Genomic DNA, 72,089 nt, shown 5'->3' on the forward strand with positions numbered 1-72,089 from the left:
GGCTGTAAACTGACACGTGAGTGAGATAGTGAGTTTTTCCGGCAGGAATTGAAAACGAAAACACTGGCTGAGAGGGAAGGCTTTGTTTATTCCTGTATATATTCATATTTTTGTGTGTGTGTGTGTGTGTGAGTGTGTGCTGACAAATGCTTACCTGGACAATGGCCTGAGGAATCAGAGGCCAAACTGGGCCATCTGGTCCTACAGCCTGGAACTGACCAGTCAGCATTAAGTAGGCAACTCTCCCTCTCTCTTTCTTTTTTTCTCCCCTCTCTCCCCCCTTATGCACACACATATCCACCCACGCACTGACAGACAGGCCTCGGCTCTGTGCAGTCTCAGCGGAGCTCTGATGGCCTTTGTGAGGCAGCCATGCTGGAGGCGACAGGCCCCGACACACTGTTCCACCATGACATGTTGGCTTCGTTATTTCTCTGTTCAGGGAAGGATTTGGTGTCATCCTTCCCCTCTCTGTATAGAAAATGAAATCAGGATTTGTGAGCCTTTTTTCCAGTGAGACACTAATGCCACGAGGTATATTTTTAAAGAATCTATTGTAGAGAATTTGAATTCATATATTCATCGGTATGCGGCAGAGAAGCCCAGCTTGAGTGTAAGGCTAAATGTCTTTCCTGATAAAGAGATTTATGTGTGCGGTGTCTCTGCTGTCCTGTGTGACATGACAAATGTTGGTTTGGATCAGAGTGACAGGATTAGGTTCCTTCCTACTATGTGTTCTTCTGGTGTTTTGCTAAATTGGGCTGCATCACTAAAACTTAAGGAATGTCTTAGCCAATAAAGACTTCAATTGACGCCCCAAGTACTTAATGTAGAGCCTAAACCTTTTCCAGATGATAAATAATGTCCTGAAATCACCCATCAAGTTCTATAGTTTAGTTCAGCTCCTAAAAAAAGCAATAGTGTAGTAGCAGTGTTGTAGTACTCAAGATCAGTCTCAAGAATCTTGAGACTTGGAATTTACTGCATTTTTATTTGGTCTTGTCTCAGTCTCAGACAAAGAGGACAAAGAGGACAAAGAGGTCTCTGGACCACAACCACCACAACCTAATAATGTCTAATTTGTCCCACCACACATTAGTGAACATTACCTACATGTTAGCTACCTAAATAGTATATACTGTCTGGTCTTAAATCAGCCTTGGTCTCAACCACTCAAAGTCTTGGTCTTGGTCTGGTCTCAATACACTCTTGGTCTTGGTCTAGACTTGGTCCTGACTACAACACTGCTTTCAAGTGGCTGTTAATAGTTTGTATTAGTCCCATTGATAGTATTACTTGGGATGTACTGAAGGGTAACACAACATGCAGGTACTGTAGCACTTTCTTGACTTATAAAATAGGTTATGTGGTGTAGAAATGTAGTAGACACTTTAGAACACATTAGGAAAGTGTGAGCTGGTTACAATCTAATATTTGTGTCCCCCAAACAATTCCACAAGAGATAATTTAATCCTTCAGCACAATATTCCCTTGTGCAAAACAGAAGAGAGGACATGCCTGCTGTTCAAAGCAGTCATGCCATTATACGGTTAGAAAAGGAATGAAACCGGCAACTCTTGAATCCTGTATCTTTTCACTTTTGAAGATTGAGCACCTCCCTGTGAAGAGACCTCTGAACTAAATATGCACACCTGAAAGGTCAGTTGTCTGTTTCCATTCAACCCTCTTTAATTAAGGCTCAATAAATCGAGGCCAAGCAGTCACATGGGGACACTGCATTAGCACTGGACATATTCTACTAGATTTGAAATGCAGAGATAATAGATACTGAATATAGAAAGAATGAAAGAGAGTCTAAATAATATTCTTTTATATTTGGCCGACAGACATTTGAATTAACAAAGAACAGAAAGGTGGAGGCTATTTTATCAGGCTTTAAAGGGGATATCTGGTCCACCTTCTCCACCCTGTACTTCAGCTATTCATGTGAGCCATTCATGCAGTTATAAAAACACCAAAAGAAGATAATCAGGTTAATCATAACATGTGTCGACTCATAATCATATGAAATGAAGTAGGCATGAGATTATATAAAAGACATTTATCATCATGTCAAATGTTGAAAATGAGTAATCTGGTGCACATCGTCCCACACTGAGTGCACACACATGTACTCACATGGTTCCACTCCAGATGAGTGATTACCTGCATCGCGGCATACATATAAGTAACAACATGTTTGGTGTTTTATTCCTCGGTGTTGGTGCTGACCTCTCGCTCTGCTGCCACTGCCTTTCAGCTGGAAAGCATCTCACTTTAACAAAACAATGACAAATATGTCGCTAATGATATAACAACCTGAATAAATCTGACAAAGCCCTCAGTAATTTTTGGCTTTGAAATGTCACGTTAGATCGGCTCCTACCAAGGTGTTAAATATATACAAACCTGCTGCAACAAGTCAGTGATGATTTTCAAAATAATCCTTGTATCTCATAATTTCTTCTGTCTGGACTGAGCTTTATATCAATAAACACCCTCCTGTAAAGGTTTAATATTTCCATGCTGACTCAGTTCCTTTATACTGTTTGCTCTGTTGTGTTTGGCCCAATCCTTTGTGTCCTCTTTTGTCTGCATTAGATACACGATGCTTTGTAAACCTGTCTTGTGGAAACAGCTTCAGTAAAGGTGACGTCCTCTGCTCTAGAACTTAACAAACAGAGGACTATGAGAAGGTCAACCCTCCTCAGCGTGTTCATTAGTTTCTCAGGCGCCTACAAAGGCAGGTCCAATAGCAAGAGCACGAACTTCATTTTCTACTTAACCACCAAGACAACCCAATCCCCATCTACACGCACAGCTCAGTTTAATCTCTTCGGAGCTTCCTGAACGTGTTCCTGTATTATGGTATTGAGAGAATGAGAGACTAACTAGCTCTTCCTAAATGGGTGTGGAGAATTCCCAACGGCAAAATACTAGAAAGATAATGAGCGGGGAACCACTTCAAGATAGGGGAGCTATTTATTCAAGCATAAATCATTGCTGCCTGAGGAATTGAACTGCAATGCCTAAAAGTGTGCTCGTATTTTATAGTCATATTTAGACAATAGTCACTGTCATCTTCACAACAGTCTGCATCAGTTCCTTTTGTCTTCTGCTTATTTTTCACATTTTTCACATTTTTCCTGCAGCCAAAATATGGCATTATTCTTCCTACTGCTTCCTCATCTTTTCTGTAATAAAACATTGTCTTATTTTAATGTCACTTTAATGTCAACAGTGCAAGCATGGAGTCAAAATTCAATAATTACATGACCTGGAGCTTCCTGACACATGTTTGCACTGTGCTCCATTTTACACCAAACAAAATCATCATCCCGTTGCTCTTTACTCTGTTTGTCCACACTTGTATGATTTGGCTCAGAATATGTACTGTAGGACCGAGGGGCATCATCCACAACAAAAAAAAAAAGAACTGCCTCACTTTAATTGTTGGCGGAAGTAAAAAAGAGCCAAAGTCCTGCCCTACTTTTCCAAGCTGTAGCCTCTGTTAAACTGACTTCCCATGGGTGTTTGGTATTCACAGCCAGTCGAACCTGCCAGTGTGCAATGCTGAATGCTGAAAAATACTCCTGCTAGTACATGTGCTAAAAATAACAAAGCAGCCTAATTTCATTACTAAGCACAGTGAGAGATATAATCCAATATCATATCTCGGTTTCAATGTGATGTGTCCCATGATGTTCGCACAATATGGATAACTACATTGTGGATGTCTGCCCAGAGGTAAGATGAGACTTTATTATGGCTCTTTATTACATGGCGGTGTGTAGTATAATGCTGTAATAATTGATGTAAAACCAGGATAAACGCACATTCACTCCATTTGTCAAGAAGAATAGATCTAGGCTAGCACATTTGGCAGCTTCAGTGTGGTGATGTTTTTGAGTATCATATTAGCTTGTGTTCAAAATGTTACATTAGCCTGACAGATCTTTTGTTCACTAAGGAAATTAAGTTACAACTTCAAAGCAAAGCAAAAATCCAAAGGTGTATCTTTATTTTATTACTTTAGGTCAGCTACTAACTGGAGTTGAAGCTATTGTCTTTGTATTGGTTCAGCAGATACAGATGGGTTTCAGTTGGTGGTGAACCAGTCATCGTCTCTGTCTGTGGCTGTCAACACAATAGTGATGAAATCCTACCTTCAACCTAAGATGAAGTCAACTTTATATGATCCTTGACACTCTCCGTCTAGGGTCCACAGTCAAAGGCCACAGAGCAGTAAATATCTTAGAGAAAGAAGCAGATACTCCATGACAGAGTAAGACAGACCAAACACTCTGAACGATAAGGCTGACAGATAACTGAAGTCACAACTGCCCTGCAGTCTTGAAGACGCTTTGTGATCAGACTTCTTGCACTCTAACATTGAGAAATGTCTGCAGTCCCCCACAACTCTGATGGTTTTAGCATCTTCAGTTTTCAACTTTGACTTCACGGTTACGTTCACTCAGTCCAACCACTCTAACTTGCGTTAGAGTTTGCACTAGCAAACAAGCTTCAAAAGCCCACTGAGCACTACCTCCAGGGAACCAAACAGAAGACACAGTTAGCAACTAGCTACAAAGTGGAACATTTAGCAGCAAAAGAGCCAGATATTTCCCTCCAGAGTTGATGGAGACCAAAAACAGAGCCAAAAGGAGAGTCACTACTTGCATTACCCAGATGGCCTGAAGCACGATGTGCCAAATGCTAATTTTGTGTTTGCTGTATGATGATATGTCTGTGTTGTTTTTACAGTTTTCTGCTTGCTCCAAGTGGCCAAAAAATAACTGTAATGCAATGCATGGAAAAACACAGAGGGATGCTTGAACAACTCCAAAGACATAATAATGATCATGTAGCTTTCTCAGGTAACCACTGGAATTGAAGACGTCGTAAATAAATAGCATGTATTTAAAACGACAGACAACACTTTTTAGTCACATACCTTTTTCAAAATATGCAAACCTTAGTTGACCTTATATGCAGCAGCTGGTCACATCTTCAAAAGTATTTCCTTGATGCCACATATGTCAAGGTGACAACAGGTTGAATGAAGAGGTCACTTGGGGTTAGGTTTTAGTTGATGATGGCCATAGCCAAAACAGGTCAGTGTGCAATTCAATGAAAAGATTTGAAAAGAGTGATTTATGGTACATGTTTCTTGTATCATTAGTCAGGGGACCGGTGAAATTCCACCCATAGGCCTTTTAAAGCAACGACTGCAACCAAATTCGTGAACTACGTGATAGGATAGCTGTCTTTGTCATTTGTTCTTTAAATTTGATCTTAACTGTATGTGGCTCCAGCTTTAGCTGCCATTTTGCCTTTTCAGTCCTACAAATATTCTGCACTTAAAAGGGACTGACATGCAGCTGCAAACATTTGGCCTTCTGTAGCCGAGTCACTTTCTGTCTCTCTCCCTCCACACATGAGGGGAAGCATGGCTTGAGTTTGCTTAACCTGCTTGAACTGCAGCATTTTCTCAGGACTCAAGCTTCATCTTGAGGCTTATCTCCCACAAAACCCAGGCTGCCCACTATGGAAATTTCCCTGAACTCAAATGTGACAGAAGGCCTTGAGAGATGGGAGTGCAGCGGGAGAAAGAGAGGCCGGTTGTGAGAAAGAGCAAGCTTACTGTGTGTGACACATGACATTCAAAGAGAGAGAAGCAGAGAAAAAAAGGAAAAATCAAAGACAAAATTAAATGCCACAGCCAAAGACATGCGGCGACTGGAAAACCACTGATTGCTGGTTTTGTCTTAACTGTTCCATATTCTACTTTGTCTCTCATAAGACCAAGAAAAGATCTTTTCGGCGATTAAATGACCAAGCCCATAGCCTGTGATTTGAACTCTGATATAAGCTTTCAATCTGTAGAAACTGGGACACAAGGAAACATAATGATGCCACGTCAAGTCAGGATTGGATTTCTGCACCTGCACACATGCACATATCAAAAAACTATAATTAAAACACATAGAAAAACTGAGTTTTGGCTAAAGGAAGAGGGAAAATGACTGTGACTGTTCTCTCCACATCCATATCAATGAGAAGGCCCTCTGCAGGAAGCCTATCGCATCCCTGCAGCCAGTATGAAAACAGATCCTTGATATATTCGAACTGGCTGGACAATTCCAGTTTCCTTGTGGATATAAAATGGAAGGATGCTCTATTTTCATTTTCTCCCTGTGCCCAATAAGTGAGGTGAAAGTTAAATGCTTGGTTTGGCTTAAGCCACCGGCAGTGTCCTCAAAGTCACGTACAGCGGGGGCGAGACCTGCTTCAATGAGCCTTTTCCTTCTCAATGAAACATCCCCAAGAGAGGGCGAGATGAAAGATGAATTGAAAAAGGACGGAAACAGAGGAAAATGAAATAACCACTGACTTACTTTGTTCCCGTTGCATTTATAAGATTGTAACTTGGGTGTGTGTGTGCCGGTGCAACTAAACACGTTGCCTCAGACCTCGTAACCTTACTTTTGGGTGGTAACCATTTTATCACACGCTATGTTCTAGGAAGGCCCACGAGAGCGTGTGTGTGTAATCATGCAGCCTGACATAGCACAATACCCATTCCCTAGCCAAAACATAGAGGGTGGGACACACACATACTGGTTCTGTGGTAAATGTCACATACACTTCACTGGGTGGACGTGATTTCACACACTCAATATTACGGAGAGGGTGCCCCCCTATTGTGCCCCTCTTTTGCGAAACTGGCACGGGGGCTCAGGTGGAGCAGAATGCATCGTGCTCATCTGCATGCATGGTGCGCGGCCCACGGCAGCCTCATCTCACACTGAATTAAATCATGATCAGATGTTTAGCAAGGAGAGGAGACACGTTTAGTACGGGGCAAAGAGGGAAGGGAGACATGTGCTGGAAAGAACAAGAAAAACGTGACCTGGAGAAGATGAAACAAGCTCCGGAGGATGGTGGCGGTCGACAGATATTAATCATTACTTGAAAGATTATTTGATGTAACTTTAGTCACAGACTACTTAAAGATTCATACCTTTGTGACATCCTATGTTTTTATTAAGGCTTTAGGTTTGTATTTCATTTTTTGGTGAGAGTCAAAAAACAAAAACAAAGAGTCAAAATATGACTTTAACACCATTTCCTATTTGATAAATACATATTATATACGCACACATGGTTTAGAGGTTATTTCATATATGTAACAACATGCAGAAATACACATTTTCAACATGCTAAGGATGGAGGATGAACTGTAATAACTCTGGTGATCCCTTGACCTTTCATCGAGCACCACCACCATCAGTTTATTGACTTAACTCCAGCCAAATTGCCAATTATTATGATTTCTACTGTGTGTTTAGCACTAATAAGTAAATAGATAGTAAACATGGTAAACCTTATAAGCACTGACTGCGTGTACAGTAAGTAAACATGGTAAACCTTATAAGCACTGACTGCGTGTACAGTACAGCCGCTAGCATGACCACTTTTTTGGAAATAACTCTACAGAAAAGCTGCATAAAAATCACAGTAATACCATGTGTAATTTCCAGTAATAATGCTTAGTTTGTAATTATTATTATTTAATTTTTTTGGTTAGAAATGGGGATTTTTCACAAGCTGTTTTGTGGAAGGGTCACCAGTACCACCCCCTTCATTCTATCATTTCAATACTCTACTATAGCTGGTCATCCAGTTCACTTAGCTTCCTGCCATCTCTGTTTCTCTCTCCAAACATGTTGTCTAACCTCCACACAGGACGGTTGGGTATTTATTCACCTTTTCTTACGTCAGCAGCCCAGACATAAAAACAACTCAATGTAAAAAGGTTACACACAAAACAGTTTGGATGACGTAAAAGTTACTATAACACAACAGACTTTGACCATGTGTGAGGCCGTAAAGGATAAATCCATTACACGCTAAAAGGACAAAGTGTGCTGATAAAATGCAAAGTGGATGTTTGTCTGTCAGCACACCTGTTTTCTTCGTACACACAATCCTGTCATGATACTTAATCAGGATCGAGTTGCATTCCACAGAACATTCTTTTGTACACATTAAAACACAATGAACTGCATGTGTCACTTATATAAGGTGTTTTTAATGTGGGACAACACAGTACATGTTACAAAACATCTTTCAACCAAATGCCAATACAGTCATCAGGTGTTGAACTGATTTGGAATCTGGATTTAGTTAGCCGTAGGCACATGCTGTACCATGACACTTTGTATTCAAATGTATTTCTTTATTATGGTACATCCTGAACCGTCAGCAATAGGACACGCACCTGCCTTATCTGGATCCACCTTGTCTGGTCTGCACTTTTTCACCAGCTCAACAGTAGCGGATGATGGTATAAAATATTCAGCAACTAGTTGATGAAAAAGTATGAATATTACCGTGTTTTGAATTGTGATATATCCACTCTTCATTAGATATTTCTATTGGATCTCTACTGGTTTATTCATCTATATTGTTCCATTGATTTTTGTATTCTACAAATATGACTTTATTACAGGCTCCAGTAATCCAAGAGGGTAGGTGGAGAAAGTTGTTGTTGAAAGTTGCTGGCAGAGGTTGATGAATGTCAAGATTACCTGCAATTTTCTCCACATTTCTGTACCTGCTTCTAACAGAATATGTTTTTTGTTTTTTTCTCCATACTTGCCACTGCTGCCATCTTCCTTTCCTCCCTCAGTGTTTGATCGTGACACTCTTCACCTCAGTGAAGAAGTGGTAGGAATCCTTCCCTCCCTCCCTGCCCACACCAGAGTTCTTCATCCCTCCAAAAGGTAGGTTCAGATCTCTCACAAGCCAGCAGTTGGTCCACACCAGACCAGCCTGTAACCGCTTGGCCATCCGGTGAACCTTCCCCACGTCCCGGGACCACACGGTGGCACTCAGACCGTAGCGCACGCCGTTGCCCTTAGCAACAGCCTCATCCTCTGTGTCAAAGGGGCTGACGCAGGTGACAGGGCCGAAGATCTCCTCCTGCATGATGCGGGAGCTGTCAGATATACCCGAGATGACGGTGGCTGGCATAAAGTAGCCGTTGCTGTTGCGCTCAGGGAGGTCCAGCTGGTCAACCCCTTCACCGCAGTGGATGATGCCACCTTCAGACTTGGCGAGAGCTACAAAGCTTCGAACCTGGGGATTAAGACGAAGGATGTTTTCAAAGTAATAAAAACATCTTTTCAGAGGGAAATTGTTGGGTCTTTTTTTTCACAGAATCTGACATTTTGTTTCATCACCTTCTCCAGGTGCTCTTTGCTGATCAGCGCGCCGTTGTTGTTGTTGGGGTCAGAGGGCACACCTGTCTTCCACTTCTTAGTTGCAGCCACAAACCTTTCCAGGAATGCAGCGTAAATACTCCTCTCTACATAAATCCTACTGGTGCACAGGCAGATTTCTCCCTGAGATATAAAATGAAGGGGGAAGATGGAAGATTTTGATTGAAGCACTGACTGTTCAGGATACTGGGCCAAATATATATGGGCGATGATCTCCCCCATGTGGATGTATCATGTCACTACAGCCTCATCACATTAAAAACATAGCAGTCAAGTCATTGACATCAACAAGAAAAAGAATAAAACAAAACGTTACTCTAAAATAGTACAATAATACAAGTGCTTTAAAGATTAAATCACAGAAAGACCACAGCCAGATTAATTTAGAGCCACTGCCCTTGCAAGCAATGTTTTTCAGTGCCAGAATACTACCAGAAACACATTCATTTAGAAACATGCAACATAAAAGTTCTTAAAAAATTCACTTTTGACCCACAGACTCAGGAATAAAAGTTCTTAAAAAATTCACTTTTGACCCACAGACTCAGGATGGTCTCAGGATGAGGAAATCGAGCAGGACCCAGTCTAGATTTGGCATATTTTGGCAAATATGCAAATTTTCCTACTGAAAATTAGATGAGAAGATTGGTTGTGCGTAAATATGATGCCACAGTTATCAGCTGGTTAGAAATAGCTTGCCTTTGTTCAAAGGTCACACATCCACCAACCAGCACTTCTAAAGTAATTAAAGCAAAGTATGATTGAATTGTCTTAAAGCTCTCAATTACAATGTTATCTTACCTGGTTGGAGAAGCTGGAGCGAACCGTGGTCTCGATGCACTGATCCAGGTCTGCATCAGCAAAAATAATGGCAGGGTTTTTACCTCCCAGCTCCAGCGAGAGCTTCTTACAGTAGGGGGCACTCCTCTCTGTGATGTGTTGGGCAGTTGCCGTGGAGCCAGTGAAGGAAATCAATGGGACGTCAGGATGGCCAACGAGTGCGTTGCCTGCTCTCGGCCCAGTGCCAAATACAATGTTGACTACTCCTGGAGGAACACCTGCAGAGACAGAACAGTTTTGTATTTGTGTGTGTGTGTGTGTGTGTAAGTGGATTGCTATTGCATTGTGGGTGCTGTAGTCCTACCAGCCTGCTTCATCAACTTGCACATCATCCATGCGGTCACAGAGGTCATCTCACTGGGTTTTGCCACCACTGTGTTGCCTGTAGCAATTGCAGGTGCAATCTTCCAGGTGAGCAAGTACAGGGGGAGATTCCAGGGGCTGATGAGACCAGCTACAAGCACAATAATGCAAATAAAATTAAAAAAAACACATGAACCACAAATATAATAATAATGTTCATTTATAATGCAAACACACGGAGCTCTCACCCACTCCCACAGGGCAGCGGATAGTGTAGTTTAGGCAGCCCATGTGATCCATCTGGCTACAATCAGTGGTGTGGTGGCGCACCGATGATGCAAAGAAGCGGAAGTTGTGCACTGATCGGGGAATGTCCAGAGTCCGTGCCAATGTTATCGTTTTACCTGTGTTACACCAGATATATATAAAAAATATGAATCAGCTGGTCTGTACATCTAAACAAAACATCAAGATCACAGATAAACATGTAAGTTTTGTGTTGAAACACTAAATACTTTACTATTCTTGTCAACTTTTTTGTTCCACCACTGTCGACCTCTTGACCTCTCGTCTTGTGTCATCAGCAGGACACAATTTACAGTCATGCAGTGAGTAAGAAATTTCAAAACTTCACTCTCTCCAGAGCATGATCCAGAGTTCATTTTGGACAATGATCAATCTCATGATATGATACACGATTCACTATTTTTTATTACCACTACTCGTACAAGACAAAAAAACAAAACAAAAACAAAGTTATCAATATGTTGTTTACGCTGTCCAGAACATTTGAATTATGGCATGTCATTAACATGAACGAGGAATCACAAAGAGGTTTAAGGAAACCACGAGAGCAATCCGAAGCAAATCTGTACAGCACAGTTAAATGAATTAAAATATCACTTAGGATAAATATTGCTTATAAGTCAGATAACTGTAACATATTTAGTGTGGTAACAATTAATCAGATAATTAGCATTTATGTCCATTTTCAAGAAGAAAAAAACATTTTAGGAAATGTATCACGAAAGAATAAGTTATTAATCACTAAAATAATTGTCTGATTACTCAGTTATGAAAATAATCTCTGGTTGCAGCCTTAAACATTATCTGTCATCAGTTACTACTGCATGTGAACAAGAGCTGCATATAAATACTATAGCATTTTGGCTCTAAATGATATTCATATGTGTAACTAGTCTTTGTTCATAAATTCGGACTGATAACCTGACTGACTTTTGGATTCATACCACAAAACAGTATAAGACACCTTGGTCTCTGGACTCAGCTTGGGCAAACTCCTCCAGGTTAGCTTCCATCAGGTCAGCCAGCTTGTTGAGGACCTGTGCTCGCTGCTCTGGACTGCGGTCAGACCACCCGGGGAAGGCTTCTTTAGCTGCAGCCACCGCTGCCTCCACCTACAGGCAGTAAAGCGAGGGGAGATTAACATATTGTTCTGTGTGTTTCAGATGATGCTTACAGGACATCAGTGGTGGATATAAATCTGAGGGCAAAATAGATGTTTGTTTTCAGGAGATTAGGTACATTTTTAAGTTCTCTCAATGTTTTAGTTGTGAAATGCAGGCCACAACCTGCACAGAGACATGCAGAAGTATAATATATATACTCAGCAAGCCATACATTTTAAGAATGGCTGAAAACTTTGATTTCACATATTGGAAAAATGATTAAGCCTAAATGATAAAGCTCACCACTGTTGAGCACAACATGCAGAGGTTTATTGACATGAGATGTTTAATGATTACTTGACTGTTGACTTTGTAAGGAGCAAAGGTGCTTTAAGCACAGGGTTTAAGGGTTTAAGCACAACACTTCCCTGCAATAAACACTGCCTGTGTAAAGTCTCCAATTTTGCAACACACGTCAAACTGAGGCCAAATGCACTGACAAAGAGGAACAGTTCAGCGACTAGACCTCAACCAGCCCTACCAATATTTCTTAACATTTGTGCAACACATAAAAACCTCAGCAAAAAATCTCAACATTAGAGATTTACAAATGTACTGTTGCAGAACATGTCATGCACTTGCATTCACTCTCAATACAAATGAGGCTTCTGCAGAGAAAATACCATATGCATCGTGCAAAAGCCTATTAAATGGCTTACCTCCTCCTCACCGCTGTCAGGGACTTTGCAGTACACCTCTCCGGTGGACGGGTCGTATGAGTCGATATGACTCCGAGAAGGGACAAACTTCCCTCCGATGTAGTTCTCCAGAACCAGGTATGAGGTCTTCGACATGGCTGTCAATCAATGCTACAAAACTATACAGCAAACAGAGGAATGACAGCAAACTGCTGCAGGATATCTAGAGGGACATGAATCCAACTATGGGGAGAAGGTAACCTTGCCTTTGAGCTGACCCTCCCACTTTACTACGACCTCTTCTCCAACATTTCACAATAGCAGCACATTCTGTGGAGCTGACTTTTCTCCCAGTCCACAGCAGTGCTTCCCAAAACAGGTTTATAAATTATTAATATGGTTAGCTGATGGCTTACAGAGCCACAGAATGTAAAAATAAAGTTGCTATTTAGACTCATTTTTTGGGGCCATTATTGAGTCAAATCAGGTGTGACATGCAGTGATGGAAGAAGTATTCAATTACTAATACTACAATAAATTACTTCATTACAAGTACAGGTCCTGCTTTCAAAACCTCTGTTTTTGTAGATATTTAAGGTTGAGTTCATTCTAAATACTTATGTAATAAAGCGCACATGGGACTACTTGGAATTTGTACTTGATGCACTTAGTTTCCACCACTCTCAGCAATCAGCTTCAAAGTTTATTCTGGACTTTTGAAACAAAAGGTCAAGAGGAGTGCAAGGACAAGGGGTGGCCAAGCATGGCTGTACCCAGTGGAGGTTGGCTGCAGAGGTTCACTTGCCAAATCCATCTGGCGACTACTATCAGCTCTGGACCTGGACCACAGGAGCAAAAAACATGCTGCTCGACGGATGGGAGAAGAGGCAGAACGTGCCTTTTGCTGGTTATAGAGTAGGCGGGAGGAGGAAAGCTTGAAGCCAGGAGCAGATGGGCAGTGACCTGGCCACCACTGCCAGCCCACCAACTGTAGAGGGTGTTATGGTTGAGGGCCGAAACACTCAGTGAAGGTTGTGCACCACCTGGAGATATCTGCTCTTGGCCGAAGGCTACAGTTACTTCATAAGATAGCTGAAGAATTGGCATCCTAACAGGTGTATGTCACAAGCCGGACTTTTTAAACAAGAGGTCGAGAGGTGAGATCTTTCTCAAAGCTCCAGAGCAGCTACTAAACTTCCTGGAGCCTATATTCCACCATCACAGGATAACCTCTCATATTTCATGTTTTGTTTTCCTATTAACACTAGGAGAAACGCTCAGGTCCATGAAAGAGCACATAAACTACATGCGTCTATGAGATGTGCGAAGAAAGGGTTTGTTCCAGGTTTGTGTGCACACCCGTGTGACAGTTCTAGACAGTACTGACTCTGGGGAAGGCAGCTTCTGATGACGAATCCACAACATTACTCATCCATTTACAGAGAAAGTGATTCATCATTGACTTGCAGAATAAACAGCCGTTCTCATGACCATCATCCTCTTGTTACTTCAAATGTGTTCCAAGGTGACTAACACATTTCTGATGGCATAATTTGATGTATTTCTGTGGAAAAACACTTGCATTTATGATCTTTAATATAGAAGAATGGAGACCTTGCATATTACTGAACACTGCCATCATGTGGCAGCTGTGGAATCTATGTCTGCATGTGTGGTGGAAGTTTCTCTTCATTAGGCTTTTAATTGGGTTGCAATTACAACCCACAACAGAAGAAAGTAAATTGACAATCCAAAACAAGCACTCATATTGTCTTTCAGTCAGTGTTTGTAGTCTCAGGTTCCTGGATCTGGAGTGACTCATGATTTTTGAGATCTTTGCTCGTGATTGGTGGCATAGTGACTCAGGCAGCAACTATGGTAGCTGTGCAAGTGCCCAAAGAGGACAGAATCAAATTAGTTTGTATTATATTGCACATTGTTTCTATTTTTATGTCCATTCTCTGCATAACTAACCTTTAGCCAACGCTTTCCTGTTATGTATTCAAGAACTATCTATAATCTGAGACGATACATCTAATTTTGTCACTCTCAAAAATCCACATAAAAGTATCAACAGCTCTTCAACAAAGACTAATCAGTTCATCTCAAAACTTTTGAGTCTGTTTGAGTTTAAAAACGTTTTTTTTTTCCAGACCGCAGCTCTCTTAGGAATTCTGAAAAGCTTGATTGACGGCCTTTGACATGCGTAGACAAAAAACAGGCCGATTTCTCACGCCACTTTTATCTGGAAATGTGCCACGTGTCTCCATCTTTCCATAGAGTCAATCATTCCGAGAGAGGTCATAAAACCGGAAATGCTAAGCAACTTTTCCCACTGCAATTACACATGCATACATCACCTTGGTGTCCACATCTACAAGCAGGAAGTTTATTTTTAAGTGTAGTCAGCATTTTGTTTTTAATTCAGCTAAATCGCTTATCGGCAGCATCAGTGAGATGTGTTTTATGGTGCTTTCCACTCCAACTGGAGGAACCCCAGCTGTGTCACTGTCAACCTGACGGGAAATGATCGCCTCTACGTTTTCACTTCCTGCTTTCTTTTACACACACACACACACACACACACACACACACACACACACACACACATATATATATATATTCCTATAGATAGAAGAATCGCAGTGCTTGCTGGTGTGCAGCATGCTCTTTTTTCACAGTCAGCATGCCATAAGCATGCCGTGTGACATGAACACTTCACATTGAAATGAAAACTCAAACCACAGATTAGATGTCATATTCATTTCACATCATCTTTCTTCACACCATCTTCAACCAACATATCTGATTTAACACATGGAGAAACAGAAACACACCTCCTTTAACCCTCCTCTTCCACGTGGCCGAGTCTTCGATAAAAAAAAAAAATTATAAAACAAAAAGACATAGATCTGCGCTTCCAAAATCATATTGGTGATTTACCAACGAAGCATTTCAAGTATCTTTTGATAACACAAATGAGAATTTTGTTGCTTTATCCAGGGGGAGGTGAACATTGAAGTTTCCCTTTTTTGTTCACAAACTACTTTACCTTGGAGTGGATCTTGTTTCCTTAGCCATGTAATTTGAGATGCAAACATACTATCAAATGTTTTGCCTCCAACTCCTTATTTATGTCTAAATTTAAAATGAATGTTCTGATCATAAGAGCCTAATTAAGGAAAAAAATGTGATGCTAAATCCTCATCTTAACTTAGGTTAGTACACCACAGCTCCACTCAAACTGTCTGCAATGGTTGCTCCACCAGGATTTTTTACTTTTCAGTCAAGATTAGTACAGTAAAATCAATCACTGTGACCGGATTGTCTTACAGAGTCCGATTATATTATAGACTTGGCTTGAGCGGGGTTTTTACTAAATGACAAATAGTCAGAAGGGGGAAGTGTGAAGTGGGGGTAGCTGGGTAATGCCCCTGTTTCGACGGAGGAGACTGCTCAGCATCTCGGCCAAACACGGTTGGTTAATCTGTGCAGTTAGGTTAGCATTGATCAGAGCAGTCAGGTGAAGCAGCTACTGTGCTGGATGGAGGGATGGATGGATGAATGTGACGCTCTGAGTCTCTTGAGGAATTGCACTTTGTCTCTGGCTGCAAAGCGAGGTCTGACTGACACCGTGCCCATGGATCTTTATTCTTTGATCTGCAGTGAAAGAGAAAAAAAAAAGTCACAAGGGAACTGACAAAGAATGCTTTATCAATCTCAGTCTTAATGAATTACTTCCTAACACTCAAATATAAAAAGATCTATAGAATAGGAAGATTCGGTACACACCTCATGAACAAGATAGTTGTTTAAAACATTAATCTGTTTTTATGCAATAACACTAATCTTCCTGATTTGTTTTTTTTAAGATTATTTTTTTGGCCTTTTATGACTTTAATAATAGGACAGCTGAAGATAGACAGGAAGCAGGGGGCAGAGAGAGGGGGAATGACACGCGGTAAATGGTCGTCCGATGCTGCAGCGAGGACTATAGCCTCCACACACGGGGCGGCCGCTTAACCCACTACGCTACCGACCACCCCACCAATCTTTTTGTTTATTTTGACTTTGTCCTAAAGTTACCTCAGTGACAACTCCTGCAGCAATTGTAGAGCCGACATATCGCAGCATGAAGCGGCCCAGTTCCTTGTAGTCCTTGTACAGCTCTAATGACACCGGTCTCTGGGTCTGGATCTCCACCATGGCATTCATACCTTTACTCAAACACCTAATTAACAGGAAAGACACACACAGAGGAAGTAATGGTAACACAAATCCTGATGTGAACTGTATATTTATCAGGCGTCCTGTCCCCCCTCACCCAACACTCACTTTGGTTTCTTCTTGAGGACCTCGCCGCTGCTCTTGTGTAAAACACTTATCAATTTCCTAATGGTGGCCGGCTCACTGACTGTTTGGTAATGCAGCAATACCTACATGGAAAGAAAAAACATGCACGCAGAATGAAACTGAAACTGAGTTGTAAATGTGCAATTAAGATTAAAAAAAAAAAAGACTGTTGGTATTGTGACTGTCTGGGTTATAGTATGTTTGCTTGTACTTACTGGGAAGCCTTGTGTGATGGGAACCTCAATATTGAAGAGAAGGATTCGGGCTTTGAATCGAGTACAGACTCGAATGGGCTCCTTGGGATCACAGAACACACATCCCACGCTGGAAAGAAGTAAGTTATCACTGAATGTAGCCAAACAAATACAACAGAGAACCAAATACGCTTAATAAGCTTATGTTAATTAAACATTTTGTTTACTTGATCTTGATGATGTCCATGCCGGTGACCGTCAGGCTGACATGATCTCCTGCTGCAGCCCAGTCCAGAGCCTCATCGTGTAGAGTAATGCCTGCAGTACAGACAGACACGGTGGAAGTTACAGAGCTGCCACAGGATGGCAGTGTTTATCATTCAATACTCGACGACGCTGCCAGGTGTGCTTCAAGTCCTTCTTACTCAAAGAAGGAAAAAATGATTATCAGCACAGCTTAGTGAGAAAGAAAGTTTCTTATAGTGTAGCAAAATCAGTATAGTACAAATGTATAGATAGTACAGTATGAAACAGATGCAGCTGTTAGAGCAGTACAACAGTGAGACATATATAGAATAGAAAGTTAGAGGTATGATATGAGTACCGTGTACAGTATATACCATTACAGTTATAATACGGTGTTGATTGGAAGCTGAAACAAGCAAAACAGTGTCATTTTGAGTGACATCCTCGTCAGCATTTTAGCAGTTATCTCTGCCAGGGGAAGGTTCAGAGGCACCGGCTTTCATGCTCTTTACTGCAGGTAATAACGGAGCCTTGATAAGGACTTTTGATTTTTCATTTTAACATGGTTTTCAAGCATTTTTGTGTCAATTTATGATAAAAAAAATGCTGTAGGACTCGTGAAACAGTCAGCCACCCATGCCAGACTGGCAGCAATGACACAGTGCGTACCTTTGACAGTGCAGGTTTCATTGGGAGGCATGGCTAGTGTTTTCTCTCCGGTCTGAATATAACCAGCTTCGATTTTCCCCGTTACACAGAAGCCCGAGCCCTGATCTGGGAAAAGAAAATACAAAAAATCGTCCAGCTCTTTTAATTTAGAAAAAGAGAAATAAAAAGAGACATGAGGAGAATGACGGGACATATTTGTTCGACTTGTACCTTTGAACACATCTGAGACGCACAGTCTGAAAGGTTTGTCTACGGATCTCTGAGGGGGTTTGAAGGCATCTGTAGAAATGAAAGAGACAATACAAAAAAAGAGGAAGATGTCAGTGTCTGCCTAGCACAAATGAATCATTTTTTTCTGGTACTGGATGATCTTTCTCCGGAGTCTGGATCAGCATGTTCATTTTGCAAATACATTCGAAAGACTCTTAAGAAACTTTCCTCTCATATATGCAGCACTACTACAGTGAGTCACTTTGATGTACAATTCCAGTGTGCAATGTTACGAGAAAGTTGAGAGCCACTTGGGCACATTATTTGATACCCAACAGGTTAGGTACTACTCTACTTCTACTACTGTCAGGTGTCAGGGTGGCACGGTGATGCAGTAGTAAGCACTGTTAAGTCACAGGTGAAGTTCCTGGTTCAAACCCCCAAATGGGGCCTTGCATGTTCTCCCTGTGTCTGCCTGGGTTCTCTCCGTGTACTCCAGCCTCCTCCCACTGTCCAAAGACATGGCAAAGCGGCTAACAGGTTAATTGGTGACTCACTGTCATTAAATTGTGTGTTGTGAATCTTTGTTTGTGTTAGCCCTGTGATGACCCGGTGACCGGGTGTACCGCACCTCACCCAATTCCAGTTGGGATAGCCCAAAAAGCAGTTCCAGAAAATGGCAGTATATAATGTTGTGGAATCACCTAAAAAGCGTTTTTTGATGCAAATAAACATTTTATGATCTCTTAAAACAAGTGATCAGAGCAATATTTCATGGTATCACTCGTTTAAGACCTTAAGCTAAAAGCAGGAAGTATAATTTCATTCCATTCATTAATTTTTACCTTTTAAAGAAGCTTTTTAATATTCACTATTAATCTAGATTTCTATAGATGTACTACTACAGATTTAAATATCCAGTGTTTAATAATATATATAAATATAATGATAATATAATACAATATATATATATACACACAATGTTTATACTACTATATTGTTACCTTAGAGTGGCCTTTTAAATCTACAGAGAGCAGGTCCACTGAATCAGCCATATTGTACTGACATGTTTCTACAGTAGCCCAGAACGGACAAATGAAACAGCGGCTCTAGAGAGGGCCTTTCATGTTTCGGCGGTCTCCTACACACTTAGAAGGGGTGGGTGAGGCGAGGGGTATTCAGTTGATTGCAATCTGCAGCCTCACTGCTATGTGTCATACCCATGTTCGACACTCTTTTTTTTTTTTTAATCATGGTGCAACCAGGTTTGTTCACGGATATGTGGGTGACTCATGATGAGACATGCAGCATGTGCTCATATATTTTGTTTTAATTTTTCCCTCAGGTTAAACTGTGTCTAAAGGTCAAAAGCGGCAAACCCTTCCGGCAGCTTAAACCATGCCAGTGTGCATTACCAATCTGCTCCAGCAGGCTGGGACCGGAGTACCAAGAGGTAAGCTGTGACACTGAACTCTTGGTGGCGAGATTCTCTCCTGACAGGCCGCTGGTGGGGATGTAGAAAACATCAGACTCCTGGAAAAACATCGAAACAGTGGTTTAAACAGAAAGCAAGCTAGGAAATACTTCATCTTATCCAGATATGTAAAATGACAGTTACAGTTGTTAAGAGTTTAATATCCTAAGATGTTCAGTGACTGCTAAACTCACCTTGTATCCTGCCTGCTTGAGAAAATGGCCAAGTTTGGATGTGATATCTTGGAAACGCTCTTGTTGCCAGTTCACCTGAATGTATACATGCGTAAAAGAAAAAAAGGGAAATGTACAGAGACAGAAAGTTTCCCCTTCAGCATGGTTTTAAAATGGAAAGGTGTCAGCAATGTGCCAGCAACATGGCAGTGATTGCAGGAAACAAAAACACAATCACACACACAGTTGCCTAAAGACTACTCTCCTGATGGAAACATTTTAGAAAATTTTAAAACCAACAAAGGGTCCATTTTATTGAACATGTCAAATCTGCTGCTGTTGAATACTACTTGGATCACATCGGTAGGAATACAGTTAAATACGGAAAAGGCCAACTGATTTCGGACTCTTCCATCTTCTTTTTTATTTAATTATTTTTTCTAACAAGATAACAATGTAGGTAACAGTCAAATTGCCTATGCTATAAGTAAATGTCTAGTGTTTCAGCGATGTGTAGCAAGTCTGACCTGGTCCATCTTGTTCACAGCTACAGCCAGCTGAGTGACGCCAAGCGAGCGCACCAACAGGGCATGCTCTCTAGTCTGACCACCCGCCTCGAAGCCTGCCTCAAACTCTCCTCGGCTGGCATCCACCACAAGCACCGCCACGTCGGCCTGGAGAGACAACCGGGGGGGAGATAAGAACCGTGTGCATCTGTTTCTGCTGAGGCAGATGTGAGCATAAAAAAAAAATCAACACAGACTAAACTAACTGAATTGTAACACATACGGGACGTGTAAAATGAGACCAAAGTGTTAGAAAGCATTTCATGTCCTATCAAAGCATTAAATTAGAAACCTTTAATGATTCATGCACAGCTCCTGCACAGAGGTTAATACAGGAAGATATAATAACTAATAAAATCAATCTTGATGGAGAAAGGTGAACTGTTGTCCTTCTTCTATGATAAATAGTTTAACTTCTAAAACATATACATTACATGATACAGGGAGTAATGTAGAAATACTGTTTACACTTTAAATGAATAAACACTTGCTTTCTAGGAGATGAATTAGAGGCTGAGACACGCCATCTTGAGCCTTAGAGTAAGTGACAGACTGATACCTTCGTTTGCTTGCAACGGAAACTCCTTAGTCACTACATGATAAGCCTGAACGTGAGGACAGTCATATGGTAAAAAGAGAAATTACATTAGTGCCCCAAAACAGAGACAGACAAGCACACCCTTGCCTGCAAAACACCTTTTGCGACACCAACACCCAAAACCACGAAAGCTATTTCAAATCACGCTGACGGGTGTGGCAAGCTGAGGGTGTACTGCAGGAGGTTAATCAAGTCGAGGTTTGCAAAGTGGAAGAAAGAAAGTTTCACCTCGTAGATCAATCATGACCATCTAGAAACGGTTTAACTGATATATTCAGAGGTATTGGAAGAATCCTACACAGGTGCTCTAATTTCAATTTATTTGCATTTTCTTTGATCTAGGCATCTGTATTCTGTTTTTTTAGTTAGTGCAGCACTTTATTCGCCCAAAAATGATCTTCTGTCTTAAATGGTTGTACTTTTAAACACAGATTGCACATCATAATGTATTTTAATACATTCATATATTCATGCATTGTGCAGGCTGCTTGAACACTTGGTACGTGGTATACCTGTGCAGCTCCTGTGATCATGTTGGGGATGAAGTCTCTGTGTCCTGGTGCATCCATCAAGGTCACCACCTTAGAGTTGGTCTCAAACTTGGTCATGCCCACATCCATTGTCACCCCTCTGGAGCAAACACAAAGAAATGAGGGGATTATTTAATAGGCATTTGCCCACTTTGGAAAAAAACAAACTGAAACGTATACGACAATTTGTGTTGAAGTCAAAGTGAAAACATTGTAAATACACTGTGGCTGGTGTGCTGTATGTACAGCGTAGAGTTCAAGGCTGAATTTCAGTTCAAGAGCAACGTCTTCCAGTGGGCGAGGCTCTCAGTCTGCTTTAAGTATTACGCACTGACTTCAGAAGTTACTGATAAGTGAATATGGATTCCCACTTTCTGTTTCTGGCATATTTCGCTTCCGTTTCAGTCTGCTAACAACAACAGAGACGGCAAACTTTTTTCATGTGTTTAAAAGGTAGATATCGGCAGCGTTTACCATCCGTTTTAATGCAATTGACGAGTAGAACTTATTTCGAAATAAGATCTGGTTCCTCTGATGGACGGATCACATCCACATCCAGGATAATGTTCTGTGGAGTTACTATCACTGGTACCAGGAACACCAGTAATTGGACCTAACGTGTGACTCTCGAGATATGTTTATCAACCAGAGCACACAGCAGGAAGAGATTGCAGTTTGCATCTGCATTAGGCAAGAGTCTTTGTCAGTCTGTGGCCCCTGACCCTCAATGTGGAGGGGTGCAGAGAATTTTCCCGTCTGTGTAGATCTTTGTGAGTGTTTGTGTGGCACTTCCAGCTCAACATGTACCTGTCCCTCTCCTCGCCAGTCTCATCCAGGACCCAAGCATAGGCGAAAGAGGCCTTTCCCGCCTTCTTTGATTCCTGCTCGTATTTGTGCATGGTGCGCTTGTTGACGTTGCCCAGCAGATAAAGCAGGTGGCCCATCAGCGTGCTTTTACCTGCATCCACATGACCTGCGGAAGAAGAAGAATGTAATAATGCCAGGGAGTTGAGGCAACAGAATGAAAGAAATTGAAAGAGAAAGGGGGGCTCAGAGGTCGAGGAGTGATAGCAGATACCAGGGAAGGGTGAGGACAGATAGAAAAAGAGGAAGAATGCAACAAGTGATAAGACAGGTAGGGGAAGAGAGAAGATAAGGCAAAGGGAAGCCATAAATGGGAGAAGGAAAGAAGTAGAATTGCACAAGAGGTAGAGAGAAATGGGAACAAGGATGGTGAGTGAGAGGGGGAAGGAAGAGGACCGTGGTAAAACGAAAGGTTTCACAGGCTGTGGGAAACTAGAATCATCTGCACTTCTGAAACTACCAAGTCACATTTCTCCTGGTGTAACTGAGAATGAGAAAATATGATTGAGCAACTGCACTCAACTTTACTACTGTTAACCTTAAATGTGCACGACAGAGACTGAAATTTAAAAGTGACTAAAAGTGAAAAATTTAACTGCGAGCAGCAGAGTATGTATGAAGAACATACTGCACACATGTACAAATTCAAGGATGTGGTGGAAAAACTGGAACTGTTTTTTTTAACTTTTTTTTTCCTTTTTTTTTTTTTTACAGATGTTGCAATGATGGACATTTTTGATATAGATTGATTGCAAGCTGTTTTGAAATTTAAAAAAGAAAAACTCCCAAAATACATTTTTTATAGCTGCATTTATAAATATGTAAAATAAATAAATAAATGATATAAAATAACGGCTGATCTTTTTCTAGTTCCAGCTTGTGCATCAATAATGTTCAATCAGTTACAGTAGCACTGTAAACTGCTTAGCACTTCCTCTTTGTATCTAACTGTAGACCAGTGTGTGCACTGCAGGATAATTAGCAGTGCTACATGCGGATGAATGGGAGTTTTATACTTGTTTTTATATCTTGTTTGTGCAGAATCAGCTTCTGTATCCCTTGTAATAGTACTCATCTATTGACGTGCTAAAAAGTTAAGTCATGAGTGGTTTTTGTGGTGATTTATGGGTGCTTTGGTGGATTTCCTTCCTACCTATAACCACCAAGTTCAACAGAGGTTTGCCACCCTGCCGCTTCTCCAGCTCAGCCTTGATATTAATCGTCTGGCGGGCCTTTCCTGCGGAGCGGCCTGGGGTGGGGACTGCAGAAGGCTCATCTCCGTTCGACCCTTTGGATGGAGTCTCGGGACGTTTTGGCGTTGCCTCTGAGGGAGCGGTGGCGTTTTCAGGGCTGCCACCCCGGCGTACTGAAGCTGTGACAACGCCGTTCTCCCCTGTGCTGAAGAGGGGTGAGTTTAATGTGCAAAATTAGAAGCCTAACTACGGTTCTGTGCTTTTTCATGACAATGATGTGTATTTGTGTGTTGTGTTAGGTACCTGGGAACATCAAAGCCCATGGTCTGCTTCTTGCCAGAGACCGTCATGCGTGCCACTTTGGGTACCACTTCAGAGTCCAGTTTATTGTGAGGCGCATCTCTGCTTTTAGCTGAAGGAAACAGAGGAACAAAACTGTACACTTTCTCACAAACAAAGGCAATAATGAGTCACTGTTGTCACCATCTACGACATGAGGTGCATTTTTTTCCTAAATAAAAAACATAGCGGTAACAAACTGTAATAACTGTAAATGGTTTATATGCGTTAGTAAACAAGAGAGCTTATTCAGCAGTGCATACCTCTGCAATGTTAAGACATCCAGAGGATATTATGACAATGTGAAGATTATGACTGATTTCCTGGTCATAGTTGTGTGCCTTACTGGAATACACAGGAAGGTACATATTCTTGGGTAAGTGTAAGCATGTGATGCAATCAGTTGAGCCTCCATCGATCTGACTGGTAGTTCATATTCTGCACCATTGAGACTTGCTGAGGTCATTGCTTTGTCATCCCAGTCCCAAATGGCCGCCGGTCCCAGTCATATCAACCTGCTACTGATTCATTTAGACTTGGCTGCACAGCCAAGCCTACTGCACACTGTGTGCGTCTGTGTGCATGTGTGCGGCAGTGACATCCTGGTTCAGAGAGGGTTAATTTCAGAAGTAGCCGTTGCCTCCCGTCTCCACGTAAATAGAGCAGTGTGACACAGCATTTCGCAGAATGAATCTTTTGAAAAAGGTGTCACCCTCAGCAAAGTGTAGAGCTGGAGATGAATGCGTGTGTTATCGCACAGACACACGCAACTGATTAAAACAAACTTGAAACAACAGACACAGCCACTCAAACGCCTAATGGTAGTTTGATTTGTTTACAACAAGTGGTAATCGGTAATTTCCGTCAGTTTTTCTTTTAGAATTTTGGTTCGTATCAAAACAGGATAAACTCCCACGCACTTTTGATGTTTGCCTTGTAAGACTGAGGGATGTCTTTATCTTTAATCATTGAGCTTGTATTATAGAATAATTACACTAATCAGTTATGTTCTCCTGTGTGCTTCAAGCAGTTTGTTAATCTTAAGTCATAAAAAAAAAAAAAACCCGGAGGAAAAATTAGATGAAAGGAGGCGTGATTATTAATGGACTTTCTCTAACCAAACATTCTCTGTATGACTGGCTCTGCATTAGAGAAAAAGTCCCTCTCATTCTGAAACACTGATGCACAAGTGAGGCAGCACACCGCACCCTGAAGTTTTTCTTCTTTAAGAGGTAATGGTACATGCGTGCATAACGTTTATTTCAAGACACTGATGCACATCTGTTCAAACGTCAGGAAAAGGAGACAACCGAGCTGCATCAAAGATGTTCTCATTTTAGAAGATAACACCTTTTAGAAGGTGCAAGAAAAAAAAAAAGATTGATGCACGTATTTATTCACTGAAAACTACCTAAAAACTTGTTATAGATGGATGTGTGTGGGGAAAGGCACATAAAAAGTCCTTATAGATCTTTAACACTGTGGTCATTACTGAGATCTGCACTGTTCTAAGAGACAACATGAGAAGGAAAAAGTCATCTCTGGGGAATTTAGGTTCTTCCTGCAGCTGGGGCTTTTCTTGACCCCGCTACAGTGACGTGGAGATTTCCACCACCTGTGTCAAACACGACACCTGTCAGCTTGCAATCCATTTATATGGAACATCAGCTGTAAAACAAATGATCTCATTAGATCACTATAAATCTAATACGGTCACTTGGATCAGCTAAATAAACCTACACTTCACCTAATTTACATTTTAGAAAAACACACATCTACCAAGAAGCCAGAATTATAAAGTACCTGAAGAGTTTTGTTTTTTTAGGCTTCACCTCTATAGTTTAACCTGAGGTGAAACAGACAGATTCACCCTAATCAACACCCCTGAGGTCTTAACCAGTAAACAATCCCCATTTATTATACCAGACAGGTTTCTTCAAAAGACTGCAACATCTCTGCAAACAACTGACTTGCTAGATAATTTTTTTGGGGGCCTGGCCTAGGGGCAGCATTAACAGGAGGGCGGCCTAAGCTATACAGTGGGATGAGGCTCTGAGGCTTGGAGCAGGATCACTTTACACTGTTTGGACTGGCAGGTAAACAGTTGGCGTCCTCCTATCCAGGATTTCTTTAGTATAGGAGACCCTTGTAGTGACTAAGAGTGAGTGCGTGAGTCATCTGTACACCTTGGCCCCAGGGCTCAACTGAGCACAGGATAAGAGGAGTACGCCCAGGATATGCAAATATCAACCCCCCCCTCCACCCCCCCACCCCCCCATTGCCCCTCCCCACCCATCCAAATACACACAAGCTTGCAAGCAAAAGCAAAACATGGAAAAGGGTGAAAGTACAGGTAACAAGGAAAGTGAGAGCCCTGCAGCATAATGTGGTTGTGTAAGTCTAAGTAAAGAGACCTGTGAGAGATGCTATACCTTCATATAGTGTTCACTGCATTAGGTGTTTTAACTGCTGTTTTTTTTTTCTCCATGTTTAATGGCATCAAGTACACGCTGTGACGTGCTCAGCACTTTCGTAAAACATATTTAATAAAGTAAAAATGTTTTTGATTGTCATCATAATGAGAAATTTGAATACTTTAAAGACATTTTTGATCATGTGGCTCAGTGCCACTTGAGGCCGCTAAAGCCTGTGAAAGACGAGCATCATGTTTGACTCAGTAGATCTACTGTAGGGGAAGTGTGTGTGTGTGTGTGTGTGTGTGTGTGTGTGTGTGTGGGGGGGGGGGGTTACAGGGGGAAAAACATTTTAACTCATTCAAGTATTGTATCTGAGTCTGAGTCCAATACATGACAATAAAAGGTAGTTCTCTCTCTCTCTGGTTTTAACCGGCTCTAGTTCTTCTTATAAATAATCTTCAGGGACAGGAACTGGGTGCCACAACGTGCAGAGTATAAAGTGACATATTAAATTGTATATGTTTGGATTTATAACCTGCATTTTTTTTTTGTTGCAACCAGCTTCCCTATAGCTCGGCCTGTCAGTCGGTCAGTTGACCAGTCTACAAAAATTTCCACACCATTTTGGCAACCAGTTTTCATCCTACGAGGCTGAAATTTGGCCAAGGAGATTAAGTGTTTGTGAACATGTGGATGCATGCACATACGTGTTCGCAGCCACTAACAATTGGCACTTGGAACCAAAATGAATGGATTCGCCAAACTAAGAGTTAAACTTCATTCACATTTTTCAAGTTATGAATGAAAATGATTCTGAAGGAAATGAGACTTCTGGCTGAGGTCAAAGCTTTTGAGTAGGAAACATCTGACCCCTTTCAGGTTGAATCACAGAGTCACACACATATAATGTCAGTACCACTGCTCAACATGATATCCTCATCCTTTACGCCCACTAACTCAGCACACAGTCAACCTTGAGTCATACCAACCACCTGAGAACTCTCACCTACTGTTTACAGATTCAAAACAAAGCTATAGAACAATTCATGTGTCTGACCTGCAGCAGATTAACCTACGTTAACCATCAACACACATTTGGATTTACATTATTTACAAAAAAAAACAACTAACAAGCCAATTACATCTACTTTCCATTCAGTTTATGGAGTCCAGAAGTGGGCTTTTTTTAAGTGACAGACATGACTGCACATTGGGAATTTCCAATAAATACAATAATAAACTCTTGAACTTTAAAAAAAAATGGTGGAACCATTGGTGGAAATTTAGATTAACTTTATCAACCATATGACAGACATGTTTGGTGATTAGACTGTGAGGTTCATTTTCAGTGACGTTACTGAAACATTTGCAATCATCATCCACAGCAATTAAAGGTCAAGACAGCCAAATATGTTTGGTGAGCAAAGTATGACATATCGGAGAAGAGAAATGGGAAGAACTGTGAATTAGGCTCAGTGTTTTCCTGTCCTTCACGTCAGTCAAGCAGCTTGATATAAACAGGAGGTAATTGCTGTATCTGCATCGAGCCAAAAAGTTGAAAACTGTTGGGGAGAAAAGTGAGAAGTGATGGTGCAAGACGATGATGATTAAAGCATCTTCAATTTTAATTTGCAACTCACTAGTTGTAATCTAAAAGTGTTGATTAGGGAAGAGTTGATTAACTAGTCACATGGACTTAAGCTTCCAACTTGAGAAAGCACCTGTAAATGGTTACATTTGAGAATATGGATCAATAACAAGTAGGCAAATGTATCCAAGAACATCCACATTTACTCATGACACAATAACTCTCTTAATAAGACATTCCTGCCCTTCGTGCACAAAAAAACATTAATGCTATTTTATTCAAGCTACACTAACATAGCATGCAGCTGCTAAATGAACCAGAGTGATTGCTGAAGCCACTGTGCGCATGCTTTATGAGGACTTATTTAAGTTACTTATTTATAACCTCTGTGTAAATCGCCGCTTGCATTTCTTATAGTAAGTGCAGCTTTTTCCATTTACACAGAAGAACCATACCCCACTCTTAAGTCTTTTTTGTCCCTGTAAACACACTGCGCCACAACAAAGTGAACATATTGATGGCACATCCAAATGCACCTGCTTTCTTTTGACCACTTGCTGTGAGTAGAATGGTATTTTCCAGTGCTGGCACCACATCACAACAACAACTATGTTTGTGCAATGTGCCGTGCCTTGCAGAAATGCAGAGCCTGTAAGGACACAAAATGATTTGATCTGTCAAAGCTTTTGACAAAGCTGTGAAAGTTGAGAGACATGATCAGATTTTCCTACGTAGGTGGTGTAAGAGAGAGACAGAGTAAGATGATCGGCTGCTGTGCCGAGTCGCTCTGTGTGGTGTGTGTGGTGTGTGTGCTTGGGGTGACATTTTCTCCAAGAGTGCAGCTTCCTGCTCAAACCCACACACTGGCTCGCCTTAAGAGAAGAGGACAAAACAGTTGCTGGACAAACCCAGGTGTTAATAACAATTAATCATTTCTAGATTTTCACTGAATAGAATGAAAAATGCTGCGGCTCATATCTTCACTCACAAAACAGACCACAACACTCCTAATACACTTAAATTATTTCCAAACATCATAATGCTCCCAGGACTATATGTATACTGAAAAACCTGTTTGACTTGTGATGTTTGACTTGTCATTGTTACCACTATCTGCCCTTTATTATCTATCATCTCCCTCAGGCTAACCAGTCTCTGTTTGACACCCTTAGGGTCCACTTCACTCAGCTTTCTGCACTGTCTAAAGTTTATAAAGCACACATCTAACCCAAACTCTACTCCTTCACACATTTAAGACAACAATGAGGTAGTGCAAAAATGACTAATTGTGGGGAAACTCAGCATCAGCCCTTATCCTCTCATCGCCTCTTAACTAGTGTCCTGACAAACAGCAGTAAGAAAATAACCATGATTTAGAGTGAACAAGACTGCATTATACAACAAAGTTTCTTACAGTTGTTGCTGTTAGTACATGATGTTCTCTACCAACCAATCCTTGTCCAATCTGAAGTCTTAAAAATTCATTTCTTTAAAGGCGAGATTCTCCATTCAAACCAATACCAGTGACTCACACTAAAAATGTGACCTACCTTAAGAAACTTTGGCCTAACCTAAAAAAAAAAAAGTGCATACACTGCACCAGATACATACTGCAGAGTTATCTCAGAGTCCTTTCACTTCACAAAATGGACATGCTTTCCTTTTTAATACCTGAATAATAAACTGAAGCCAACAGTCCATTATGAAGTACTGTACAGACACACAAACGCATTGTCATCTATATTTCAGATTCAAGTAAAGAATAGAGCCCCGTTCTGACTGGTTACGTAGAAGTAGTTCAACACAACAATCCTAAAAAAATATGTATTTTTACAGTTAGACACACACAAACCAGAGAGACATGCCCAGACACAGGTGCATTCAGAGTAAATAAATTCAGTCATCTTTATTTGAAAATTGACAAATTAACTTCTGGCAGAGTGTGATGACATCGTGTTACATTGTAATATTAAAAGCTTGTAAGAGCAGGAACACGAACCTCTCATCAAATTTGAAGGCATTCATTTTGACTCTTTCTGTACACTCTTTATTTGTAGTGCTGGCACTCAAAAGAAAACTCACCTCTTCAATATTAAACATTAAAAGTGTTCACTTGTCTTTGTGTGTGTGTGTGTATGTGTGTGTGTGTGTGTCTGTCTGTATGTATGCACGTGCATGTGTGTGTTCTCGCTCCCTCATGGGAAAATCTCCAGGTGTCCTAAAAAAAAACCCAGAATGTCTACCCCATGATCTCAAACACAGGCAGCAGCAAACCAGTACAATGGTTAACTGATCCATATTCCAATAGCTGCAAGCACACCTGCAAACAAAATCAACCTCCTTTTTTTTTTCCTCTTTTGAAGGTTCATGCAGCTCAAAACTAGAAAAGAGGCCATGTGAAAAGAGATGCACTTTGAATTGTTTCTTGGATACGATTAAACTGCTTTACTTTCATACAAAAATGTCAATTAAAAAGCCAATGGCCATCCAAGCGTAGAAAAATAAGACTCAAATTTAAAATGTAGGAAAAAAAATGGTAACTACAGTAAATGAGAAAAAAAGTTGTTCTAAAAGTTTTTAAAATACTGAAAAGTTTACTGAAAGCTGCCAGACTGACTGATTGTTGGTTTTGATTCCTGTTGGACTTAAACATGATGTATAAAGTAGCAACGTAAGACGTGTTTGCTTGCCTCAACAATAAAACAAAAAGCAATACATTAATGCTGCAGCAAAACAGTTTCTAGCAGTGCTTTGTTGTACTGCTGGTCCCAAATGTTTCTTTACTCCGAATGACAGTGGGACACAGTCAAAATGTCTCAAAATGACTGAAAACCCTGAGCGCTGCAGCTCTCTGAGTTTAGTTCAGTTGCTGGAGTAAAAGCCACCGAAAGGTTTTAATCCCGAGTGAGTCAATTTAGCACCAACCTGCACACGACCTCGTTTAATTAAGCGCTTTTTTAATTTTACTTGTTCTACCTAGTGAAAGCTTTTCGCTGATTAGCACGGACGATGTCATCAGGTGATGGCGTGTCAAAGCGAAACGGCGAAATCGGTGAGAGCTGAGTATGTTGCTCTTGGGAACCGTCTTGCGATGTATAGAGGAAAGCCTGGTTTCTACTTCCTGTCCTCTGACATTTCATTTTTCCCATATTTCTCATCCTCTTCTGTTGTCTGCGGCTTCGAATCGACAAAGCAATCGCAAATACCGACGGCTGCGCAAAAACAGAAGAATCTAGCCCCAAGGTGACTGGAGACAGAGGGGACGGTGACGGGAGGTCGCTGTCCTTGTGACGAGGGCTCACTCCATCTGACTGGGCCATGAGTGCGCTCAAATCAATCATCTGCCTCGGCTTACGTAGCCTGGAGTTTAGGTGGTAAGGTTTGTGGTCGTGTTTATACTTGGTCACACCCTCTCGAGTGCTTTCTGCCAACATGCCAGCCATCTCTGGTTTTTCTGGTAAAAGGAGGGAGGTGAGAGAGTACTGTGACCCATTTGAGGTGGTTGAGGTTTTGTCTTTGTGAACAGACGCCAAATGTGACAAAGAGAGCTGCTTGGAGATACCAGGTGGTTGCTTCAGTGCATTTGCTGGAGATTCAGTGCTGTTGGGTTTAGAGGAAGCTAAGGAGCTGTTGCTTTGATGCTGCAGGGCTAGCTGAGACAATGAAACAGTCCCACCTAGGCATGCAGGAGTAATGTTGGTTGGTTTAGAAAAGGTGAGTACGCTTTCTGGTCGTGCATTGCTCTGGGATGGAAACTGAACAGGCGTGTTCCTGTTTTGGTGCTGTGAAGCGAGTTCAGACAATGAGAGAGTTTGTGCTGGTGCAGCGAACCCCTGACACTTCATAGAAGTTATGCTGCTTTGGGGAGTAGGGAAGGAGGTACTGACAGCTGTTGGGCTGCGGTTTGAATGCTCCTGGATTAAATCAGCCAATGACGGGCTTCCCTTAGGATCGGCCTTTGTGGCTTTGACTCCAATCCCAATTCCCACCGAGTGCTGATTGCGCTGTAGGACTGAACTGAGACTCCCAAACCCGGGAGGAGCGGCCAGAGAAGAGCTTGCAGTTATTATATTGGGGTTGTTTAGTGACAAACTACCAAGAGGAACCGAAAGGAGGGATGGAGCTGAGCTGTGAGATGCTGAAGAAATGTTTAAAGATGCCAGTGTCCCCAGTGAAAGACTACTCTGATTAGACGTGATGGACGGAGGTGAATTAGATCCTATGGTGAGAGCACTTAATGAGGGAACACCCAAAACACGCCCTGTGTCAACTACTCCTGATGCCTTACTCTTCTGCACATGCTCAGACATGAGCTGTGCCAGACTGGCACCACTGCCTTCTGGATTTTGAGGGATAAAATTTGGATTCTTAGAGCTGCCGACTGCTGACTCAGCCTTATTATGTTGCGATAAGAGGTCGCTCAAGTTTGGGGCAATTTCTTGCACTCGTGGTTGTGTGTGTTTGGTCTGGGGTGCATGTCCCTTAGATGTAATGTCTGTGTGAGATGCAGACAAGCAGGCTCCTTACCTTACAAAAGCCAATTGCAGTTGTCAAAGAGGAGAGACAGGACGGCCATGGAACAGAGGTCAGATGAATCACACCATGAATAAGAGGGGGGGAAAAGTAGAGAGAAGGCACTCTGTTAAACAGTTGCATGACTTAAATGTGTCATAGCACATATTTGTGTAAAAATAAACAAAGGATACCCCGGGCTGTTAATCTTTCATGTACACAAGAAGAAAATCCATTATTTGACATTCTGCTCAACTTTCCTCTCAAGAACTCACAGGTGTTCAGTCAGAGATATCACGATACGGTTTTAGATGTATGTTAGTATCACCAAGCTATATCTTAGTTATTCAGTCCAGTTCACCCAGGCTTGGCTCTGAACGCTGTTTTATAATAATGCTTGAACCAAAGTCGACAGCTTCTCTGTTATCTTTGATTATTCACAGGAATAACAGCTGCCATCTTTGTATTTACAGTCCTATAAACTTTCATCTCTTGACCAGATTATAATAGTTGCATATACTGATCACTTATACCTATCCCTTAATTATATTGTTGTTATAATTCTTCATTATATCACAGTTGGGATAAGAGGATACAGACGGGGCTTTAATTTGTCGACTGGTACCAACCTGTATTTATGAAATCAGGTACCTGAATATTATTCCTTCACAAAAGAACATCTGTCAGTAGCTACATGACAATAACAACCTGAAATATCTCAATCATTTAGAAAATTAAAAAAACTTCAGGTCCTATGTTCAAACACAACTAAACATTCTCTAATTTGTAACTATAGTGGACCAGTCAAGGACAACAATTCCTGACCAGTAAAATGCTCAGAATTCGATCTGCTCAGGGCGTACCTTTCTCAGCCACGGCCTCTGGTTTGGTTCTTTGTGGAAGCGGCGCTTTCTCCTGGTTAACTCTTGCTACCGAAGTCGTCTCTTCAACGTTGCTTCTGGTAACTGGGGCTGTTTTAGTGTCTTCGGACAGGACTGCATCCAGGGCCTTCTGTGGGTCGAATCCACATCTTATAGCTGCCTGGGTCAGGACTGAGTCTGGCACAGCATCTCCCAGCACTGTCCGCATGTGGTCCAGGCAGGAATACAGCTTGGCTACAGAGTACAGAACAAATTAGGCACAGACATTGTATTTGTAACCCTGAAGATAATTACAGATTAAACAAAGAACGACAGATTGAGAAAGTTAAAAACAAAAATACTAATACAACATAATCTTAACGTCTTTAATTAGCACATTTTAAAACACAAACATCAAATGGTACCTTGATCAAGAGGGTCAAGGTTGTGGCTGATGGTAGGGGACATGGGTACATCCTCATCTTCATATTCTTCCTCTTCCAAAGGCTGCTCCCTTGGTGCTTGCCTCTCTTGGCGTGAATAGATGAACTGATTCGCTGTATAAACCAAAAATATCTTTACATATTGGCTGATTCAAAAATTTAAACTAGGACATGTAAAGTCTGGTTAATAGGTATGTATAATAGGGCTGAGGCAATGTGATCTAGATTGCAGATTACTGAAATATGTTGATTTGCATGAGTTATGTGCCAGGTTAAAGCATGGACTGCCCCAGAGAACAGGCTGCAGTCAGAACCTCAACATGATTATCTAAAGTGTGGCAGAGATGTAACAACTGGTCCTCTGTAAGCTCTGCAAATTAGAAACCGCTCAGCTGCTGTACAAAAACAAAAGCAAAAGCATCCCGGAGCGCTTTGTCAAGACTTAAAGTTCTGTTTACTCTTAGTCCCCACCCAAGTACGATAAATAGCTATTAGGATTATAAACAAGCAAAATGTGTTTCTGTTAGCAGTAGTCACTTAAAATCGATTTTCGAAATGTTTCTTCATCGCTCCCATGTTAAAAAATATCTCTGTACAGCTACCATTATCACATACCAAGCCTTATCCAACATTGTTCTCCACCTGTTTTATGTTTTAAGCCAATCTTAAACTAATGGGCTGTAAATTGTTTTAATTATTTTCCTCCCCGCACAAAAATATATTTGCCAGTGTTCACCATCCATGTGAGTTCTATTTTGAATTTTAAGTCAGAAACTTTAGTGAAAATACTGTTTCTCCACTTTAGGGAAAGGGTTGACGTACAGTGATTAAAATAATCTGTGTCACAGGAATATTTTTCTGATCAGGCATAGACCCTCTCAGGCCATCCACAACTCTGCTCCATTACCCCAAGTCAGGTTATTATTATTGCCACAGCAGTGATGTGGAAAGTTGAACATTTAGATAGTCAAGCTTATGGCTGAAAACAATATCGAAACATTAGTGAAAAAGTTTTTGATACTGTTATGTGTAAAACAACTGTCATTAATCAATCAATGAACTGTTAGACTATAAACTTTATGTGCAGTCCTAATGTATTTAATCACATCAATACTTTCAAACAAACTTAAAATAAGGTTTTCATCCATGTGCTGGAAAAAGCTATTGTTTTTTTTAACTGTGGGGGAAAAAATCATATGAAACAAAATTCTCACAGTGTCAGCAAACACTTACACATATGTTGATGTACACCTGAGCGCACCTATAATGTTACATTCACTCATACCAACCTGTTGCTGGTGATATACAGTAGTCATCATCCACAGACTGTCCGTACATGTCATCATCTTCAAAGTCTAGGAAAAAAATAAAATAAAACTGAGGTTTTATTTCTGTTTCTGACTTCACACAAACAAATGTGTGTATAAAAATGCAGCTGCAGTGAAGGGAAACAGTCTTTTGTTGCAGCTGTTAGTTTGCCTTGTCAGCAGCTTCATACAATACATAACAAACTACAGTAAAATGAGACTCAGGTAATTTTCTGTAATTACTTCTCTGTGGGTTTAACACAATGGGAGGCTTGATAAGTTAAAATGAGGTAACAATGCATTAGCAGCAAAACACTGGAAAGTTAGCAGGCTAGCTACGTTAGCCTAGCCTTTAACTTTAGTAAACAAAAACATGAAGCCGGCTACAGACACGTCGAGTTTAAACATCACAACATTAGCCAGGACAGCTTAGGTGTGGACGCAGATAATAGCACTGTAGTAGCAGTTTATCTTGCACCGGGTGCCAGGTGACACGACAGCAACGTTATCTCGCCTGCCAAACTAGTAGCTAGCGTTTAGCCCGTGAGAGCTACATTCAAAAACACTGAGTTTGTTTTTTTTTAGCTGCTTCGAGGCCTCGCCGTGACGTCACCAAACACCTAATTAATCTACCTTCGTCGTAGTTGTAACCTCGAACATTTCTGTGCCGAGACATTTTTTTTCAAATTATGTTTCTTCTCTCGGCCCCAGCGTGAATGTTTTTCGGCTCAGACTGTTGTGACATGTGTCTCACTGCCCGGCTGCCATCGCTGCTACTGCTGCTGCTGCTGAGAGAGAGATTACAGCAGCCAGGTTTGATTCAACAGCCTCGGAAGTAAATATTTTAAATTAAAATATTTTTTTTTAATTAATTTTGACGTATTTTTTATGCGTTTTGTTTCATAGTCGACAGTGTAGTCATTTAAATAAAAAATAAAAACTTGCTTCCAGACAAGCTTTTTCCGCCGACGTAACTTCCGTTTAAAGTTTTCACCAAGGCGGCCTGGGATCAGATCACCCGGAACAAGCCTCGCCCGTTTGCACTCTGCCCGACAGAGACAAACTGACCTACAATCAGTTTATGTTTGCAGAGTTTATAATCAGCTATTTAGCTGATACGCGTGTATCGGAATGACTTTGAGAGGGGTGATAAACGAAAATGTATTTGTTTCGTTTTATCATAAATCGTCATTGTCGGAGGCACAGCAGGAAGAGGAGTAAGTGCAGAGCACAATGGAGTGATTTGGATCACTAACATCTTAACTGAAAGGACAGTAAAAAAAATGAAAGTCTGAATTTGTTATCAGCTCACGTTGGAGACGTTTGCCTTCAGGGCTTTTTTTTTTTTTTTTTTGCCAGAATGCCTTATCACATGGTTAGGTCAATACACCAAAACTACTTGTTTAGGTTTAGTGAAACATCTACAATTTAGTGCTGTCATTGGACTCTCTCAGGAAGAAGATAATGATGGGAAGAAAATGTGTAAAATTAACATATCTTATGAATGTGAAAGAGGAAGCACAGTATCACAAATGATCAAAGACAAAGAGATTAAGAGCTTGTTGCTCCCTGCGCAACATCCAGAAAATAATTTGCGTTTAAGAGGTCAGGAGCAGTGCACTGACAGCACATAAGAGAGTCTGCGAGCGCTTAACACAATCCCACCTATGATCTTTGGGGTGTGAATATCTAAACCATTTTTGTCAAAGGTTATGCCCTATGGTGAGAGAGACCAACCCATCTGAGCCCACACTCTATACACCTCGCACAAACACACGAGTGACATCACTTTTTCCTACTATCTTTGTACCACAAGAAACTTATCGCCTGTCTACCACAAAAGGGAAAAGAAATGAGATGTTCGTACCCCCCCCCCCCCCCCCCTTCCTTGGGCATGTGTTTGTGCATTCACAAACAACGTGTGTGTGTGCACAAGTTTATCTATATTCTGTTCTTTGCATATCTACACGTGTGCAGGTGTATGCATGTGTGGTTTTTAATACATTACGCTGTACTGATCTCATCTACAATAGCCTATGTGTTGATGAAAGAGAAGAACGTGGAAATGTCAGACAGTAACCAGACACCAGTGATGCAGGTTAAGTATACACTTGCACATCTGCACGGTAAAATGAAATATGAGTTTTGGCGTGTCTCCCCAATCTAAAAATAGAGCAGAATAAAGAAAGACGTCTGCTTAGGTAATTGTAAAGACCTTTTCACAATGAATGGCTCATATTGCAACTGGCAGTTTGACAAAGACCGGCTTTAATTGGCAGAGGTTAGCAAGAACAAGAAGCGACTCACAGTCATACCAGGAGGGAATAGTCATGGAGTTTATAATTTGTCGTGCAGGTTTTTACCTTAAGAGTGTGCGTATGTGCCTGCGCGTGCGTTTGTGTCTCTAGGTGGGTGGAGGTTTCCCCTCTTAAAATTCCACTTCCTGCATTTTGAAGTCTTGGTTGCACATCTACATGTCAAAATAAACAACTGCACATGCTCTCATGCACACAGTACAAGTAAACAGACACAAATGTGATCTCTTTACGGGGTCACACAGGTGACAGAGAGGGAACTCTTCCTTTGCAAAATGTTTCTAGAACATTTTAAAACCAAAGGCAGCCAACAGCACCTGATGTAGTGGAAATGGAACATATTGAGTGAGTGAAAAGTCTCCACATTAAAATTGTCATAATGTTTGCAGCTTTTCTTTTGCATTGCCCAACAAACCAATTATTTTGCACAGTTGTTGTTTTTTTGCTTGTTTGGTTGCCTTTGTCTTTTACGTAGTCTGATTTCGAGATGAATTAAACATCCGTCTGTGTTGCAACAAGGAGGTGTGATTTTTCACACCTCTACACAGGATCTGAGCATTTGCTTCCTTTGAATACTTTTTAAAAACTCTCTGGTCAAATCTGTGCTGCCTACGTGGCCACAGAGTGTCTGATCAATGAATCAGTGGCGAGCAAAAAGGATTTCTGAGGGAACTAATGTTGGCTTGAGTAGATGAATTAAACAGATGGATGGACAGATTGCTAGAAGAATGGGCGGATCAGTGCTTGGGTGCTTTGTTCGAATGATGTAGAAACTATATTATTGGATAACTAATAAACTTCATGGTTTGCATCCATCATTCTTTATCTGTAACTGAATTATTAGCAATTCTAGAAGATGCACAAAATGGTTGTTAGCGGAAGAACAGCAATGATATCTATAGAATCAAGTGAAAGCAAGGGATTGCAAATCTATCAACAACAGCATGTAAATTTGAAAACAGATTAATCCTTGTGTAATCATAGAAGACAAAGCCTATATGCAAGTGGGTGAGGGGTGAAATCCATCCCAAAAGTTGGCAGTGAATATGAGGTAATGTTTTACATAATTTGCCATGGGCGCCAGGCATTATAGGAAGAGTCTTTCACAGGAACTCACCTCCAGGGAAAATGCAAAACCTGCACTCATGGCAGTCTTTAAGTGGTCCAACCAACTGAATTCAATAAAGAAACATGTCAAATTGTGAAATAAAGGGTAATTATTCTTAAAGTAAATATAACTATCTGATTGACTGCTTCTGTAAAGTCTGTATTCATTAAGCAAATAGGTGTAAAAATATTCATTAAAATAATGTTGTTCTGAATAATTATTGCTGAATTTCAATGTGCAGTGCAGAACAGTAATAATGTAGAAGTCATTGATCATGTAGACGTATTAGCAATTACTCAACATGTGGGTTTATTTAACCACATAACCATAGAGGATCACATTCACTACCTATTTGACTTGGGATCAACCCTTCCCCAGTGCAGACCTTTACATACTCTCACACACACACAGACAATTAACAATGCACATGTATGGCCTTCCCAGTGCTCAATTTGAAAGCCTGGTGGGATGATATCTCCAGCCTAGGGACCATCATTAAAAATCATTCAAATGAGCCAACCTGTGCACACAATGCTTTGCAAAGGGGGCAGCCATCACAATACCTTCTCTTTGCCTGCTCTTAACCTGTCCAATCGCGTCCATGCAAATGTCCTCAGCCAAGAGTCAATGGGAGTCAGGCTTCCTGCCCAAAGTACTATAGGGGAATTTGCATAGCCTGGCTCCCTTCCCTTAATTTGGTTTCAGATAACACGATGTTGTTTTTAATATTACCCTCTAGGGAAAAGACACATTTGGGGCTAATTGTAGAAAAAAACCTAAGAGACCACTTACAGATATCTTTAACATCTTGCACAGACAAATAAAGTAGAAATTCCATTCAAATATTTGTTTATACTACAGCATTGTAGGATTTAGGTTATTTATTCTGCTTCTTTTTACTTGTGCGTGCTAATAATGTTGGTGACACTGGTTACTAGTGATGTTTCAGTTATTTTTTGTGTTGTATCTCTTCTAACAAAACTACTTTTCTATTTTTGTCAGGTGCCTCGTATGCTATCTTGCATGATAGCTACTATATAATAAAACATTTGATTTGAATAGATTAGAAGTACCACCTCCTCGAGGCAAAAAAAAAAAAAAATACTGGAACAATGCTTGTGTACACAGGTGTGGACAGGATTTGAAGCCCACAGGTGATTGCAACCAAGCGACTAAGTGATACATTATGTCATAGGTGTACAATTAGATGTAGTATCACTTAAAGTTTACATAGTTTTAACGTCACAACGCTTCTGAATCAACAAAGCTATTTAAATTACTAGATTCTACACATGATAATGCACACACAACACATTGCACACGTTTTACCTTATTTTACCCATGTCCTATCCTGTATATCTTGATCTCACCATCTTAGTGCTTCAACCCTGTTGAATCAAAGAGTGAAATTTCCAGTCCATGGTTATGTGTTTATGCATGTGTGTGTGTAGCCCTTTATCAGGCCACTATTATGATGACTGCTCTGGGACAATAGGCTGTTCTGGGGTGATGGTAATTACAAGTGACCAGGACAATACGGTCGCGTATGGAGGAACTAATACAATGAGAAGACACATTTATAGAAATAAAGCATTAGCCCCCCCTCCCAATCCTCTCTGCAATGAATGGCTGAGCGAGGACAGTCCTGGTGCAGGGAGGATGGAGAACTCAACCAAAACAAAAATAATCATAATACATGGTGGACAGTTGTCTTAATACAGACTAATGCACAAGTTATGCAATGGAGCTAAGAAAGGGGAATTGTTACTTACATTTGAGGGTGGCTTGCTAAAAAACAAACAAAAAAAAAACAACATTTAACCTAATTTAAATGTGGATTATTTTGAATAAACGCAAAAACATAATCAGCAAGCTGCAGTTTAAGAAACTTGAGGACTAACTTGGATAACATACAGGCAGTCATGTGTGCTTTAAAGGTAGTTGTCCTGTGAGTTATGTGCAATAAAAGTTGAAGTGCCACTACATTTCTTTAACTTTCTATCTCTGGGCGAGCACAAAACCTCACGATAAGAGGTTTTGCATGTTTTATCATTGAGAAACATCTGTATTACAACAGGCAAACCACGAAAAACATGCCAACTTCACTTTCCTCGCATGCCCCCCCTCCAAAAAAAAAAAAAAAAAAAAACATTGTTTACTTCGTCCAGACTCATTGGTTTCCTTCTGGTGAAAAGCAGAAGTCACTCATGAAAAGTGTTGACAAAAAAGCGTGTAGCGCGGACAGCAGGGCAAAACGCGCCTTTGACAAGTCTACTGTGTAATAGCCTGGTGCCTTCAGGAACACCTCGTAAATCTCCAACACGACTGTAGCCATGCACCTTGAGGCAGCATAATTAATCTAAAGTGAATCATTTTTCATATTTACGACATTATTAAGCCACGTTTTTACCGTGGCATTTGTGATCATTTATATATGCTTAGTATAACTTGTTAAACAATGTAAACGTGAAAGATTATAGCGACTTTTTCCCGACAAAGACACATAATTTAACACCTCTTCTGGAAACATATTAACGTTGTCTCACTGTTTGAATCATTTTTCTTCGATATGAACCAATGTTCTCACTTTTCACCGCGTTGGTTCGAATCGCGATTGCGGAAAATCTCGAGGCGGCCGTGAAGTACACCCTAGTGGACATGCGCAGACGAGGCCGCACGCGTTCAGGAGCGCCAAATTCGCCGGGATGGGGAGGCAGGGGAGGAGCGCTGGTGGAGGCTGCTGTGTTTAAATTAATGTCAACCTGCCTTCGCCGGGAGTAACAAACCCAGCGCAGATAGCGAAAGTACGGTGCTCAGCGCAACCTGCGAGCCGCTCTTACAGATATTAACATGACTAGGCGGCCGAGAAACAGGTAAGCTCAAACGCACAAACTACTCTTTAGTTTGCATCCTCTTTAACTTTCTTTCCCTTCTTTTACGTTGTTATATCTTTATTTTTTTTCTAATTACGTTTCTGTTGGATACGGCGTGAGTTGGGGAGGTTACGAGCGCTTTATTGACAGAGTTCATGTTTTCTTTTCTTTCATTAACTCCTTTTATTTTCTTGTTGTGTGTGTGTGCCGTTGTTGTTTTCTTGGCCGTTAAAAGCTGAGTAGTGGTGTGGGTGTCTCGCTCGCTCTCTCGCTCGCGCGCCCATGACAGGTGGTGGTCATCTGGCATGTGCGCTCCTCGCGCTGCTGTCAGTGGTGAGACAGAGAAAGGGGTCTCTCTCTCTCTATGTGTGTGTGTGTGTGTGTGTGTGTGTGTGTGTGTGTGTGTGTGTTTCTCTCTCACACACACATAAACACTTTAATAAGGTTAGGCGGGTGGACAGGCGCGTGTCACGCTGTGGACAACACGGTGCGTGGACAACACAGGCGCCTGTCTGTACTAACGCATTAAGAGGCTTGGATATGTTGCAACAAGCGTTTTTTTAATGTCTTAAATGTCACTTAAGTTATCGGTTTGTTTTCATTTTTACGTTTTTTTTTTTTTATATATATAAAAAAACTTTGGACTTGAAGTGGTGTGTGGTGTGTGTGAGGTCCCTGAACGTCTCCGCAGCATCTCTGATAGCGAGAGCTCACTGTTATTTTGCAGACTGGCGTTCTTCACGCCGTCCCCTCTCGGAGAAAAGTCATTTCTTGCATTTGCCACCAGCACCAGCTTTCCGGTTTTTTTTTTGTTTTTTTTTGTTGTTGTTGTACTACTGGGCATTAAGATTAAATTGGCGTTTTGTTTTGTTTTTTAGCACTGATAATGATTAATGTTTCAGGTTCGCAGTTTTCAGTTGATTCATCATTTTCAAGATGAGTATTCTGTATTCATCCTGTTTTGTTTTTTTCTTGTTAAAGTTCTTTGACTTATTTGGTCAGATCTCTCTCTTTTTTCTTTTTTTTTTAGCGTGGTTTGATTGTGGTGTTTATTGTTTAAAGAAAATTTATAATTTTAACAATCATATGTCCAGCACTGTTAATCAGTTAGTCACGTATTTGGTTGAATGGACACAAACACTGTAAATATCCTCTCTCTCACACCTCTCAGTGGGGTTCCTGTTCACCTGTTGCTCTGTGTGACACCAAAGTACCCTACCTGTCTTCCACGTTGTCCATGCTCTACCTCCTGATTGGTTAACCAACCACTCAGTGTCTGTGTGTGTGTGTATGTGTGTGTGTGTGTGTGTGTGTGTGTGCATGCATGACTGTGCTGTACAATGCCACTGCAGGTCTGAACACGCCAGGGTCACGAAATTATGATCACATATGCCAATCCCAGTATCTGTGGAAACCAAAAACATTGGAACCTGTTCGTCTGTCCCCCCCCTCCCCTCCCTCTCGCTTGCTGTTCTTCTCTCTCTCTCTCTCTCTCTCTCTCTCTCTCTCTCTCGCTCTTGCCCTCTCTCTCTCCCCTTGTGGGTGTCTTGGCTATAAGCCTGCACCCAAACCTTCAAGAATGACTGGTTCTGTCTGTGTTGACACCTGATGAGTTAAAGAGTGGGCCGAGTTCTTTATGTGCTCTGTAAAGAGACAATTAGGGAGTAGTTTGAAAATAGTCTGGTACTTATTGTGCTATTATTTACCTTGCTATTATCTTGCACTATTCTTTTTCTTTTCTTATTTTTTTGTTTTATTGTTTTTAAATTCCCTTTGTCTCTCTCTGCCTGCAGTGTTTACAGCAGCGAGGAGGATGAGGAGGAGACTGAGATGTATGAACATGATTATGATGGATCACTGGCCAAGACAGGGAAACGCCACCTTGGCAAAACACGATGGACACGAGAAGAGGTACACACACACACACACACACACACACACACACAACTTGCTGCTCAATACGACATATTTACCACAACACACGTTACATTAAATTGGCCTTGGGATAGAGAACTTCCAAGGAACCTGGGAATCTGTCTTTTATAACTAGTCTAACCACATTCATCGACTATGACTTAAATAGTGGAGTTTTCATTGCAGCTTTTTTTTTTTTTCAGGATGAGAAGTTAAAGAAACTCGTTGAGCTTAACGGATCAGAAGACTGGAAACTGATTGCAAGCTTACTAACTGTAAGTAGGACAAATGCACACAGCGATTATTTGACAACATAGGATTGTGTTTTCTTTTTATTTCTGTTTTCTTCTCTTACTTCTGGATTTATTTTGTATGCATGCAACCTCCCGTGGTATTAAGATGATCTAATCCCCATGTCCTCTGTTCTACCAGAATCGTACTGATGTACAATGCCAGCACAGGTGGCAGAAAGTTCTTAACCCAGAACTCATCAAAGGGCCATGGACCAAAGAGGAGGACCAGAGGGTAAGAAAACAGCCTTTTAGGATCCTAAGGAACACTTAAAATACACAAGGACTCAATGTTCACACGTAAAATATTAAAAATCAGTGATGAAACCACATTTTTCTCTTCTGGTAAAACCTTCACATAATTCACACAGTTATGATCTTAGTTATTTGTTTTGGAGGAACAAAGCTGGCTACCACTCACAGGAAACAGCAACCAAAGCGTGATCCAGAGTAAAAAACAATTACTTTATGTTCCTGTGTGTTTAAAGCAACCATTCTGTAGCAACTCCTTAGCTGTTGTTGCACATTTTTAGTTTCCCAAAAAGTTGCCGTTACTCAACAAGTAACACACCAAGTCTCTTTGAAAACCTGCAAGGTATTTATTGAACTAATCCAAAGGAGTTATATTTCCACCCAGATGCCACTGTAATGATTAGCAGAGTGGCTAACGTTCCACTGGAAACTCCCTCACTGCTCACCACCAGGTGTTCTCAATCACCTCCACAAAGCTGAAAGATAAAGAAAGAGGGAAGGAGGGAGGAAGAGCAGAAGCATTCAGTGACACAATGTATACTGTTTCTGAGATTTAGATAAGAACTAACAAGTTTTTTTATTCTCTTTCTCTCCATTCTACCCTCTCACACACCTCTGATCTTTCTACCATGTTATTTTTCTCACTATGTACCCCTTTACTTCTCCCTCGCCTCCCTGTTATTGCTCCTTCCTTCCTCTTTCCTCACGCCCCTCCACTACCATTTACTTCTCTTCCTTTTCAACGCTCTTCCTCCTCCCTTGTCATCTTTCCTCTTTCTCTCTCCCCCGCACGCACACAATCACACGCACGCCCACCCCAGGTGATCGAACTGGTCCAGAAGTACGGAGCCAAGCGCTGGTCAGTGATCGCCAAGCACCTGAAGGGGCGTATCGGCAAGCAGTGCCGCGAGCGCTGGCACAACCACCTGAACCCGGAGGTGAAGAAGACATCGTGGACCGAGGAGGAAGACCGGATCATCTACCAGGCACACGAGAAGTTGGGCAACCGCTGGGCCGAAATCGCTAAGCTGCTCCCTGGCAGGTGAGGCAAAGAATGGAGAAGAGAGAAAGGTGAAAAGGAGAAGCTAGATGAATCACTGAACCCTTGTTGGTTGGCTGTGCAATGTTGCGGTTGAGAAAGTGAAATGGAGGGGAGGACGCCGAAGGAGGAATAAAAAGAGAACAAATGAGAAAAGGGATGAAGTAAGCAAACAACATAAAAGAAGATGGAGGTGTGAATAAAGGCAGTATTTCTCTTGTAGCAATACAGAATGATCGGGAGGAGAAAAAGAGGTCATGAGATGTCAGCACAGAGAAAAGCCTAAAATCAAATGACAAAGACGAAGAGAATGAGAGAAAAAAGAAAATGATTGTAATTGGTCTGTACTGATAAGCTTATCAATTGTGTGTGTGTGTGTGTGTGTGTGTGTGTGTGTGTGTGTGTGTGTGTGTGTGTGTGTGTGTGTGTGTGTGCATGACTGAGACTGTCTCTCTGCGGCAGACTCCATGTGTGCCTGTGTTGATAGCGTAGTAGATAGTGCTATCAACTAGAGTCCAGGATGTTTTGCATTTTGCAATGAATAACTTGCAAGCTAATACGTGTTGTCCATGACATCCAGGACTGACAACGCTATAAAGAACCACTGGAACTCCACCATGAGGCGAAAGGTGGAACAGGAGGGCTACCTTCAGAGCACGTCAAAGAACAACTCCTCACTCTCCATCAGCCATGGCTACGTCAAGACCAACAATCACATCATGGGTTACCCCCACCACTCGCCCAGTCACGCGCAGCCGCTCAACTACACCTACATCGACACACACCGAGTGAGTGAGCCTTTTAAATGAAAACTTAGAATGCTGGGAGGAAAATTAAATAACCCTGATTATGTAGCAGCAGGCGATGCAGTTATTTGATGTGTTTCTGATTGGCTTTACAGGTCCCGTTCCCCATGGCTTTGCCTTTGCATATCTTGAACATTCCCCAGCATGGAACAGCTGCTATACAGGTAAGAACAGAAAGTGTAATCGGTCCCTCTAGTGAGGTTGTAAGACAAAAAAAAAGATGAACAGAATTTAAATTTGTGGCTAAGGGGCGGTCGGTAGCGTAGTGGGTTAAGCGGCCGCCCCGTGTGTGGAGGCTATAGTCCTCGCTGCAGCTGGCTCCTGTTCGAATCCCGCATCGGACGGCTAATTTACTGCATGTCACTCCCCCTCTCTCTGCCCCCATAATAGGCATAAAAGGCCAAAAAAATCATCTTTAAAAAAAAAAGATTTGTGGCTAAAATCCGCCTCTTTTTCACAGAGACACTATAGTGAGGAGGACCCCGAGAAGGAGCAGAGGGTGAAAGAGATCGAACTGCTGCTCATGTCAACAGAAGATGAGCTAAGAGGCCAGCCATCACTACCAGTGAGTTGTGTGTGTGTGTCTGTGTAAGTCTGTTTAAGTCTGTGTAAGTGTGGTTGTGAGCGAGCTTCGCCATGTTAAATTGTGACAGCGAAATTTATTTCCATGTGTATTTGACCCTGGTTTTAAGGACAGAGGTTGGATGTGTGTGTGTGTGTGTGTGTGTGTGTGTGTGTGTGTGTGAATAAGGAGGAGGAAACATCTGGGGGCTCTGTTTCTGCAAAAAATGATGAAATAGGAGCTTATCACCATTTGTGGTGTGTGAGTGCATGACCCCTTGTGCAACCCTCTACACAACACTTCTGTCACCCTTTAAATTAAAGTTCCCTTTCTTCTTCTCTTTTCTCATTTTGTTAATTTTTACACCTCTTCCCTTATTGTCAGCCTTGCATTTTCTCTGTTATGCTTGGTTGGCACTTTTTTTCACACGCACCCCGTCTGTGGTGATTTGTTCTTTGACCGTTTTTTTCTCACTCTTTATATTCTTCTCTACCCTAGATGAATTTGCCCTATCCAAGCTGGGCAAGCCAGAGCTCCATGACCAGCAGCTCGGAGGGTGTGTCAGTGTTATTACCTCATCACATGGCAGCCGCTCCCGCCCTGCCTCACGATCAGAGCTGCCTACCCGAGGAGAGCGCCTCTGCGGCACGTGCCCACAGCAATAACAGCCGCAGCGATAACAACAACAGCAACAGCCACCACAGCAGTCCGACATTCTCAAACGCTATACCAGAGTTTATGGAATCCGTCATTGATTCAGTAAGTGTCTGCATTCAGTTCGTCTTTGTGCTATTTGTTAAGACCAACTGTGTCGAGATGAAAAAAAGAGAGCGTAGCAATTAGCAACATAGATTTTACCCAGTAGTGGGCCTTGACCCATCTTTTCCCGCCCTTTTTCTAGAGCCTCTCCTCAGTGGATGAGGCCACTACCAGTGGGCTCTTGGATAGGATTCTCAGAACAGGCAGGGTGTTGCCCAATCAGGGCTCAAGAACTGCTCACGGAGCATGGGTGGGTTTCATCTGCTCGACTCCCAAGCCCTCACCAGGCAGAAACCTCCCCTTTTCACCCTCACAGGTAGTTAAAGTAGTTGCGTGTGATCAGAATCCATCCAATCACCAACCCGCCGCCTATGACATCAACAACCAATCATTCAGAGTTAGCGTTTCTCCTGCTGATTTCCATCTTTCTTGTTTTTTATTTCCATCATTTCACCCATAACTTGTCTTTTTCACGCACCAGTCCGCTTCACTCCTTTCCTTTTTCATTTCTGTAGTCTCGGCCGAATGTGCTCCCATGTTCTGCCAGATTGTTACTGCTTTAAAATAAACCTGTCAGGCTACTTTGATTGATTGGGTTTCCTTCCTTCTGTTTCGCAGTTTCTCAACCAGTCAATGAGCTCAGAACACTCCGATGACAGTTTACCAATGAGCTCTCCGGTGGACTCCAAGCCTCTGATCGACCACACTGTCAGGCCCCAGAAAGAGAATGAAATGTAAGTGCCTCTATCTCTAATGAGTTTTATTATGCAGTTAAACAAGATTTGTGGTAAAAGAGGATTTACAAACAATCGTCATGCTTTCTGTCTCTCAGGTTCAGAACTCCAAACATCCGTCGTTCGATCATGGAGTCGTCTCCTTGTACACCCACACCTTTCAGGTCAGCCCTGGCACTGCAGGAGGCCAAGTATGGACCCCTCAAGCTACTGGTGAGGGAAAAAAGCCTTCAAAAGTATTCTTGAGTCTTGAATTTGTCATGTAAACATCTCTGCTCGTTATAATGTCCCCGTGACTCACTGGAGGATTTGTGTCTTTTCCAGAATGTCCCTTTGGAGCAACAGATGGTGGAGTCCATCAAGCAGGAGCCGATGGAGTGTGCTATTGAGCAGCCTCCACTGAAGAAGATAAAACAAGAGGTACTTTCCAGTTGACATAAGCACATACACATATGTAAAAGGACACATACAGGCAAACAAACGTGAGACTGAAGTTGTAGTTTTTAAGTTGAAAAGCAGGATGTGCTTTCAGTTTGCAGTTGTGTGTAAATGAATATAGTTTTTCAGTTTTGCAAGACGCTCTCGGTTATCTTGGAGAATACAATTGCAAGGCACGATAGTCGAGGACGATCATTGCTGATAATTATTTACGTTAATTGACCATGACGTGTTTTGCATCCTAGGTGGAGTCCCCATGTGAGAGGAGCCCGTGTATGCAGTGGGAAGGACAAGACCTTCACACACAGCTCTTCTCCCCAAATGGCCCCGCACAGGAAGTTCCTGTAAGTTCACGTTTAGACAGTTCATGACCTATAACGATTACTCACAAATGTCCTCAAACCTTCCCCTGCTGTACATCAAGCTTGACTTCTCTCGTTAAGATAATATTTTCTATATTTCTCTTCAGGACCTACTCACTAGCTCATTATTGAGCGAAGATGGACACAAAGTCTACCACCTCCCTCGCAGAGGCATGGGCAGCCCACCACAGGTGTGTAGAAGTTTGTATGCATGCATTTATTAATCTACGTTTTAAAAAATAGTGCGGGCCGGTGTTTAGCTCAGTTGGTAGAGCAGTCGCCCCATGTACGAAGGGTTCGAATCCAACCAGTGGCTCTTTCCTGCATGTCATTCCCCATCTCTTCAGCTGTCTCTATCAAAAATAAAGCTTGAAAAGGCCAAAGGTTGTTGCGTGATTTTAAAAACTCATCACCGTCCTCTCTTTCTCTTGACAACAGCATCTCAGTTCCTGGGAACAGGTGACCTGTGGTAAAACAGAGGAGCACGTTTTGGCCTCGGAGCAGAGCCACAAGTACATCAACACTTACTCTACGAGGACACTGGTCATGTAGACAGAGACACACGTTGATCTGGAAACATCAACAATCCCTGCGCTGGACGCAGCGCAGCGGGTTTCATATTTGTTGTGGTACAACAGTTGGGAGAGGCTCTATGCCATTGGTGTTTTTACACTCACACTTGTTGGATTTCAACCAACCAAGGACAATACTTTTTTTTTTTTTTCTTTTTGAAATCTTTTATATAGAATTTGCTTTTGGTTTTTAGAAATGTACATCCTATCACTTTTGGTCTTGTCATTGTATTATTATCATTGTATTATAAATAGTGGGAAACGGTGGCTATATAATTTGGGCTGTATTATTAATTCCGAATTTTGATATTAATATAAAGAACAAGTTGATTAATTTATTTCTCTTGCTTTGATAATGACTTTATTGTTGTTGTTTTTTACAATTGGCCAATGGAGCAGTGTTGTAAGTTAAGTATTTAAGCCCTGTTAGCATTATCTTAAATCCAAAGGCATATTAATTCATTCAAAACTGACCTCTGTATTTCAGTCATGAGTTTTCTGTTTCTTTTTTTTTTTCTTTTCTCTTTTTTTATAGGCTACAATGGGTCTACTGAGAATTTCAGGTGTTTCTTCTGTGCCACCTCATGTAAACACTTAACTGCTAAAGAACAGCTACATCTGTTCTTAACATTTTTCAATTATTAATTATCATGCTGTACGCAACAGAAGAGGCCAGCCTCATTAGTATTAACCAGTTACCACATTGGCACCTTTTTATTTCATAAAAATTGAGTTTTCATTTCAACTTTGAATTTATTTCTGGCCCTGGACGGGGGAAACAAATCAATGAACAAACATTATATTTGTTGAAATTGAATGATATATGTAGTATATTTATACATTTAAAAGGTTACATGTTTAAAACCATGAGCTTCACCCAGTAGAGTTTCAGACACAACAGCACCCATTTCTTTTCCCAATGTGCCGCGCCACCACGGCCTTTCGTCCGATGTAGCACAGCGCACTCCGTGTTGAACACGGTGGCTAATCGCGTTGTGTCTGAAAGGGCCTTAAGACCAAGCTGCACTTGAATTTTATATTCTCCATAAAAAGCGAGAGTATCGATACACTGAAACACTGATATTTTATATTATGCTACAAACAAAAGCCCAATTAAAACTTGTGTATGTTTGTTGTTTTTAAACATTTCTTTGAATAGTTTTGTACTGTTTTGTAATGTATATTCAGTCAGCATTTTTTCTTACTAAGACTGCGGTAGACCATGTCAAACACTTAGCAGACAATCTTTTTATATGTTAAATGCCTTGTTTTGATACTAGCTTTTGAGCAAAATAATGATTTTATAAAAGCATTTATACCTACACGCCAAGTTTTCATGTTTTTTTACTTTTATATACTGCCTAGTAAATAAAGTGTGTTGTTTTTTTCTTACATCCTTGTGCTCGGTGTGTCATTTTCCTATAATTAAGGTGCAAATATGCTTTTGTTAGTCAGGAACTTCAGCACAAATAGCCTGTAGTCGTTTAGGTTACAAGTGTAAATAGCACAGTCAGCCCACACTCTTCAATCCCCCTGTTTAAAGTAAATGAACTGTTTGCTCTGCTGTCCCCAAAGTGTAATCTACCTCTAGTATTCAAATTTTTGTGAGGACTGTAGTATTCAAATACCCTCACATTGCGCACACACACACACACACACACACACAATCCGGCACATACAAAGGTTTGTTGTCATAAAGTTGTGCAGGGCATATCATAAAACATTGCCTCCATCTGCCAGTTACTAAGCTAGCGATGCAGGTAATAAGCAAATGTACCCAACCGTTGTCTCTTTTTTTTGTGAGACCACTCATGTGAATGTGCAAAGAAAAAGTTTACTCTGGTGAGACTGTAAGCACATGTGCATATACTGCATACATTTAGTGTATAAAACACCATAATCATCATAGTTCTCCAAAAACACACATATGCACACATATGAGCTCCACATTTAGTCTCTTGAGGAGACTTGTTTTCCTGTGAGGCCATGAAAGCCAAGATTGAAGAGATATATTTACACACACACACACACACACACACACACACACACACACACACAATCTCCCTCCCCTCCTGCCCTCCCTCCCGCCAGCCACCTGCACCCCCACCTCATCCTGATCTACCACAGTGCCCTCAAATATAGATTCCCATCTCAAGTATGAGTCTCGAAGGGATTCATGAACAGAAATGACATTCATCGCGACTGACACAGCTAACAGGAACTGTGATATTTGAGACAGGGCCAAACAAAAATAGTTTCCTCTGGGGGTGCATGAAGGCTTACTGCAGTTTTAAGTGATGCACATGTATGTATTTAAAGGATCACGTTGCGGTTATTCACTATTGTAACAACAATGGTGCAAACTGACAGCAAAGAGACCATAGCAAAGGTCTGATGAGGGTTGTTCAAATTCAAAAGATGAGTTTGAAATTCCCTGTCAGCAATTGTAGTGTGTGTGGTTTCATGTGCACATGTGGTTTTGTCTGTGTATGTGTGTGTGTGTGTGTGTGTGTGTGTATGGGTGGGGGTGTCTTGTGGAAGGAGGCCAGAGCAAGAAGCAGACTTTCACATTGGGAATTTCACCATCTTCTACTACACCCAAAAGAAAGAAAAAAAACAACAACCCAAAGCCCCAAACCTCACGAGATTTTCAGACACCTGCTTCCACTGAGTGAGAAGGCAGCTGCCTTTGTGTGTGTGTGTTTGTGTGTGTGGATGTGTGGATGTGTGACGATGGATGGATAGATCGATGGATAGTAGTTTATTGACAAAAACAATATGGACCCAGATGGATATTACAAGACATAAGATCCTATAATGTGAATAGTTGGTCGCCACAGATCTCCCAGCTCTTCTGTGCTGGTGATTTCAAGTGAAAAGTGAAACAGTATATGAGGACTGTGTTATCATCAACAGTGCAGTGCAGCAATCATTTGAGAGAGGCAACAGGAGTATGTGATAATGCACAATATCAACAAAACATTGGGTTACAAGTCACACACACACACACACATTTTGTCAAGTTCATTTCAGTTCAAACAACAGTCATAAAAGCAAGTAGAAGGCAAATCCAAGATGACATGAATGAAAAAGATGACAAGAGCTGTGTTTTAGATTTTGGTGCGTACACCACTGCAGTCAAAGCTTCAATGGCTCCTATTTATATTCTCTAAAATACATGACCTGATCTTTCAGCAAAGGGGGAAATGCAAAAATGTCAAGTGTCACGGGCTGGTGTGATTCCCCCTGTCTCTGTTTGGACACGGGTTTAGCTTTTGGTCCAGGGATACCACGGCAACAAGGATGTGAAGCAGTGAAGTAACGTAAAACATAAAAGACTTCTGGATGTAGTGTGCAACTTGTAAACACCTTTCTTGAATGCAACAGATTTTATTTTCAAGTTTAAACTTTATTGGACAATGTTAACATTTAGACACACCATAGAAAACATCTAAAAAGAAAGAAAAATAAGAGTGTATGACATTTTTAAAGTAAAATATTTAACTCTAAATGTTAAAGCAGAAGTTCACTCTCACTACTACATTTTTTTTATTCCATCCTCCTTTCCCTTTTTCAAATCAAACTTGTCTGTCGCAAGCAGATTGGCTCATAAATTCAGTTTGACGTGTCACAATAGATTTATAGCCGGATGTTGCAGAAGTGGCGGGCTCCTGAACATGCGCGTGCTACTCAAAAAAATGCACACGCTCCATGTACTCACATGCAGGCCAGCGTGCTCTGGGCCTGCATAGATTACTCTAGCCTGATTTCCTCATTCCCTGGGTGCTGTTGTGGTCGGAGATACTCAGACAAGAGCAGCCGCTCCCTGCTGGCAGTGGTCAGGTAGGAGGGCTGGGCTTGGGCTGGCCAGGCCTGATAACTACCCTACCCATCCATGGCACAGAGATGAGGGGAGAAGTGGAGGGAAGAGAAGATGACAAGGGATGAAAAGACAGTGAAAGAGAGTTCAGTGAAGTTGAAACATGGTTATACTTATGTTAACCCATAGTATATCTGGTTTCTTTCTGCAGGGACAAGGGGGCTAGGGGCTTAAAAGGGCTTAAAAATTGAAAATATTTGCCTTGGCTAGTGTGCAAAGAAATTTAGAATTTTATGTTAGAGCTAACACTGCAAAAATGCGCATTAAAAAATAAATAAATACACTTATTTGCAGAGGCTCAGATGAGACAATCATACCATTCTCAAGTTTGTATTGTCTCTATTGAGTGAGAGGCGGGTAGTAGTTACCTTAGCTTAAAAAAATCTGCTTACCAGCCCCACTAATGCCACTAATATACAAATATTAATTGACATTTATTTCATTGATTTAACAAAAACAGAAATTTATAAACAAACATTTTTGTAGGGGGTTACATGCTGTAACAGTTTCAAACGCAGTATCTTCCAGACTCTTGTCCTGACTGCAAGGTTTGCCAGGCACTGTGACCCGGAACTGTGCTTACACATGTTAGTTAAATGACTGAAATTGAATTGACATTAGATCAACAAGTGTAAGTGTGTAAAAACAACAGCGTGTCAGTCAGACAAATTGTCATTCTTCCAAAAGCACAGGTGTTCCCAATAACAATAAAGAAGGCTCTGTTCTATTTAAGTATCCCAGTAAGGCATGACAGTGTAAAAGCGAGCCAACGTGCACGGTACCAGGAACAAGCATCATTCAGTTTTAGAGTTTACACATCTTTCCCGTACTATCCGGGCTAACCTGTTGTTAGCTTAGATACAGTTACGCCACGTAACTCCCTACAAACGTTTTCTTTCTTTTTTTACATTTCTGTCTTTGTAACACCAATGAGATGCAACGTGTTAATTAACGAGTAGAATTTAGCCATTAATGATTTCATTATTTACACCTGAAGTCTTTAACTGTGACAAGCCAGAATGTCTTCCATGAAAAACACCTATTCACTGGGGTCGTGTAAATCATGTGAACAATTAAGTGTGAAACTATAACAGAGATATTTGTAGTTAGATGCTGTATATATATGGAGTCCCAGCACAAACAAAATAACAACAAGGTCTCCTAAAGTTCAACCAACGTTACCACAGGACTTTTACACAATCTTGAATATTCTGCCAGGATTTACACATGCAAATGTGAAGAAACACAAAGAAATTCAAAACAGAGAACTTCCTAATAAAGTGAAATAAACTTCAGTACAGTTACACCAGACCTCAAGGAGAAGTTGTGGTACAATCAGCCACCTGGTTTAACAGGTTTAAAAGTTAAGCAGCATGGGTAATTCCAGCATGTAGTAAATATAAGCTTGATCTTAACAGTAAGGTTCATGCACGCAAGTGCTTAGTGAAATATAATAATATGGGACAAGCGCGCCCTGAATTAGCACAATCAGACCCACAGGTGTAACCTATATATGATCAAACACCACAAACCCTGGGTTATTTAGTGTCAGAGGTGACACATTTCACACAAGTCATAGCTGATCATAGTTAGTGCACAAAGATTACATATCATAGAGGCCCGAAATATAGTTTTTGTGTATGTATGTAAAAGGGTGTGTGTTGTTCAGTTTTAGTTGTTTACAGATAGAGGTAAAGGTACAGGACCCCTGCCCAAAACGTCTGCAGTCTGCAGCCACGTGAGGACCATAACACACGGACCGACAGTATGACCCACATGTACCCGCTGACTCACAATCACAAAATGCACATGCATGCATATGGTCACACACAACTAGAACACACAGATTGAGCAGATAGACCCCTGCCATGTGGAAAGAGAGACTGAGATAGGAGGGTAAGAGAGGTGAACAAAGAGTGTGTGTGTGTGTGAGAGAAAGAGAGAGAGAGAGAGCGATGGGGACTGTTGGAGCTGCTGCTGAGGTGATTAGAGTCGTCTGTAACAGTTACTGTCTTCCCAGATTTGGCTGCCATTCGTTTGGCCGTTTGTTTGTTGTTTTGCAAGTGTAAAAAATGTATAGAGCAATGTGTCTGTTGCAGATAGCTCCAAACAATAACTGTAAACATTTCAAAAATTAGGTCAGTACTGCCAAAGTATTGCCAACAGTGTCAAAGAGCAAAAAAAAAACAACAACAACAGAATTTTGGTCCATTTGATAAACAACAATATGAGGGAGGAGATCAGCAGAGAAGCTCATGAGAGCTCTTTACATCATATAATAATAGACTCATAACCCAGAAATGACCTCCATTATGGTAACTGTAAGAGCTGTGATCTTAAAAAGTATGATCTGTAAAAGAATTTTCACACATTTTTATGATTTTTAAACTACAGAAAGTTCATACGGCTTCAAAATATATTACATTATAGATGATCATACTTCTGCTTTCTTGAGTAATGGTTTAGTCATCTGGTTTAGAAAATGACCATTCAGTGTGTAACGAATCATCACATTTAAGAAGCTGAAGAAGAAGTGAGGTGTGCACTATGTACTGAGGCTGAGACTTTACCTCAGCGATTGTGGTTCGAATCCAACCTGCGGCCTTTTGTTTCATGTCATCCCCTCTTCATCCTCTCTCCCTGCTTTCCTGTCTATCTTCAGCTGTATCTATCTAAAACATACGTAAATGATTCAATAATTCTTCATCTACATAAATCTAAAAGTCATCAAATATTTGACTGGATAAACTTACTTTCTAACATGACAACTGTAAATCTCTACTCTACTGGATAACCCATTTACATACTGTATATCAGAGGGCCATAACATTATGAACACCTCTCAGTATAAAGCAGTCCAGTTTAATACTACTGTAAACTACAACCACAATAGTAACTAGAATATATTATAAATACCTTGGTTGTTTTATTGGATCATATTGGATTGTTTAAGTGTACCTAATGAAGTGAAAATATGTATATAATATATACACCTGTCTGAAGTTTAAGTTAGATGTGACGATAACATGCTCGGAATAGGCATGTACATGTTTTCATCACACACATAAAACTACATGTATTATGTATGACAGAATGACTTCTTCTTTTTAAGTGTAAATAGAAAATTGTAGAATTAAAAAAAAAAAAAGATGCATGTACGCTGCAAATAAATCCACCTTATTGAAGCAGGTGTCATGAATGAAACAGGTTCTATATAAGAAACCACAAATTCACATACACAGTAATGGACACGCACACACACACACACACACACACACACACACACACACACACGCACACACGCACACACGCCCACAGCCTTCTGGTGCTGGGTGTGTGGTCAGGTTTGTCACCTAGTTTCCTGACTTGCATAGGCCGAAGCTTTTTCCCAGTAACACCCCCAAACACACACACCACAAACACACACACGTTCACATTGTTCTGTCTAGGTTTTCTTCATTAAACACCCCAAAAAAACTGAAATACAAGAGAGAGAGAGAGAGAGAGAGAGAGAGAGAGAGAGAGAGAGAGAAGGGTTTGGAACATACGTTGTTTTAATGTTGCTTTGAACACAAAGTAAGTCAGAGATTTTTCTGTGTTTTCTAATGTGTGTGTACATGTTGTATAGTTTAGGGGTGGGGTCATGTTTTGTCTTGAGAACTTGTGCTTACATACAGTCACAAGTACCCCCCCCCCTTGACACACACACCCACATTTAAACAGCACAAAATGACATGTTTTCCCGCTCAGGCTTGGTCCAGCTTTCCTATTCACCTGGGTAAATAGAGCAGAAGGAAGGGCCTTTCAATGGAGCCCACCACACACACACACTCACACTCACACACACACACAAACACACACACACACACATATTGGACATAACCCCACCCTGCACTGCCATCACTGCACACAAACACTCACATTTCAGTTCTCCCTCCATCTAACATTTACTAACACACACACATATTCGTCTTCTGAAACACCTCTCCTCTCCTCGTTTCCTCTCCTCTTCTTTCGTCTCGCCTCCTCTCATCTCCTCTCCTCTCTCCGTCCACCCCATTGTTGTCTCTAAGTGATCCTGACAAGTTGATTCACATGGCATGATCACGCATGGTTGCCCCGATTTAGGACACTTGTCCCCGGGGTCCCCCAGCCGTCAATAAATCTGCCCTCGATCCACCCTCTACCCCACCAAAACACACTCGCACACCCCCTTGAGATACACCCCTACTGCCCTTGAACTCATTTGGAGGGTGGGTGTGGTTGGAGGTAATGGAGTGAAAGTTGTGTGTGTGTGTGTGTGTGTGTGTGTGTGTGTGTGTGTGTGTGTGTGTGTGTGTGTGTGTGTGTTTGCGCATGTGACGAAGCAGAAGTTGGCATAATTGCACCAATGAGATAACAATACTCAGACCTCAGGCTTGTTTGTGGTCTGCAGTCCGAAACACAGCCAGGCTGAAAAGATGAATAGGCGCACATGCTTTCTCTTTGTATGCATAACACCTGTTATGAAATAAACTGGCGAACAGAGCGGCGACTGTCACGTTCTGACATCATCTTTTTCAATCAAATGTCTCTCTGTAAGGTCGAGGTTCTCTTTTTCTCTGTTTGCGTGTGGTTTGTGTGTTGGAGAGGACATAAGGGATGAAAGTGCACGATGAAACAAACAACAGTAGTCCAGCTGGAAGTGATGCATCATGCAGCACTATAGGACAGTATAGCTGTATTGTCTGAAATGGCAAGCTGCTACGGACGCACACTTTGTAACACAACGCACTGAAACACATTAACACAACTTGAAACTATAGTATTATGTATGTTTACAAAACCTGATTCAAAATTAAGGATACAAGACACGGACTGATAAACATAAACAACACCAAGCTCGATAAAATGTCAGAAAATTGTCTGGTTTTATCCAACCAGTAGCCAGAAGATGTTTACTTTCATATCACACAGACAAAAAAAAACTCACATTTGAGACGTTGGAACCAGAAAATATTTTATTTATGTATTTATTTTTTTATTTAATTATTTTTGCTTCATTCAGATCAAATAGTACGTATTCCTTCTTGAGAAGGGCTTATTGCATAGGTAAAATATGGTCTCAATAAAAAATATATATAAATATGCAAGTCTCCTTCAAAAAGGTACAGGGTACACTGTAGTATTAAGTAAGGTATTTACTTTACATAAGCCCTTCACAAGCTTGTTATTGACCACCCAGTCAAATCTGAATGATTAAAAATATCGACAAGTTTAAGAAATTAGGTGTCAAAATGATTAAAAATATCGACAAGTTTAAGAAATTAGGTGTCAAAATCAGGTGAAAATGAGCAGTATTCCAATGAAGTAGTACTCCACTAGATGTTGAATTTGTGCATGAAAGTTAATTTTCTAGTTTCAAAATCTATTTACTAGCTCTGCTGTGACATCTAACCCCATCTCCATGACAACTGAGGAAGTGTTTAGTTGCATAAAATGGGGCTAAAGGCACTGGAAAATGTTAGAAAGTGGAGTTTTTAAAATCTTTTTTCCATTGTTGTTTTTCTCTATGTTTTCTACTTCTGTGACTGCATGTGCCTCTTTGCCTGTTTTAATGATTCATTGTCACCCTTCTTTGTAACACTTGTATGTGTCAGGAATCAGTATAACACAAACTTGATTTAAAACTAGAAAGCTTCGTTGTTGTTGCTGTTTTAAACATGGTCGGTGCATTAGATATGAAGGAGCACACAGGTACACAAATACTCACGACTAAATATCAGCTCTTATCATGAATGCTGATGTAATTGCCCCTTTTCTTATTTCTTCTATGGAAATTGACAGGAAGAAGACCAAATGCTGACAAAGTAAACACTTACCCGAATGCCTCTGAGTGTGTGCGTGTGTGTGTGTGTGTGTAGTATCTGTGTGTGTGTGTGTGTGTGTGTGTGTGTGTGTGTGTGTGTGTGTTACAGTATGCACACTCAGTGGTTACTAATGGTGATAATAATGCTTTAGTGTTAGCAAAAGTTGTAAAAGGCCTGTGGGCTTAACAGTCAGTGTGAGAAATGAGGCACAAATGCAAACAAAGGAAGAAAAAGAGGTTTTCAGAAAAGAAGATGGTAAAAAGGCATGATTGACCAAATGAAACTTATTATTTTTAGATTTTATATCAAAAAAGGGGCTAGGAATCCAGCTGCTTATTATGCATGCATCCGACAAACGATGAATATCAAAGATACTACATCTCAAGCATTGTTTGCTGAGTGGGTTATCTATAGTTCTCAAATGACTGCACATAAATTATGTTATCGCTGGCGGGAAATTCAAAGCAAACAGTTCAGTGTGTGAGCGTGTGCGTGGGTGACTTTGATAAAAAAGTACCGTGTGACGCAGACGGCAGATTTTCAAACACCTGTCCCATTAAAGATAAGAGCAACAGATACCAGAGAGTCGGCAAGGTGTGTTGCAGAGGTCTTATCTGAACTGATGTGTCTTTAAAGTCTGGATGGCATGGCAATATAGTGCTGACACACATGTGTACACACATGGACTGTAAAAAGATTATGCAATAGGGATATGTATGTATGTATGTATGTATGTATGTATGTATGTATGTATGTATGTATGTATGTATGTATCTATCTATCTATCTATCTATCTATCTATCTATCTATGATTTATGATTATTAAATGTTTTTGGGATGCAGTCTATAGTCTGTGTCGGATGAGAAACACTCAAAAATATGAGAAACAGACGATCACCAGGGCTTTTCATAAAAAAAAAAGAGAAATAGAAAATATTGAAAATGTTGCGTCACAGCACTTTTCAACCAATGTGCGTTGTCAGCATTAAGACTGATGAACCAGCAGCAAGTGTGCAATGTGTTCTTGAAAAATGATTTTTTTTTCTTTTTCTCACACACAGAAAGCTTTTTTTACATGTCAGCCTTGAGGAAAAGGAAGTGAAGCCTAAATATTGGTCTTTTCATTGATTAATTAATTATTAACACAAGTGATTGTGATCTCATCTGTGAAGACTTTATCTCCTCTACTGAAAAACAATCTTATAATAAAAACCTAAAATAAGATATACATTTTTCTGTTGTGTGACAGAGGTGACACTCATTTTTCTATAAAGAGGATTGAAGATTTGATAATATTTTCTGTAGTGTACAACTTTAGTTACTTTTTAACCGTATGAACTGCTCAATAGACTCAAATTTTACAACTAAGCTGCAAATTTGAATTCATAAAACATTTAAAACATTTGCAGATTAATTTCAGTGAAAGAAATACTGTGCTTCAGTGTTTACGTGCATGCGTGTTCATGAGGTGAGCATTAAAAAACAACAACGTTTTTCAATTGAAATCTGTTTATTTGTGTTTTTACACGACATCATTTTAAGTTTAAAATTTTCAGAATTGGTTCACAAACACACACACAAACGCAGACACACACACACACACACACGCACACACACACACACACACACACACACACACAAAACCACAGGTTTCACAGTGTAGTTATCTGGATGCGACATTGGGGTAATGTGACCAAGCAGAGGCGCCCTAGCTCATCAGCAAAATAAAGGGGGGTTGAGGTGGGTGTATGTGTGTGTGTGTGTGTGTGTCTATATGTGCATGTGTGAGGATGTGGAGAGTGTGAGAAGGGGGGTTGGGTTGTGTGTGTTGTTGGGGGGGGAGGGTGGGCGGATTCTGGGTGTGTGTAGGAGCACAGCCGTGCAGAGAGATAAGAAGTTGTGGGATTGTCAAGTCGAGAGGGAGAAGAAAAAAAAAAGCAGAGAAAACAGATGGATATAGAGCGTCTTTATCTGTGTGTGTGTGTGTGTGTGTGTGTGTGTGTACCACAACTTCACAACTTCATTGCAGTGGTGTCAATAATGTAGGTCACATTTTAAGTGAAAGTACCAACTTATGCTTTCTCATCAATAATGTTCATTGTTGGATGCAGTTACGTTCACATGACTCCTCCAAGAAGTTTTAATGATTACGAATATGCTGCCTTCATAAACAGAAGAACATGTTTATAGTCAACATGACACTCGGTGACACAAGGTAGTCATTTTGTGCTGCTATTGAACACAAAACAAGAGCAACCTGATTAACAGAAGTCAGTGTTATATTTCACTTCATACATCATGTTCAAACTGTTATGTTTTCAGCAAGAATTCACACTCAGATACATTTTTAAAGCCTCTTTTATTCTGCAGGACATGAGTTAATAATGTACATCTGTCATGTTGAGCCCTTATCCACTCACCACGTACCATCTGCTGGGTGCAGCTCTCTACCTTTCTTTTTTTTTTTATTATTATCAAAGAAGCCGTTAGCAAGGGGATTCCCGATCCTTCCCAGAGTCTTATTCCTGCAGTTTGGGGATGAGAAGTCCAGTAAAAGAAGAGAAATGTTTGAAAGTGAAAGGTCACTGTTGGATAATATTCCTCAAAAAAAACAGAGTCAGTGTTAGAGAGCAGGGTCAGAGCCTGACTGCGACTCCACATGACACTGATACCCAAATAAGCAGTGAGGATCATTGTCCAGGTAGCGCATGCGTGTTCGCACTGTTGCTACAAATACATGGACACACATTCGGTGTGATGTAGCTACTGTACATCCTGCGTACGTGTGCGCACACACACAAATTGTCAGATCAGTCTCGCACATGCCGTGTTTGTGTACACGTGTGGTGATGCTGTACGACTAAAAGGTGAGAAACAATGCAGCAAAAAAAAATACATTCGATACATTCACCAGAGACATATTTTCACCACACACACACACACACCGAGTCGCAGCACAGCTCAGCTGAGGTAAGCAAATTATCTCTGTGTTGTTAACAGCTTTCTATCGATCCTCACACAGTTGCTGACACCTCTAAACTCAAGCGCAAACACACACACACACACACACACAGTACCTGTGATTTCCTGTCCTCCAGAAGAAAAGCTTAATTTTGACTCTGATGGACGTCCACACGGTTCTACAGTGGACATTGTGACAGTGTAAAGAGAGATGAGAGAGTGTGCGAGGAAAAGAGAAGCAGGAGTTATGCAAAAACAATCACACGACACGACTACGTCACTAACTGGATGAGTAAAAAACGAGAAACAATACTTTAGTTCTTCAGTGAAGACGCTGTCTGGTGAATCGTTTGGGTCGTGGCGTCTGTTGAAGATAACAATGAATGAATGCATTCGTGCATTTGTGCAAGAGGAAGAAATAAAGCACACGTCTGTGCACACGTGTGCATCACCAGCTAGTGAATGTACATTCGGTTTAAATCATATTCTGAGAATCTGCAGGCCCACATGAGATGCATGTGCCAAATGTATTAGACGCACTCACGTGGACGCTTCTACACACACACACACACACACACACATACATGCACTCTGTCATAAACAAAGGGTCCTGTGGGAGGAAGTGTGAGGCAGGGAAAGTACCTCATCAAGACAACAACAACAGCAGAGGTGCAGGGAGTGACAGCTGCTCACTGAAAGAGGCATGAGGGATCACCTCTGTACCATAACAACAAACACAACACCACACACACACACAGCGTGGCTGCCTCCATGCTCAACACAGAGCAGACTAACGCGCACACCCACCTGATGACCAGATGTTGGCCGTAATGTGCAGTTTTGTTGGTGATTGCCAGAGTGTGACGAAGTAGAGATTTAACCATTTTTCTATTGATGGAGATGATCTTTATGAAAACAACGTAGAAACACTCGCACATGAACTGCATTTTCAAATGCAGCCAGCCTAATGTGTACATAGCCTACAAGTGCTATCATGTGAACGCATCTCTAGCTTACTTAAATGACGTTACATCAATCAGAAATGCCTGTGTGTGTGTTTAAGTGTTAAGCTATAAATAACTTGGGTCAACATCACTGTGTGCGTGTGTGCATGTGTGTGTGTCAGCTCTGGCTTTGACAAAGGCTGTCCTGCTGAAACATTGTGTTCACTGATGTTTTTGAGTATCTTGCAGCTAATCTAGAAATACAGAAACATTTGGTCAGACACCTGAGGCCTTTCCAACCATATTACCCACAACTGCAACTTTCTCTGTCCTCTGTTTCGTCCTTCTTTCATTCACACAGACGATACGATAAACACTTTTTGTGGCATCACACTGCTGCTTTAACCTTTATCATTTTTTTTAATTTTGCAGTAAGGAGGCCCCTTTCTTTTGTGGGTATGATAGGAGCAAAAAGCCCTGCCCTACTCCACCCATCCTGGGTACAAACCACACACAGGCACACGTGCACACACACACACACACACACAGTATCTGACCTCAGTGGGTCCCTCTCTTGACCACAATTGACGCCAATCAAACCTTTCCCCCAGCACAAACCATTGCCACACCTATAAGCCCTGTGCTGGTCCACCCCTGCAATTATGTAAGACAAGACAGAGGCGACGCTAAATGTAGAAGCAACAATAGTTTCACACACAGACACATTATTTGTTGTCATACTGGGAATCCCTGACTTGCTGTTTGGCTGCATGTAGAATATGAATCTTACATAGTCATTTCATCATGCATCAGTGTGCGGTATTGATAAGTGAAAGTTGTGAATTACTTACCTCAGGGGAACTCCCACTGCAGAGTCACTTACACACTCACATATACGCAAACATGCACACCTGCTTCCAGGGAAACCACCTCAATGGGCATGGTCTTGGATAAATTGATTATTCATTAAAACACACAGAATGGAAGCAATAAATACAGGACAGGAAACTCCCACTGCTACATGTAACAGGAGCACTGCGTAGAGGTATTTGGCTTGAGTCAGTTGTCTTAAGTGTTATTGTTGGTACATCAGTCAGGTGAGTTGTAAAATACAGGTGCACAGCCCTCTGGACAGGTAATTGTAGGGTGAGGAGGAGTTTTTCATATGCAAACACAAATGCACGCAAGGACTCACTTTCATACACACACGCACACACACACACACACACACACACACACACACACACACACAGGTGCCTCCAGATAGATAACCTTGTGTCATGCAATTTTATCACCCAGGCTGAGAGTACAATTTGTTTTATGGGGGATCTCACCTGCAACATAAAGATTATCACTCCTAACACTTATGCTGGGTCAAATATATTCAAATGTTTGCATTTCTGCCAATTTACAGCAAAGGTAAGGCTGTCCACTCCTTTTTAACATAAGAAAGGAATAATTCTGAATACTTGCACAACCAACAACTTCAAAGATCCAGTGTGTAAGATTTAGGATAAAATGGAATATAATGTTTATATGTATGTTTTCACTAGTGTAGCATCACCTGACAATAAGAACTGTTGTGTTTTCATTACTTTACAATGAGCCTGTTATATCTACAGGTAGAACAGGTCCTCTTCAGTGGAGTCCGCCATGTTTTGATGATAGTCCAGAACAGAATAACCACTGTAAGGAAGTTATTGAGACTTTGGTATCAAAGGCGGAGGGGTTTCCATTTGTAATCTACATCAGTGGGAATGAGTACAAGGCAAATTATATAATTTATAATAGAGGATCTGCCCATACTGGCCAGTCCGAACTGACGCAACCCGAGAACACAAATGAATCCAATAACAAACTGCTGACTGAAGATTAAAATTACATTTATTTTACATAGTTCACACAACCTCAGTAAGTCAGCAGTCTTTGCAGGTTGATCTTTATTTTAATGCCTACATCCAATAGAGTTAGAGAGAAGAAATCCCCGCCTGGTGCTTTAATCCTTAATATAATAGGTGATATATCATATGATGTGCTCATGCAAACACCATGGGTGTTTTCATTAGGAGGGGGCACGACTATTTCAGCGCTTAACCAAACCTTTTAACACCACGGACGCAATGGAAAGCAGAATTTTCATTGCCAGGTCGTGGGTTGGCATGACAGCTAACCGTTACCATAAGTTGTGTCAGGAAGTCAGTCTGTGATGCTTGCCTATGAGTCACGGGCCGTAGAAACGTTGCACTCATTGAATGACACGCATACTGAGAAATCAGTGATAAATCCATTCATTCGGACATGTAGTGCACTGTTTATGATTTCATATTAGGTTAGCTAATAATGAGTGGGTGAATGATGAGACAGTAGTGCAGAAATTCACTTTTATAGTGTCCGGTCTGCCTTATTCCAAAGAAGAAGAGGAAGAAGAAGAAGAAGTAGGGAACGTCAACTTCAGATGTGTTTCTCTCCTTTACCTTCACCATGTTCGATCTCAGAAGTGATCTCCGCCTTGGCTCCAGGTTATCCATTCCTGCAATGGCGAAGTGATGAAGCGTCAGGGCTACAGATTCACCGATAGACAGATACAGATCTGTTGCATTGGCTAGATTGTCTTGCATAAACCGCATTCTCCGTGAACGGCAACTGAAGCCAATGCATTAGTGCCAAAAACTGCAGTTCCTCAAGTGGCCACTCGAGGCTGGCTACAAAACAAGTCAATCTCCATAAGCGCTCATAATAAAATGTTCAAATTCTCAGCAGAAATAAAGTTATGTTCATTCTTTTATCATGTATCATAGGTTGCATATTTAAGACAAAATCAAGGAGTTGGCGTTGATAAAATCTGATAATGAAAAAAAGCTAAAGAAAACTCATCAATTCTTTTGGTACAAATCAAAAGTTAGAGACCACAAAAGAGAGGCCTGTTTTTGTTGACCAAGGACCAACTTTCTTCTGCGTTATGAATCGGCTGCTTTTATCATTATAAACTCCATAGGTGCTGTATGAGAATGGAAAGCTTAACAGTGTGTGTTAATAACAACTAAGCGGTTGGTGCTCTGCAGACGGTAACATGTGACACATCTATAATTCTCCTCTCATTCTGTCTCGACACCTTATTATCCTCAACTTTGTAATCCTCAGCTGAAAGTCAAGTTCTACTTGATCACTTGAAAAGATAATGACCCTGTTTATTGACAGGACAAAGGCTCAGTCACCTTTAAAAAAAAAGGAAGTTGTAAAATGTAATATGTAAGTTTTATGGTGTATAAAATGTTTAAATCTAATGGAAAACATTTGTGCTAAACTTCATTAAGAGGCTGCATATGTACATATGCCCCTGTGCCCCTGAAAACAGGCTGTTCCTGAATCAGCCAGAGGCAGACGTTTTCTGGGAGGGCATGGTGAGGATTGCAAAACAGGAAACACAGGGCCTTGATAACTCTCACATGAACACATATACAGGGCACTTGCACATACAAAAAGTGTGTGGGCATGGAAATGGGTTAGAGTGTGTGCCACAGCGACAAGGCCAATGTTGATCCTCTTCTACACACTTTATAAATTTAAGATTTAGGGTTTAAGGTACACGCCAGGATCATCACAAGGTGTGACTGGTGGAGATGGGGTTGTTAGCTATCTGGCCGTCAGTTGCTCTGCAGGACTAACAGGTACTGAAGAAAGGAGAAAAAGACAAAAACATGAAGGCAAAACATGATAAACGAAAGTAATGTAACATGAGCAAGCACTCATTAAGATGGATGAGTACCTCCTTCTTTTCATGTCTCTCTGTATCTGTTTCCCTGTAACACACACACTTGGGCGCACACACACACACACACACACACACATTCAACACCGTGTTGACTTTTCTGTGAATCCTGGACAAGTTTGAACATGCATGCCGTCCCGTGATGACTAAAACTCACAGTATACACGTGTTGAACCAGCGCTTAGTTTAGTGTAACACTTCATCAGAAACATGATAGGGTTGAGTCACGAGGGAATTATTGCTGCAGTTATAATTACAACAAAAGATCCTAGATCCTTGAATACACACTGTTCTGTGGCTGCCACTCTGTTTACATGGCTGTTAGTATAAAGAAAAGTCTTCAGCATATTAAAGCCTTGATCACATCCTCAAACTGTATTAAACACCTGCAATGTTTCTCTTCTCCCAGGCTTCTTTTCCTATTTATTTTGCAGTTTAAACCTTTGTGCTAGTTCATATTCAAATCAAAGAACTTAAAGCTTAAAAACTGCTAGCATAATATTGACGGTGCAACAGAAACTGTCAGAGGCCCATCCGTGCATGAGGACCAATAATAGTGGAGCTTAACTGCCTTAACCTTTTCCATTTTTTTTCCATAGTTCTTATCAATGTGGATTTTTGTCCCCAAGTGCAATTTTGGTGACAATTATGTAACACAGTGGAGTACAATCTGCTGATAGATCAGAAGTTGAGTCAACAGCTTCACAGTCAAAAGTAAAAATGTTGACTTCATTTATCTGTTAAAAGTATTGGCTTTAGATAGAGGTGTCTGTTCGTCAAGGCTTTTAGAAATTACAGTACCATCACAGCCACGGTACTTTATATTTTCAACTGGTAATTTTGAGAAAATGATTTGAAAGTTTTCAACCACCACCGTGGTGCAAATGTAAATATTAGGAGTTGAGCACATGAATTCTTTAGTCAGTCGCGATTAAATCTCAGCATTACGAATGCCAGTGTCAATTCTCAAATGTAAACAATGTGTAACTAATGACGGAAATATGGCTTTTAGGGTTGTTTCATGTATTACTGTGAGGAAAGTTACAGGCTCGTCCTTTCTCCAGATATTATGTTTTTGTGTGCTCCCACATGTTTTATACATGTCACAATTTATTCATGTCGTTGCTGTCTGTTACATTTAGTTTTTATCAATGCATCAACTTTTCTCCCGCAGTCAAGTAAACTCAGGTTAACTTGGGTTTTCTATGTGCACTGAAAATTCATAAATGTGCTTGCATTTGATGTTAAAAATGCTAATCCTAATGCCATCCGAGCAGTTGGCTTGAATGGGAATTAAAATAAGAAGTAAAAGATGGAATCATCAATTAATAGAATCATCTGACAAATTAGATGAATCTCTTCAACATCACGAAACGGCCTGTTCCCAGTGTTTCATAGTTTATTGAACTGATTGTATTATATCTGTACATGAAAAAATAATAAATGGTTAATATGTTTATTACAGTTTATACAGTCCAAGCTTATCAGACTGGTGTCATTTTTAGTTTATTTAGACATGAGACTGATGTGTAAAATTGACACTGATGCGGTTGGAAGGAAGCCATGTAGACTGTAGACTGAAGAGTTATTGTTAAAGTTAGACTCCTATTAATATTTTTGGTTTTACTACAGTCATACCGATCATAGACGGCTAGTTCAAATCTGAATCTCGCTTTTAAAATGCAGTTATTCAAATTTAGCTGGTTTCTTCATCCCTAAAATAACATTACAAACCACCAGGTTACAAATCAAACTCAAATGGTAAAGTTCAGAAGTCCCTGGGGCTGAGTGGTGTATTTATCTAGTGCCTGTTGCTAAAGACAAACACTAGACAAAGGTATAGTTTACACAATATAGTTTTGTCCTTTCCATTCTGAGGAACTTACTGTACATGCTGCGGTATGGGTGGATGTGTGTGTGTGTGTGTGTGTGTGGGGGGGGGGGGGGGGTTATTCTCTGGAACAGGATGTGCTGTAGCTGTGCAAACGCCTAAAAGCTTCTTTGCTTGTGTTTGCACATGAGATGAAGCAGCAAAAAAAAAAAAAAAAAAAACACAGATCCTTTACTGTAAGCCTCAGGTCCACAGTGTACCAATGGTGAGAACGAAACCACAACCTGTCTGCCATCACTGTCAGGTCGAGGAAGAAGAAGAGCTACCGCCAGATAAAAATCTCATTTTGGGATCTCTACTTTATCATAATGTAGACCTTCAGGCACAAACATATGGCACAATATTTTACAAATACACACATGAAGGGATAACTTGGCAAGCAGCGCACTAGAATGCAAAACTATGCAAATGAGATGCAAAGAGTGAGTCAGCGTTATGATGGAAAATTTCTTCTTGGCTCAGAGACACTACAGTAAACAAAATGGGACTGTGTAGTCTCAAGATTTCAATCATGGTGGTATATTTACTCAAGTAAGTAGTAGTTGTACTTTACTTGAGTATTTCTACTTAGTGCTACTTCCACGTGTTGTGTTTTACTCTGCTACATTTATTTGATTGCTGCAGTTACTAGTTAGTTTTTATACTGATAAAAATATAATGCATTGTTTAAGTTTAACACAGGGGTCCTGCAGCTCTTTTGACTGTAACTTATGACTGTAACTCTCGTTACAGTCATAAGTTACAGTCATGGCTTATGAATGTAACAAGAGTGCCGAACTCTTGTAACCAAGGGGCCCAACCCCTAGGTTGGGAACCACTGGATTAAACTACTACCTGTATTATACATGTTTAAACCACCTCAACATACCAAATACTACAGTAAATAGATCTATGAATATTAACAATCTAATAATTTGATATATAATAATACTTCACTCACTAGGGCTGAACATGATAAATGTATTACTGTGAAAGGAGCCACTTTAATTCTTTTTCATAGAATACATTTGTGGGGAATCTGATTGTTCATTATTGAAATTATTTAATGCAGCCAAAGTGAGAGACACACATGCAGCAAAAGGTTAAAATATATATATATATATATATATTTGTTGTCCTTGTATGAAAAGCAGCTTGTTTCATTGACTCCGTCAGCAAGGAGGTCAAAGGTCAGGGTCAGGCACAGTTAGTGACCTTATCTAAGGCCATCTCGGCAAAGCAGGTACTTGTCAACACCAGTTTGAGCAGTATGTATATAAACTATGTAGCATACGCCGTACGCCGTACAGTATATACAAGGATTAAAGATCAAATAAAGTACTTGGGTCCTTACACAGTCCTTATAATAATTACTGTGTGTGTTCCTTAGACAAGCAGGAAGAGGTGGTGATGGAAAGAAATCCCTCCAGATCCAGCTGATAAATGAAGACAAAGAACAGGTTTGACAGCTATGACTTTATCCTCCAAACAAAGACAGCGAGGGATGGATGGAGGCGTTGGGAGGAAAAAAAAGTCACGTCACCGGCAATTTCAGGTAGGCCTATATTTCTCCGTGCCAATGGCAGGGGCGGGGGAGACAGGGACCACACCCTGGCATTTTGTTCAAATGTGTCTGTATGTGTTTATCTTCATGGTAAACAGCTAGAAAGATGGATTAAAGCACACACAGGTTGACTCATGTGTGTTCTTTTGTTCCTGTGTCAAAGCTGAACACAACTTGGTAACAGGTTATGAAAACCTTATGGCCTAAAGATGGACAGCTGATGCCTATCTAGCTGTTTTTTTTTTCTCATGAAACACTTAACCTGTCTGAGCGTCTGTCTCCTGTCAGACCCTCACTCCACCCACCTGTAATAGACCGAAACATGCCCCCAGTTTCCCATGCTGCTCCATATAATATCTGTCTATATATCTATCTATCTATATCTGTCTCTTCTGTCTTTTTCCTTTTTTTTTTTTTTTGCTTCTACCTGGACCGAAAAACGCCTGAGGTTTTTCTCGTGGGAAACTCTTGGAGAGGTATGTTGCTCCGTGAGCAGGGAGTGAGAGTGGAATCCCGTTTTTCTGGGTCGAGTCTCACTCCCTGTTCTGCGATCCCATCCCGAGCTCGGTGTCACGATCGGCATCGTGTCAGGACTCGCAGCGGCGTTAGGAAACTCTCGCCTGTTCTCGCTCAGCCGGATCATGGGGTTTTGGTTGCACACAGCACCTGCGCTCTACTTCACTCTGACTCCTTTTTCCCTTTTTGCTCTCTTTCTTACATCACTGTGTGAATGACCCTGCCTTTAGTTTAGGCCCTTTATACAGCTAAATACCAGTCCTACATTTCCATGATCTCCTAAATAAAGTACATTTCATACTGCCTGAGAGTGCATTGGGTTTAAATATTCCAAATAAATTAAACTAAAGCCTTTAAAGAAATATTACATTTATTTTAACTGAGGATAAATCATCATAATTAAAGCAGCATCAATAACCAGTCCAGTACATGTATGTCTCTATTGTACATCTACTGCCAGACCTTACTTATCAAACTCACAAGTCAAGTCAAGTAAAGGCCTTCTCATGAAGTCACATGATTTTCAGTAAGCAGTGTCATCTTCAAGGAGAAAAGGAAAGGAAAACAGCAGTGAGAGAGGAAAGAATGCTTGCATTTGTTTATGCGTTTAGTTTCTGATGTTCTACAGTGCAAGAATAATTGTAGATGTCTGTGTTAGAGTCGTTTTAAAGGATATTTTTAATGCAACATGTAGAATATTTTTTCCTTAGTTAAAAAAGTTAAGAAATACATACCTTACAATATCTTACAACATAATACACCTTCCTTCTTTAGGCAAAATAGGATATAGGATGTTTTATAGAACTTAAGAATGATTATCTAAAACTAATTGCTTGCAGCAGACTACTAGTGTTTTACCTGTTAAAAACAATCATCACTCTAGTGACAAACTCTGGTCCACGATAAGCTATCTGAAAAGACTGACTACGTTTGCTGCAGACATTAAAGTCCAGAGAGTGATTGAAACGTACAAGTTTGTATGATGTGCCACTTTCGTACAGTCTCTCCTCAAAGGTTTTCACTTATTTCGACGCACATAAAGTGGTGAGAAAAGTTCAGACCCTGCCTGCTTTCTCACCTCCACGCTGTGCTGAAGTGCAGCGCGTTGGCTGATTGTCAGTTTCGGAAAGTTACATAAATTGTTGGATGCGGTCGTGCCTTGGAATTTAATACATCAGAAAGGTGTTGGGACACGATGTACAGATGTTGTCTGACCATCCAGCAAGCACTCTGTTTGAAACATCCTGACTTTACCATACTCTAGGCATTTTTGGTGACCAAAATTGGACGTTTGGTAAGTTCATGTAGACTGATGTAAATAAGAAATCATAGAAAAGAAACAAATAGTTTTTTTTGTTTTTTACAGAATTACGTGAGAGTAGGTTGACGTTTGTTAATCTGTCTGTGAAAACTGTGTCAAAATTCATATTTTTAAGCACCTGGGCTGAGATTTATTCTAACAGGGTTTATGATTCCCGTTAAAGAAAGATAGACGTGTTGTAAGGTTGCCTAAATATCTAAACATGATTTGACACATATTGACATGCAAATAGAAGGAGATAATCTTTCCTGTGAATTTCCTCATTCCTCTTCTCCTTTTTACATTTCCCAGAAAGAAAGACAGTTTACTTGGGAACAA

General features: G+C 40.9%; 3 protein-coding genes across 5 annotated transcripts; 1 reads left to right on the forward strand and 2 right to left on the reverse strand.

The window, feature by feature from the left end:
* Nucleotides 1–8,075: 8,075 nt before the first annotated feature.
* Nucleotides 8,076–12,820, reverse strand: aldh8a1 (aldehyde dehydrogenase 8 family, member A1). Its single transcript, XM_010739345.3, has 7 exons — nt 12,559–12,820; nt 11,701–11,848; nt 10,679–10,834; nt 10,432–10,581; nt 10,089–10,345; nt 9,249–9,410; nt 8,076–9,144 (listed from the first exon to the last, which is right to left on the reverse strand). The coding sequence occupies exons 1-7, from the start codon at nt 12,691–12,693 to the stop codon at nt 8,692–8,694; spliced, it is 1,461 nt and encodes a 486-aa protein (XP_010737647.2). The 5' UTR covers nt 12,694–12,820; the 3' UTR covers nt 8,076–8,691.
* Nucleotides 12,821–15,285: 2,465 nt separating this feature from the next.
* On the reverse strand, nt 15,286–36,012 carry hbs1l (HBS1-like translational GTPase). Of its 2 annotated transcripts, XM_010739346.3 has the most exons (18): nt 35,707–35,984; nt 35,056–35,121; nt 33,749–33,880; nt 33,327–33,578; nt 23,911–24,019; nt 23,568–23,812; nt 22,358–22,523; nt 21,533–21,650; nt 20,384–20,530; nt 19,878–19,952; nt 19,625–19,742; nt 18,210–18,278; nt 18,000–18,104; nt 17,312–17,402; nt 17,106–17,214; nt 16,873–16,973; nt 16,624–16,768; nt 15,286–16,197 (listed from the first exon to the last, which is right to left on the reverse strand). In XM_010739346.3, the coding sequence occupies exons 1-18, from the start codon at nt 35,747–35,749 to the stop codon at nt 16,186–16,188; spliced, it is 2,103 nt and encodes a 700-aa protein (XP_010737648.2). In that variant the 5' UTR covers nt 35,750–35,984; the 3' UTR covers nt 15,286–16,185. The 2 variants fall into 2 exon arrangements, with proteins under 2 accessions (XP_010737648.2, XP_010737649.3); XM_010739347.3 differs by lacking the exons at nt 15,286–16,197; nt 16,624–16,768; nt 16,873–16,973; ... (9 more) ...; nt 23,568–23,812; nt 23,911–24,019 and adding an exon at nt 29,832–32,473 and having other exon boundaries at nt 35,707–36,012.
* Nucleotides 36,013–41,170: 5,158 nt separating this feature from the next.
* Nucleotides 41,171–50,484, forward strand: myb (v-myb avian myeloblastosis viral oncogene homolog). Of its 2 annotated transcripts, XM_010739348.3 has the most exons (16): nt 41,171–41,369; nt 43,163–43,280; nt 43,487–43,558; nt 43,716–43,808; nt 44,647–44,867; nt 45,445–45,652; nt 45,766–45,834; nt 46,131–46,235; nt 46,731–46,991; nt 47,134–47,307; nt 47,610–47,725; nt 47,824–47,938; nt 48,050–48,145; nt 48,409–48,507; nt 48,633–48,716; nt 48,964–50,484. In XM_010739348.3, exons 1-16 carry the CDS (start codon nt 41,347–41,349, stop codon nt 49,075–49,077), a joined length of 1,968 nt encoding a protein of 655 aa, XP_010737650.1. In that variant the 5' UTR covers nt 41,171–41,346; the 3' UTR covers nt 49,078–50,484. The 2 variants fall into 2 exon arrangements, with proteins under 2 accessions (XP_010737650.1, XP_010737651.1); XM_010739349.3 differs by lacking the exon at nt 47,134–47,307 and having other exon boundaries at nt 41,172–41,369; nt 48,964–50,483.
* The last annotated feature ends 21,605 nt before the right edge of the window (nt 50,485–72,089 follow it).

The sequence above is a fragment of the Larimichthys crocea genome, chromosome XI, assembly GCF_000972845.2.
Source record: "Larimichthys crocea isolate SSNF chromosome XI, L_crocea_2.0, whole genome shotgun sequence".
In the NCBI taxonomy this organism is placed as follows: domain Eukaryota; kingdom Metazoa; phylum Chordata; class Actinopteri; family Sciaenidae; genus Larimichthys; species Larimichthys crocea.

Bases quoted from the DNA above. Each gene is read 5' to 3' on its own strand.
- aldh8a1 (XM_010739345.3), bottom strand. From the start codon at position 12,693: ATGTCGAAGACCTCATACCTGGTTCTGGAGAACTACATCGGAGGGAAG. The intron at 9,411-10,088 runs GTAAGATAACAT...TTTATATCTCAG, and splicing joins GCTCCAGCTTCTCCAACCAG to GGAGAAATCTGCCTGTGCAC. The intron at 9,145-9,248 runs GTGATGAAACAA...CTTAATCCCCAG, and splicing joins GCAAAGAGCACCTGGAGAAG to GTTCGAAGCTTTGTAGCTCT.
- hbs1l (XM_010739346.3), bottom strand. From the start codon at position 35,749: ATGTCTCGGCACAGAAATGTTCGAGGTTACAACTACGACGAAG. The intron at 35,122-35,706 runs GTAGATTAATTA...TTTTTTTCCTAG, and splicing joins AGGTTACAACTACGACGAAG to ACTTTGAAGATGATGACATG. The intron at 24,020-33,326 runs GTACGCCCTGAG...TGTTTCCTTCAG, and splicing joins AGAGGCCGTGGCTGAGAAAG to CTAAAAGCAGAGATGCGCCT.
- myb (XM_010739348.3), top strand. From the start codon at position 41,347: ATGACTAGGCGGCCGAGAAACAG. The intron at 43,559-43,715 runs GTAAGTAGGACA...CTGTTCTACCAG, and splicing joins TGATTGCAAGCTTACTAACT to AATCGTACTGATGTACAATG. The intron at 46,236-46,730 runs GTGAGTTGTGTG...TCTCTACCCTAG, and splicing joins GAGGCCAGCCATCACTACCA to ATGAATTTGCCCTATCCAAG.